Consider the following 72,089-nt stretch of genomic DNA (forward strand, 5'->3'; position numbering starts at 1 on the left):
CTGCTGAGATACTCCAACATTTACATGTATGTCTTGTCATCTCTGTGATACTTACATCACACAGTCAGTGGAATACAAACGTTACCTGTACATGTAGTACAATGCACCGTGCTGCTGAGATACTTCAACATATACATGTATGTCTTGTCATCTCTGTGATACTTACATCACACAGTCAGTGGAATACAAACGTTACCTGTACATGTAGTACAATACACCGTGCTGCTGAGATACTTCAACATATACATGTATGTCTTGTCATCTCTGTGATACTTACATCACACAGTCAGTGTAATACATACGTTACCTGTACATGTAGTACAATACACCGCGCTACTGAGATTCTTCAACATTTACATGTATGTCTTGTCATCTCTGTGATACTTACATCACACAGTCAGTGTAATACAAACGTTACCTGTGCATGTAGTACAATACACCGTGCTACTGAGATACTTCAACATTTACATGTATGCATTGCCATCTCTGTGATACTTACATCACACAGTCAGTGTAATACAAATGTTACCTGTGCATGTAGTACAATACACCGTGCTACTGAAATACTTCAACATTTACATGTATGCATTGCCATCTCTGTGATACTTACATCACACAGTCAGTGTAATACAAACGTTACCTGTGCATGTAGTACAATACACCGTGCTACTGAGATACTTCAACATTTACATGTATGTCTTGTCATATCCGTGATACTTACATCACACAGTCAGTGTAATACAAACGTTACCTGTGCATGTAGTACAATACACCGTGATGCTGAGATACTTCAACATTTACATGTATGTCTTGTCATCTCTGTGATACTTACATCACACAGTCAGTGTAATACAAACGTTACCTGTGCATGTAGTACAATACACCGTGCTGCTGAGATACTTCAACATTTACATGTATGTTTTCTCTGTGATACTTACATCACACAGTCAGTGTAATACATTCGTCGCCTTTACGTCAAGGCAATACAATACACCTTATTGGTAAAACTGTAATTCATCTTCTTATTTATCCAGCTATAAGAATAAATTTCCAACCTTTCTCAGAATAAATAACTACTTGTTTAAATTCCAAAATAATTAGTTAAGCACGAGGGGGAATATTCCTTATACTTCTTTTGCGAGGTATAAAATGTGCTATTAATATTTTAACGACACTTTTTCTATAGCAAATAATTATTTTTCATCACTCCGTAACGAAAGTAACTATTTTCGATAACAGCTGACATCAATGAAAGTAGCCGTTTCCCAAGCTCTAATTTAGGGCGAGGGAAAATCAATCAGCTGATTATCCCTCACTCTAAGCTTACTTTCCCTCGCTCTCAATTAGTTCTCCATTTATTCACTACGCGCGCTAGTGTTTTGTTACAGTTTAATTTAATGATATGAATCAGCTGTTTTTATTGTTTGACAATCTAAATGTAAACAGGAACAGGCTTGTTTTGCTGTTTTTTTAGTTTAGTGCGTATTTAAAAGCGGCCAAAATATGTCTGACATTTCGGACGATTTAGCAAGGATAAAACAAGGACACAATGTTTTACCAGAGAATGTAAGTGACGAAGTTTTATTAGTATATTTATCTGAGAAATCTAAAAGCATGAAACCAACAACGTTGTGGAGCAGATTTTCTATGATAAAGAGTGGTTTGAAATTAAAAGAAAATGTGGATGTATCAAAATTTAACAAATCCCTAGCATTTCATAAACGTCAATCAGTAGGTTATCAACCTACAAAAGCTAAGGTTTTTACTGAAGACGAAATTCAAAGATTCATGGTTAACGCTCCTGACAATGAATGGCTATTGAGCAAGGTCATCCTAACTCTGGGTATTTATGGAGCTTGTCGAAACCACGATCTTATAAATTTAAAAGTAGAAGATATTACATACAGTGGCAGTTTTTTTGTCGTGTTTCTCAACGATGGCAAAACACACATTAAACGCAGTTTTACCATAACCAATGACAACTGTCCATATAGACCATGTGATTTGATTCGCAAATACTTGTTATTGCGCCCCAGACAAATGAAAAGTAACCGATTTTTAATTGGAAGGGTAAATGCGTGGGACAAAATGTAGGGGGTCACACAATCAGTTCAATCCCAAAAAAGGTAGCAGAATACCTTAAGTTAGACGAACCGGAGCGCTATACTGGACACGCCCTCAGGCGTACCTCAGCCACCATGCTAGTCGAGGGAGGAGGGGATTTACTTGCCCTTAAATCACACGGAGGTTGGAAGTCCTCTAATGTCGCAGAGAGTTACATAGAAAATTCCATTGGAAGAAAATTGCAACTGTCAAGAAAACTGTTTAAAAATCCGCATGCAATGAGTTCTACAGCTGCTGAGAATACAAACAGAAATGCTGTAGAAAAAACTTCTTCAGGAAGCCAAATCGATTTTTTTATATTGATCATGTTTTTGACAACTCAGAAGATGAAGAATGCCCTCAGAGAAAAGTAAGAAAAATTTATAAAACAAACACGACCACTACAAACGTTTCAACGATTTAAGAACTTCAGAAAAAACTTTTAAACGAAGGAGTGAATGTCTCCAATAATGAAAACTGTACAATAAACATAACCATAAACTTCTAATTTTTTAAATGTAAGGTAGGTTTCTTTTAGAATTTCTTTTGATTTTGATGTTTAAAACAGATTAATTGAGAAATATGCGAGGGTTTCCTTTTAAAAGATTTTATTTTATTTTGATGTTTAAAAAAACTAATTTAGAAATAAGCTAGTTGTAACATCGCCCCTGTAATATTACTGAGGTCTGTTATTCTGTGTTTGTGTATTTTTGCGTTGTGATGAAAAGTATCTTTCATAACTCGTACCGAAAGTTATTTTCCGGCTCGTGCTCTATTATTTCCGTCCTCGGCTTCGCCTCGTACGTGAAAATAACTCTCACATATTCGGCTTCGAATCGCATGTGAAATTGGGTTTTCCTGTGTTCGGCTTCACCTCACACAAAAACTTGAGCGCGCTCCGGAAAATGCCACTTTCGGTCCTAGTAATGAAATATACTATTTCCTATGCATATAAATATAATTTATTTTATTATTAAAATCTTTAGTCAAATTTGAGAGTTTTAGTCAAAATAATTTATATTAATGTCATTGGTGTGTGTAAAATAAAAATTGATCGTGATAAGATTCCCAAATTGGATATTGTTGTTAAGTAGTTATAATTACTAATACTAATAATTGGTTACTTCAAAGGGAAATTCAATGAAATGGTTAACAGTTTGAGTACGTGTATTTTTTCGCTTGGTTAGCTTTCTTAGAACAGCGAGTTATTATATGCGGCAGAACATCTTGGAAACAGGATGACAATGATAAACTTTTATAACGTATACAAAATAAGTAGTTACTTTGAATATTTTGCAAGATATACTTTACTGCAAATACTGTATGATATTCGAAAACAGGGTTAACTACCTCATTTGTCAACTTTTGCTTTGTGTTATTTTTATTAAAGAAAGTGGTACTAGCTTTTCTAAAAAAAAAAAACTAATAAATTCGTCTAGAATAATCCTAAATATCGCAGGTAAATCAATGCCTCTAGAGTGACACCACTTCAACCTAAACAAATAGAAAGAATATTTTTTAGACATAGAAATAAACTTAACCACCAAATAAAGCGGTGTTGAACAATACAATTACAATAGTTTAGTTTGGCATAAATTAAAAGACAAAGCACTGGACAGGCCTTGATGCTAATGAGACTATTTGTATTAATGATGACCTGATTGTACGATAAGGTGGTTCTGACCTTACAACAGCTGAATATTGCAAGGTGTTTGAACAGCTCAGGACCTGTCTCCAAGGATTGTTCCTCAGCTACGGTCAAACGGAGGCTAAGATGCCAACCATTAAACAGAACCTTGTAAATCGCTGGTGTTGAAAATTAAAAATATAAAAACTAACATTGGCTTTTCAAATAATTATTTTTAATATATTGTTATTAATTTTTGTTACATTTCCCAGTACCAATTTTTTGCATGTTACTAACTGAAATATTTTTAGTAATTAATTTAACAGTGGTACGAAACTATCGACAATCATGCTCTGATTTTCTAATTTTAATGTCAAAATGTCGATGAGCTTATCACTTGAATTGTAAAGTTAACGGAGGTCAGATAACCGCATACATTTAACCAGGTCTTTAGTTATCAAACAAAGCACAGATTCTGCAATTAAGCGTGTCCAATATCCATACGATTATTCCTTACACAGAGAAAAAACTATGTTTTAAGTACAAAGCTTTAACCTATTTTAGTCTTTGCAGATTGACATAAATTAATTGATTTTGTTTAATTTATAATCAAACAAATTACTAAGACTTTTACTACTTAATTACATTATATTCCCCAAATCGTAATTTGAACCTTAGTCATATTATTCATTCTGATAGCCCCTGGACTACGAATAATGACTTATATAGGCTTACCTCCGTCAGTAGTCCAAAATTGTGAGCCGACCCCTCGCACCGCCCCCAGACGAACAACTAGTGGAAGCATGCCCCCCATAGTGACAGTGCGAGTGGCCGCCCCACATCCCTAACAACAGTGAAAGGCCGTGGGTGAATATCAAAAACAAAACAACAGTTGTCAACAAAGCCTATAATTAATCTCAAAAATTCAACAATTAACAAAACATCCATCCAAAGAATTTCTTTAAATAATCTTTCTCAAAAATTTAAATTAAAAGAATTTATGTCTACCCTTCTAAACCTTACATAACTGGTACCAGTAGCAAAAATTAGGCCTAACAATAAAATAAATTAAAAGATGGTAACTGTAAAAATTTTATGGAACCTTACTCTTTGAATAAATAGATAAATAACCTTCAAATTAATAAATAACAATAAGCTTAAAAATAAATAACAATAATAAATAATTTGGGTGCCCCTTTAAATTAAGTCTTTCAAAGGCTGAGATTTTCAAAAATAACTTGCGTTAGGTTAGGTGGCACTTGTCATATCACAATAGTGGCGGTGTTCCATCTGCATGTCGGAAAACATCGCATCTGGATGTCTGGATGGAGGGCGGCATAATGGTCCCCGGAGAAGCTGGGCCGTAGGCAGCCCAAGGAGGCAGAAGGTGGCGTGTCCCTCCGGGCGACCCTCTCCGAGGACAGCGGCTGGTGAAACCTCACATCCGGGACCCTTTTAACAAATTCCAGGTCCAACTAGTAATAGTTCATATCTTAGACTTCATTTGGGCGTAAAATTAGGCCTACCCAGCTTTTCAAGAAAAAAATCCAAAAAACTTTTCCGCACCACTGGTCGCTGACCAAAACTGAGGTTTTCACTTACAATGAGATTTTGATAAAAAATATTTTTCTTTTAATAGGCTTTCCTTTATAAAACTGTCTTTAATAGTTACAATGAGAAAAATGACTAGACAAAATTAATTCAGATGAATAAAGCTTTAAAAACATAACAATAAATAGACTTTTAAATATTACTAACTTTAACAACACATTCTTACAGACATTTTTCATAAAAATTTAAGTTGACAATAAAAAATATGAATTTAGGGTCCAGAAGGGTAATATACACTAGTAAAACACAAAACAATTACATAAATACTACAATTAATACTTCAAAAAACAGTTTACACAAAATCTTAAAAATTCTTTGGCTGGAGGTGCATTTTCAGGTAAAACCGGTAATAACTCCGGTTATTACCAACCAAATTTGCTCAAATTGCTTTTAAAAGCTGTGGCACAGGTGCCCGCAGCTTTTAAAAGACAAACCCATGCCTACCAACTAGCCTGAGGCTAGGTAGGGGGTCAGTTACCTACGGTCACTCAGAAAACAGAATTGCGCTAAACTAAAAACCTTAATAACTCGGTCATTTATTAACCAAACTTCATGAAAATTGCAGGGGACAAGTAAGAACACTAATACTAACTAATTATGACCGAGCTTGGCCCCCAGGAGGCGCCATTACTTAACTAAAAAGAATTAGGCTGAGTGACATGGCCTACATTACAAATAACAAAAAACACTATTACATGGGACAGAGGGACAAAATTTACATTAAACAAGTTGTAGGCCACAATAACAAAACAAAATTGAGCACAAACTAGGCCTTAGGCCTAATAAAAAGTTAACAGGGACACAGAACAAACGGACCATAGCCCGCACAAAAGTGAATTTCAAAGTGAGTTTTCTTGGGTAATATCTGGCCTAGAGTCTCGGGAAAAGCTTTGAAAACTTGACAACAAAGAAAACTACAAAACTAACCAGAAAAACTTGTGGTCTGACCACACAAAGCTTGGCCAAAGGCCCATTAAAACTCTGAACAATTCCAGGCTCAGAAATGGGTCTAGCGCCTTGAAAAGCAAGTAATTGGTAATTAAAAGTAATACCAATGCACAGAAGGTGCTTAATACTTGGTTTTCACTAGCCAAAACCCACTCAAAGTCTGCACAACATGTGGCGGAAGGCCAAAACTAATTCAGAAACTTTCTAACCTAAAACAATCAAAAATAATCAATCAACTTACTCATCTGACGACTGGCAATCCGTTTAATTACATGTTACAAGAAATTGGTTAGTAAGAAGCACAGTAAAAACGTGACTAGATGTTAACTGATATAAAATAACATTACAAACACAAAACTTGACATGAAACGATGACAGTCGCTGTTCTTCTGGCAAAAATGTGCTCGACAGCGGAAAAATTGCCCCGGGGTCTGCAGGACTGCTGCCAGACCCAAACCGATTGAGTTCCGGCGCAAAGCCAGTACTCGTACTATACAAAAAACTGAGGCGTGACATTGGTGGGACGCTTGGTGGGCAAGTCACGGCTCAACCTCCCCCCCCAAAGGAGGACTTCCTCTCCAAAAAAAAAGAAAACAACCTCTCCCAATTCTAGAAGATCTCAACACCACAGATCAACTCAAGTGTCTGAAGTGGGGAACGCCAAAAGTCTTTCAACTGGAGGGACTACTCACCCCCAGGGTTTGCACTGGCCAGTGCTGGAAAATTTACTAGGGAAAAATCTTCAGCAGCGCACAAGGGACAGAAGAGGTGATCAAGCTCTCTGGCCCAGTGCACTTCCCACTCAGACACAAGAGTAAAGAAAGATGACCTACGGAATTGTTCCCCGGAAAGGCTTCAGATGAGAAATGTGAGCCCTCCGGAAAACTTCTCCAGTCTGCGGATTTCCCAGCCGCACGGAGACAGGAGTCAAGAACTTCAAGATGCGGTGGGGACCTGACCACCGATGAGACAACTTAGCGGCTCTCTTGTCCACGGCCGAACTGACCGGATGAGCCTTACAGAAAACCAAATCCCCCACCTGGAAAGGATTGTCCAACCGACCTCGATTGTGCTTCCTCCGGACCAATTCCCTAGCTCGGATCAAGTTCCTCCTAGCCGCCTGCCAAGTTGCCTTGACATTGGCAGCACCAGGGGGTGGCAGAAGGTCGCCAATTTTCCACACATTTGCCAAAGGATTATTGGGTGGATAGCCCAACAACAGCTCGAAAGGGACCGCCTTGTGACTCTCATGGTGTGCAGTATTGAAAGCAAATTGAATCCAAGGAAGTTCCTGATCCCAGGTGGTCTGCTTGTCAGCATGAAAAGCTATGAGAGCGGATCGAAGATTTCTGTTGAACCTCTCAGCATGGGAAGGCTGTGGATAGTAAGGAGAAGTGGTCACATGGCGGATACCGTGCCCAAAGCACATTCTTTTGAAAAGGTGAGACACGAACTGAGTTCCGTTGTCGGAAACAATGGTGGCGGGTATTCCAAAGTGTTGGAACAAATGGGTACGAAGTGCCTGCACGGTGAGCTGTGCAGTGGCGTTCCTCAAAGGAAAAAGCCAACAAAACTTGGAGAAGGCATCCACACAAACAAGCAAGAATTTGTTTCCTGACTTGCTACGTGGGAGAGGCCCTACATAGTCTATGAAAACCTTCTCCAAAGGTCTCTCCGCCACCTCAGATGACAACAACCCATACTTGGTATTCTGAGCAGGCTTGCTTAGCGAGCATGTTTGACAAGAACGCACTCGTGCCGCAATGTCCCTGTCCATACCCTTCCAGATGAACATGTCCCTAACCTTCGCAATGGTCTTGTGAATCCCTAAGTGCCCACCCACAGGGGAAGAGTGAAAGTACGCAAAGACCATGGGTACAAGAAGACTAGGCAGCACAACCTTAGGTTTACCTCGCTGTCGGTCTCGACAACAAAGGGCACCCTGGGACAGAAAATATGGGGGGTGGGCTCCCCCATTTTGAAGCTCACCAATGATCTTAGCCAGCTCGGGATCTTTTAACTGATGTGGGATGAACTCAGAAAAGGCAAGGGGGAACTCCAGGAGCACGGCACACCCTGTGTGCTCCTCCTGATCAGAAGGTTGGTCGTCAGGTGAATGGTACATCCTGGATAAAGTGTCAGCAATCACATTCTGCGTGCCTCGAACATGTTGCACTTGGAATTTGAGGGAAGATATTTGGACCACCCAACGACCAATTTTCCCAAGCTGGCGAGGATGTGCAAGGAGCCACGAGAGTGCTTGGTTGTCGGTTTCCAGCAAAAACTCTTTGTGTTCCAAAAAACGTCTGAACTTATTCACTCCAAACACGACAGCCAAACACTCTAACTCATACACAGAAGAGCTTTTCTTTTCGCATGGGTTCAAAGTGCGTGAGGCATACGCAATTGGCTGCCTAACACCATCTACCTCTTGAGACAACACAGCCGCAATTGCGACGGAGGAAGCATCGGTTTGCAAAACAAACTTTTGACTGAAATCTGGCATCGCCAAAACCAGGGGTTGCATGATAGCTTCTTTCAGAAGATCAAAAGACATCTGTTGTGCTTCACCCCAAACAAACTTGGCGCCCTTCTTCCGAAGCTCATTGAGAGGAGCCGCCAACTCAGCCACATTGGGGATGAAGCGCCGGTAGAAACCCACCATGCCGATGAAACGGGCAATGCCTTTGACATCTCGGGGAGGAGGAAACTCCCTGATAGCCTGGGTTCTAGCCGGATCGATACAGACACCTCGTGAAGATACCAGATGACCTAGGAAAGAAATCTCAGCCTGAGCAAAACTAACTTTCTCGGGATTTACGGTAAGGCCAGCCCTAAGCAACCTATTCATGACTTCCTCAAGATGAACCAGATGGTCTTCAAAGCTCTCACTGTACACCAAAAGATCGTCAAGATAGTTGAACACAAATTTGAACTTGACGTCATGAAAGATGGAGTCCAGAAGTCTGGTGAGGGTCTGGGCCCCCACAGCTAGGCCCATGGGTACACGTGTGAACTGGTACAAGTTCCACGGAACGCAGAAGGCAGTGAGAGGTCGAGATTCAGGTTTCAAGGGAATCTGATGGTAAGCCTGGTTCAAATCAAACACGGAAAAATACTTGGCCTTACCGAACCAATCGAACGCCGAGTGCAAATCAGGGAGAGGGACAGAGTCAATTTCAATCTGAGCATTCAACTTGCGATAATCTAGAACCATTCGAGACTTGCCATTTGGCTTTGGAACTAGAAAAGCTGGACTTGCGTAACTTGAGCGAGAAGGCTCAATTACCCCATTTTCAAGAAGCTCATTGATGATTCCACGGAGTGTTTCCATCTTGGGTGGAGCAAGTTTGTAAGGATGAGAACGAACTGGACGGGTGTCAGTCAAACGGATTTCGTACTCCAAAAGATTGGTGACTCCAAGCTTTGGCGTTAGCACCTCAGGAAAACGAGAACACAATGTTCTGATTGCTTCAGCCTCACCAGGAGTCAGATGCCCTAAAGGATCAACTTTTGGCTTGCTGGGTGTCTCAGGCTCTACCACAGCTGCACCATCCACAATTTCATCTGCGAAAGGAATGAGCACCCGTCTTGCGAAACGAAAGAAGCACTGGCCTCTGCCCAAATCCAAAATCAGGCCACAATGCTTGATGAAATCCGCTCCCAAAATGACAGGAATGCAAAGGTCCTTGGCTACCCAAAAACTCCACACCCAAGAAAAATGTTCAATCTTGAATTTCAAACGGGCTTCATAGATGATTGGAAGTGGGGATTTCGAGGCAGTCCAGCAGATGTGGGTACTTCGCTCAACTTGCTTGATTAGCCCAGAAGATTTTAGATTTTCAAACAGGGAAAGGGAAATGAGACAACGGGCTGACCCAGAATCCACAAGGGCCTTCTGCACCGTTTTACCTAAGAAGATGTTGAGTCGTGGGCAAGTTGAGCGCGCCGCTTTCACTCCCATGCATGCAAGCTCCCTCATACCCCGCGACAGAGGCTCCCCAAAACCAGCACTCCCAGAAGGGGCAGTACTCAGAGAAACCAAATTCTTGCTGACTTTCTCCAAAACAGCTTTCTCACAGGGCGGTTTAGGCAAACTTTCCCCTTGTGAGCTACTCAGGGTTTTGGACAAAGTCCCAAGATTAACCCTCTGACGACACTCTCGTCTCATGTGACCTGTTTGACCACAGCCAAAGCAAACAACAGGATGCCTCTGTCTCTGCGGTGTTTCAGGACCTCGACACACGGATGCTACAGCGGGATGGGGACCAGTCCGGGGAAGATGCCCCGCAACGTGCTCCCTCTGACAATCAGCGTCTTGAACGCTCCGTGAAAGGATGACCAGCCTATCCAGGTCTGCAAAAGAAGAAGGCTTCGGAGCAAAAATCAGTCTGGACCGCTCCTCAGGCTTCAACCCCTGCAAGACAATGTCCACCAGTTGGTTTTCAGGGATGCCCAGCCGTAGGACACGCCACACGCCACAAATGTCACCCACATACTGACTGAGAGTTTCATCAAACTTTTGAGGTCGAAACACTCTCTCAACTTTCAATCTCTCCATGACCCTGAAGGGGACAAAGAGCTCAAGCACTTCACTGTGAAAAATGTCAAAGTTTACTCCCCGTTTCAAACAGTCTAACAATTTGTCACCAAGAGGTCTCAGGCAGAGTGGAACCAGCAGTTCCAACACTACTGAGTCCTCCATGCCTGGGAACTCCTTCAGGTGCAACACCTTTCCCAAAAACTCTAACAAAGGTTCCACCTCTAAACCATCAACCGGGCGAATGTCGCTCAAAACCCCAGCAATGGGATTGGGCAGTGGAGCAAACAAACCCATTTTGCTCTCAGTCAGTCGACCTACCTACAAAACACACAAAAAATTGTTTTTTTTTTTTTTTTACAACGAACAATTCGCAAACTTAACTAACTAAAGGCTCTGGACTGAAATGCCTACAGTCAGATGAGGTCCCAAACAGAAGAACCTGCCCATACACACCGCCTTAGCCACCAAACAAAAAACACAGACTTACACTCACCACATACACACATACATACATACACTAAACGACAACACCTAACATTTTGTGTGATGAGGTAAACACACACACAGTTTCAATTTTGGGTTTGGCCATGCTTTTGACACTCTTGCTCCCACAGGATGCAAGTCATTAACCAGATTCCACCCGGTGACTCGGCCAAGGGCGAGCTCCTAATAAAACTACAACAGTGTGCTTACCCCACCACAACAACATTTCTTCAAAAAATTCCTAAGACTGCCAGACCAGAATCACCCAAAAATCAAATCCAACCACGGCCCCTCAAAACAAATCAGAACGTGGACAGTGATCGGATCTCTAAGTATCCAAGTCGTGAAACCGAAGTTTCACGACAAGGCACCCAGGACGCAACCAAAAAACCACGCTCTGCTACCATCTGAGCCGACCCCTCGCACCGCCCCCAGACGAACAACTAGTGGAAGCATGCCCCCCATAGTGACAGTGCGAGTGGCCGCCCCACATCCCTAACAACAGTGAAAGGCCGTGGGTGAATATCAAAAACAAAACAACAGTTGTCAACAAAGCCTATAATTAATCTCAAAAATTCAACAATTAACAAAACATCCATCCAAAGAATTTCTTTAAATAATCTTTCTCAAAAATTTAAATTAAAAGAATTTATGTCTACCCTTCTAAACCTTACATAACTGGTACCAGTAGCAAAAATTAGGCCTAACAATAAAATAAATTAAAAGATGGTAACTGTAAAAATTTTATGGAACCTTACTCTTTGAATAAATAGATAAATAACCTTCAAATTAATAAATAACAATAAACTTAAAAATAAATAACAATAATAAATAATTTGGGTGCCCCTTTAAATTAAGTCTTTCAAAGGCTGAGATTTTCAAAAATAACTTGCGTTAGGTTAGGTGGCACTTGTCATATCACAATAGTGGCGGTGTTCCATCTGCATGTCGGAAAACATCGCATCTGGATGTCTGGATGGAGGGCGGCATAATGGTCCCCGGAGAAGCTGGGCCGTAGGCAGCCCAAGGAGGCAGAAGGTGGCGTGTCCCTCCTGGGCGACCCTCTCCGAGGACAGCGGCTGGTGAAACCTCACATCCGGGACCCTTTTAACAAATTCCAGGTCCAACTAGTAATAGTTCATATCTTAGACTTCATTTGGGCGTAAAATTAGGCCTACCCAGCTTTTCAAGAAAAAAATCCAAAAAACTTTTCCGCACCACTGGTCGCTGACCAAAACTGAGGTTTTCACTTACAATGAGATTTTGATAAAAAATATTTTTCTTTTAATAGGCTTTCCTTTATAAAACTGTCTTTAATAGTTACAATGAGAAAAATGACTAGACAAAATTAATTCAGATGAATAAAGCTTTAAAAACATAACAATAAATAGACTTTTAAATATTACTAACTTTAACAACACATTCTTACAGACATTTTTCATAAAAATTTAAGTTGACAATAAAAAATATGAATTTAGGGTCCAGAAGGGTAATATACACTAGTAAAACACAAAACAATTACATAAATACTACAATTAATACTTCAAAAAACAGTTTACACAAAATCTTAAAAATTCTTTGGCTGGAGGTGCATTTTCAGGTAAAACCGGTAATAACTCCGGTTATTACCAACCAAATTTGCTCAAATTGCTTTTAAAAGCTGTGGCACAGGTGCCCGCAGCTTTTAAAAGACAAACCCATGCCTACCAACTAGCCTGAGGCTAGGTAGGGGGTCAGTTACCTACGGTCACTCAGAAAACAGAATTGCGCTAAACTAAAAACCTTAATAACTCGGTCATTTATTAACCAAACTTCATGAAAATTGCAGGGGACAAGTAAGAACACTAATACTAACTAATTATGACCGAGCTTGGCCCCCAGGAGGCGCCATTACTTAACTAAAAAGAATTAGGCTGAGTGACATGGCCTACATTACAAATAACAAAAAACACTATTACATGGGACAGAGGGACAAAATTTACATTAAACAAGTTGTAGGCCACAATAACAAAACAAAATTGAGCACAAACTAGGCCTTAGGCCTAATAAAAAGTTAACAGGGACACAGAACAAACGGACCATAGCCCGCACAAAAGTGAATTTCAAAGTGAGTTTTCTTGGGTAATATCTGGCCTAGAGTCTCGGGAAAAGCTTTGAAAACTTGACAACAAAGAAAACTACAAAACTAACCAGAAAAACTTGTGGTCTGACCACACAAAGCTTGGCCAAAGGCCCATTAAAACTCTGAACAATTCCAGGCTCAGAAATGGGTCTAGCGCCTTGAAAAGCAAGTAATTGGTAATTAAAAGTAATACCAATGCACAGAAGGTGCTTAATACTTGGTTTTCACTAGCCAAAACCCACTCAAAGTCTGCACAACATGTGGCGGAAGGCCAAAACTAATTCAGAAACTTTCTAACCTAAAACAATCAAAAATAATCAATCAACTTACTCATCTGACGACTGGCAATCCGTTTAATTACATGTTACAAGAAATTGGTTAGTAAGAAGCACAGTAAAAACGTGACTAGATGTTAACTGATATAAAATAACATTACAAACACAAAACTTGACATGAAACGATGACAGTCGCTGTTCTTCTGGCAAAAATGTGCTCGACAGCGGAAAAATTGCCCCGGGGTCTGCAGGACTGCTGCCAGACCCAAACCGATTGAGTTCCGGCGCAAAGCCAGTACTCGTACTATACAAAAAACTGAGGCGTGACATTGGTGGGACGCTTGGTGGGCAAGTCACGGCTCAAATGTGTCTTAATTCAACTAATGTTGATCAAAGCTGACATGTTTTGTAATGGATTTTCTGGCAAGCCAGTCTACCTACAACCGCTGCCGTGCCGTGTCATGATAGCGCTATCGTGTTTTTCGTGTTTAAATGTTCCGTGTCCCGTGTTGTATTTTATGTTTAAATTGTTTGATGTTTTTGACGTAAAGCTCCGACGATGTTGCAATGCAACGAAACATGTCAGCTTTGATCAACATTAGTTGAATTAAGACACAATTTTGGACTACTGACGGAGGTAAGCCTATATAAGTGAACCTTAGTACTAACTATGCTTATAATTATTATTATTCATAAATTATTGGATTGTAAGATGTATATTTAAACTCTACAGATACATGTGTGCATGTTGTTTGAATGCTATGACTAAAGCCACCTAAGAAGATCTATGTAAAGTAACTTAAAATAAACAACACTATTTTATAAAATGACAAAAGGTAAAGGCTACAATTTACAAAAAAAATCTTTAACCAAACATCTGCTACCATCCGACCTTTAGAAAAATACTTCAAATTTAAATCTTAGGCAAATTAATAAAAATTTAAATTTCTAATTTGAATTGCGTTTTTGTATATTGACTATATATTTGAAGAAAGTTGAGGGCCTAGGAAGAATAAGCAATAATTGTATTTGACAGAAAAAATGTCTTTTAATTACCTTGACAAAATGGTGTTTATCTACTACTCAGATTGATTTATTGATTTAATACCAACTGTTTGTTGAAACTAACTTAGGCTAAAAACACTATTCTTTCCCGTGTACAACGAATTATTTATAATGATAATTAATTATTGTTATTATCATTATGAGTATTGATCATAACGAAAATATAATACCAGGCTTGAGTTGGAGAGCAAAACACTTATTTCAAATTGTGGGATTGTTATAAATATCGCGGTGTATATTCAAACCAGTGAGCGATCATTATATTGATCATAATATTAAGGTTTTATCTGACAAACTGCACTGCTAATAAAAAATGAAAAATAAATTGTCAGTTATCTACTATAACTCTATAAAATCAATCTACACAATACGCGGTGTTATCCAACTTTACACTTCATTATAAGCAAAGAAAATATTTTAAATTCAGATCACATGGAAAGTGGTTTATGTGAGTGATGGTTACATAATATCCATTAACTTAAAAAAAACTCACCGCCATTAGTTATGTCTTTATTTCAAAATAAATGTAAACTTGTAGTCGTCGTATTATCTGTATCTTTATAAATTAAGTTTTACTATAAAAGTCATAGGATTATGGAGCTTTAAGCCTCAATTATTATATATCAAAAGTACGATGAAAAACTTAACATATTTATCTTTACTCGAGGTCGTCCCGCTGTCAAAAACTTTACCAAAAATAATGTAATTTACTGACTTCTCTATTTTCACCTCACGCTGCAAAATCAAAACATATGATGATTGTGTAGCACTCTTCAATTTTGTTTGGATTTTCTGTTGTTATTTCTTCACCAGCATGGCTACCCATAAGGCCCATGTACATTTTTCAAATTTTAAATTCAGTTTTTGTACTTTTTTGCCTATTTTAATTTATAAATGGAATCTGCACATCTACAGGAAAATATATTTCTAACAGTATGCGTAGATTTTCCCTGAGATGCACTCGAAAAAAAAAATGCTCCTGAGAAAAAAGGTTTTAATGAAACATTCTTGCCTATTAATATTTAGATAAATTTTCTCTACATAATATTTGTACATAATATTATTCAGGTAAAATAATACAGTTCATTTCGTTAATTTCTTGTTCTAATGAAATTTAAAATTGTTTGATAGATTATTTCACACCTGACTTTTATGTCAGCTTTTACTATAAAATGCTTTTATTAGAAATAGTTTAAAATCCAATCATAACTAGAATGAGGTTTGTGTTTTTTTTTCTGGAGATGTTCAAACGTGCCAGACATTAGAACATTTATATTCAGATCACAAGAACATTCACAAGTTGTAGGAGATTACAACGTCAAGGAGAGATAATACCGCGTGCATGAATAACTTACCTGCTTTGTTTGTATTGTAACAATAGAAATAAATTGCCAAATAATCCAAATACTAAGAAAACTAGTACATTCCTTAAACTTGTTTTATTAATGTTTTAATTATTTACACCACGTTCAGTACCAAACTAAGACAAAACTGTTGCAAATGTATAGTTTTTATATCTTAACTCTTTTCAAATATTTTAAAATTCTTAATTGCTAATTGACAAACAATTTTTACTTGAATATAGAATCACGATAATTTGACATGATATAGGCTGTATTTTCCATGACCGCCTATTTTATTGAGATGACAATCCGAGTTTTACAATTTTGTAAGGTACTCTTCCATAAATTACAGTACAGTAAATATAAAACACTTTTATAAAAAAAAAAGGTGAGTGTCATTTGAGTTAAAACATTTAATTAATACATATGTGTTCTTTTCAGTAGTTTTAACTGTTTACCCACAATAACGATATTGGTTACCTATATGATATTATTTGATAGAATATTTTAATGATTTTTTTAAACATTTTGTCACCCTGTAAAGTACATTATCCTGATGATATTTCAACATCAGCTCATCGTATTGGACGCAAGCCCAGCGTTAAAGCTGATTGGGCTAATCACCTGATCAATTAGTGGCTTTAAATTAGCAGCGGCGTGGAAACCGGTGCTTAGTTGTTTTGGTCTGAAAGAATAGTCTATTTACGAAGATAAAATAATAAAAGAATCCTTCGTAAGATTTTTTCATAAACTTAATAGGAAAAGTACGTTAGTCAAACATTTGAAATATTTATGATTTTTAATAAATGAAAATGAAAAGGCCGTTGTAAATATTGAAACTACACACTAATGTGGCACCAAACATTGAGTGGGAGGACGTGGTTTGATGCTAGAGCAAGAAAAATTCGAGACCGTGTATTTTAAACTGAGATACAGCAGTGACTGAGATACACCGTACGGGAGCAAGAAACAATTGAAAGCTTAAAGCCGTAAAATAAAGCAAGCCTGTTTAGCAAAAAGTCTTTTTGGATTAAATATATAAAAGATTATAAGTTTTAGTTAAAGGATATATTTAAAACAGCAGGAAATTAAGTAATTTTTCGTCATAGAATATGATTATATTTGAAATCCATAACTCTTATGTAATTTAATTGAAACTGTACCATCGTTATCACCTAAGTTTTGTTTTGTTCTATTTAGTGACAACTTAGTCACCCAACCCAATAACAGTTTTACCTTAATTTTGATCACTGGTCCGGTACAAACGTAGTTTTGGGAAAATTAGGTTAAATTACAAAAATAGTGTATAATGGATTTATTAAAATATTAAAAACTATACATCCAAACTCAAAGCAAGACATTTCACTTAATCAAGTTATTTTTACAATTCAAAAACATAAAATTACTTCTTACCCCATTTAATATTTGAAGAGTTAGGATGGGATATCAAAGGTTTAGGCTGTTTCCATCGTCCGGGATTTTATCCGGGAGATACATCAGCTGATCATGTGAAGGATAGAGTCTAGTTGACAATTTAACTAACCAGGTGGCCCCCATAAATAAGAATGAGGAGAGGACTGGCCACTGTGCCTCAACAGGGGATGGGTTTACCTCCGCCATTTTACATTTTTAAATTATTATGAATAAATGAATAAATGAATTTATTTCCCATATTACAAAACACTTTACAAACATAATAATTGTTGAGAAATGTAAACTGGTCACTTTATCAAGTAGTGTGGCCAGTTAAAAGGTTAATCATACATAATAAATAATAAATTGTTGAGCCTAGCATCAGATGACAAATATTTTATCCGCCTGCTGTAACATCTGGGCAAAACTTAGACTAAGAAAGTGTTAACAAAATACACATAAAATAAGGTAACAGTAACACAATCTTATACCAAAGAGTTGGCCAGATAACCTACATCCTGTTGAGAACTAAGCCAAGTGATTGTTCTTTTACAAAAGTGTTTGAAATTTGTTGTATTTTTAATATGAAGCGGAAGCTGATTGTAAAATTTTGGACCCAAGTATTGAAATGAATGTCTGAAAAAAGTGTTGTTTACTTTGGGTAATTTGATAGATTTATTTGCAAAACTTCTTGTACTGTAAGGATGATTTGGAATTATATTTTCTCTGTTTCCACTCCGGATGAAGAACAATCTCATGACATTAAAAATAAAAAGATGTTGAACTGGTAGAATGCATAACTGTTGGTATAATGGAAAAGAGCTAGTTCGTTTAGGTTTTTTGAGAATTATTCGCAAGAAAAAATTTTGAGTTGTTCTAATCTTTTCTAATAATGTTTTGTAAGTACCTCCCCAGCAAGGCAAGGCATATTGTAATCTTGAATTTATCAATGCAAAATAAAGTGTTCGTAAAAGTGAAGTGTTGCAAAAATTTCGTAGAAAATAGAATTTTCTAATTTGTGATCTTAATTTTGAGTGTAGTTCTAAAATATGGTGTTCAAAAGTTAGTTTCTCATCAAGCAAAACTCCCAAGTATTTAATCGATTTAATTTTTTCTAATGGTTGGCAGGTACATAAGTGGATATTGCAGGTAGGGGAATGAAAAATTAAAGGAGAAGGGGTGTCAAAACCAATTAAGTCAAAATTAACATATTTTGTCTTACTAACATTTACTTGCATTTTGTTTATGGAGCACCATTTTCTGAGTAATAAAAGATCGTAGTTAATTGAATCTGAAAGGAGAACAGTATCATTTTGAGTGTAAAAAAGAGCAATGTCGTCTGCAAAAGCATTTATATTTCCTTTAAAATCAAGTTCAAGAAGATCGTTAATGAATATTAGGAACAGGGTTGCAGAGGTCGTTGACCCTTGGGGAACACCCGTCTGAACAATGAGTGAATCGCTAAGGTTGTTGTTGATTTTAACTTGCTGCTTTCTTCCTGTAATAAAACTGCGAAACCAATTTAAAGCTATGCCTCTAATTCCTGCAGCCTCTAGCTTATTGATAAGAATCTCATGGTTGACCATGTCGAACGCTTTTTTTTATGGCATTAATTGACTCGTTTCTATTTGTTTACTTTAACTTGTCCCTACATGCTACCCTTGATATATGTAACACAGTCATTCGTGATCACTGCTTTCATTACTTTAGATATAAAATAAATAATTGGAAAATCAAATTAGAATGGCAAATAAAATCTTAATTTGGTACAAACTATTGTTATGAAAACGCTTCATTGGCGGTTCGAATTATGAAATCCCTATCGGTATAATTAACAAAGCTGGTCTCAGGACATCAAGTCAAGAGGCGATGTCACTGTCGAGAGTCCCTAGAGTTCTTCATTAAAATTTAATAAGCCATGTTGAAGCATATCTTCGCATGTCCCCTTCGTTGGTCTTGAGTTAAATAGTTCATTACATTATAACTTTAAAATAACAGTTTTATATAAGAAGAAAGACTATTTAGCTGACGGGTTTGTGATATATTTTCAATATTATTTGTAAATTTACAGCCTTAATGAGTGATGATATGATTTGCTCAATTATAGAAACGTAAATACGGAAAAATATATTTGATGAATCTGCTTATTTAATAGAAACCCCTTGTTTAGGTGTTAACGAACAGTAACACTTCTTTGTACAGGTAAATAAAATATAATAGTAACAATAATACTTTATCATGGTTAAATTTAGCATCAAAAAATCTTTTTACTTGGTTGTTTATCCAAACAGGATCTTCAAATGTCACGAAGCAATAAAGGTGATGCCATTTCAAAGGCTTAGCAGTAAATTTAGGAAATGGCTGTGGCTTTAGTTCGGCCACAGCATTATGGGCTAAAGTTATTGCTTTTCGCTGCTGACTTATGGGGAGTTTACGTTAAAATATAAACAAGTATACAACGCTGGATGACTTGAATATTATAGTTGCATGGAAGAATCTAAAATTTTTATAAAAAATTGGATATTCTTTCACTACAGTTACTGCAATACTCAATTGGGATAATCTTTATCATTTGCCGTTCTTTATATTACGCAGCAACGTTAGGCATCAACAAGTGTAGTTATTTTTTTAACACCATACAAACTATATGAAAACTATTATAATCGACAAATCTAGCTTTCTGGATCAACATAACTCATTATCATTTGAAGTTATAAAATAATCCGTTGCAATTTTTCTAGAACAGATGAATAATTGTACATAAACTCGATCTGGGACATTAATTAATCCAAGCTAATTGATTCTAGTTGGAAATATCAACGATCTAATCCCCCTTGCTGCAATTCATCATTCTTTATTGCTCTGATATTGATAGCTGGCCAAAGGCTTAATTTATTACTGGGAACTTTTATTATAAACATTGAATTATTCACATGATGACATTTGTACCAAATATAATCTAAATTGGATCAGTTGCTCTCAAGTTATCGTTCTAACTAAATCGATCCTGGGTCCAAGTTTTACCAAGAGACCTACGGGAATAGCTTATGCAATAATAATAAGCATAAAATACGGTAACAGCATGAAAAGTTCGCTAAAAAGCATACTTCTGTTTAAAATAGTTTATTGAAGTCCAATATGTAAATCAGATATACAAATAAGCTAATGGTTGTCTAGTTAAAATCACTATACCTAAAAAGTCATTCAAACTTATAAGTCTAACGATCCATAAACTTGGTATAAAAGAAACGACCAGACTCCGCTAAATCTCATGCATATTAATATTTTCGATTTAGTTAGTCAGCTGATAAGATTTTAATTGTTTTAACTTATTTTTAATTTAACCAAAATAGAATTTTTCAATCAAAACTTATAAATAAAATATTATAATATTATCATAGAAGCCAAATACCAAAACAGTAAACTGTAATAATTTATATTTTAAAGTAACGTACTTTGTAATGCAGCTTTGTTACATTACTTTGAATGTAAGTAACGTAGTAATGCAGCTTGTGTCATAATAATTTAAACCGTTGATATAAATCGTAATGCTGGTCAACGTTACCAGACAGATTTATGGAAACAAAAAATACTGTAGTCATATAATTCTATTTAAATCATTTTTCCCTGTAAACAGATTATCAAACCACTTTAACTTATCCTGCCTAATATAGAAATAATCATTTAAACAATTGTTGATTATTCGTCCATAGAATAGCCATTCATTAGCTTGGAAATAAAACTCCTATATAACATATCTTGAATTTTTACTACACTTAGAAGAAATAATAATTGTATGTGTTAAAATAAACCGGTTGTTATATGGTTTTCATTAATTTGCCTGCATTAAAAATCTTACCACAACCAGTTTAGTTGTACATTTATTAAATTAATTATTTATATTATTTGTCACCGGGATTTTTCACTTAAAATCAACATTTAAACACCGAGAAAATATAGGATTATTAGGAATTGAAAACTACTATAGTTCGGAGTCAATAGCCTAATTGTAGTTAGTCAAAGAAGTATGTAAATTTCTATTCTAAAACAGTAAAATGTATATCCGCAGAATCTGAGACTCCTAAAGGCATACTTGCGTTTAAAAGCCACTTTAATACAAACAACCCAGAGCAACATAGATCACCCAATAAAAGAATTTAAAAATCCTTACTGTGCCAACATGCACAATACAAACTTTAATTCAAGGCAAACATGTTCTATAGAACTGTACACGTTTAAATAGATATTGGTAATTTTCTTAAAGTTATATTATTATTTTATAACAACATGAGATTTAATGTCGATAACAATTAAACACAAAGCCCTACAACACAAAATAACAGAGATAAAGGAAGGAAATTCTATCAGAAATAGCTGGAGAACAAACTAAATCATTGTAAATGAAAAAAAAACGAAATAAGACATAGGATTTAGTTTTTATTTGCACAAAAAATATAAGTGGATCAGATATGTTTAAAGTTTAAAATAATTGTTGTAAATATAAGGTAAAAACGTAATTACTTTTATTAAAAGCATAAATAAACTAGTACACATGGGGCATAAAAAACCTAATTATTTCCCTAATTGGTAAATATGGCCAAATGTCAAGGAAATAAATCGTCGTTTTTTTATGTAACTTTGAATTTAAAATTTATAATTCATTTTTTAAATATTCGAATCGATTCTAAAAGTCTCATTTTATCTCTATTCAATACATTAGATTGCATAACAAGTCAGTGTTATTCGCGACGATGGAAAAATCACGCAATTGGCTTAGATTTTGCATTAAATTTATTTTTCAGATATCGTTATATTGTATCAGACTGAAAGCTAAAAACCAACCAAGAAAGTATTCAGCTGGTAAAAATACACATCAGCAAGCCCTGTAATCCTCTTATCCTTATTGGTTATCTCGATTTGTTCGAGGATCCAATTCCTGGTAGCCTACTCTTTTTTTTCTAGTAAATTATTCTTCGGTGTTATACGTCATTTCTGTGTACTGAACAAATAATATGGATATTACCGGGAAAGTCTTACCAATTGCAGTAAATTTGTCTTAATGACGTTAATTTCTATACTATGTACATAGAAAAATGTGCATAATCTACAAATACTGTCTATATTAATTATTAGTCTCGTTTCACCAGAGAATCGCAGTACTACTTTCTTATTATTGTATTTATAGTTTTATTGACAACTTTTGAATCACGATGAAATATTGCCTTATAATTATTTACATTACAAGTAGATATGCATTGTAGTAAAATTAAGATGAAATGAGTTCTTCTTTCAGGCATAAAATTATTCATATACGAGTATATATGATCCATTGTCACGCTTTAATAAATAACTAAAAAGAATTTAATCGAGCTGAATATAAACTAGCTGGTACTATTTGTACGATAACGAGGGAAAACACTGCGTAGTCATATTAAATCCACTTCATGGAATCCTGAATACATCTATGGTGGATAATACATTTAAATAAACAGTCCATATCAATATAACTTGCAGAACCCAAAACTGCCATAACATGTAGATCAGTACATTTTAAAATGGTTTTTTATTATCACCCCAACTTGTTTAGTCTATCTATACTTTTGCAGGAGTATTTATTTACCTATTTTTAACTGTAAAAAAACTGATTAATGTGTTTGTTGATTTTCATAGTTGAAATAATTAATATAATAGTTGTATGATAGTACTATTAGAGGCTGTTTTCTAATTTCTAAAATTTTTATAAAAACTTGATTGGCTTTCTGGGTTTGTTTGAAATGTTGCCTTTTTTGTTGTATTTATTACCTTTATTACTGGTAAATAGATATTTAAAATATTTGAAATTTTCAAATGATAATTTCGGAATATTTTACTCAAGCTTTTTTTGTACACATGTTCCATATATTTGTATTTCACTACCGGAAGCAGTAATATTATCAATACAAAATGTATTAAATATATTTTTAAACAATGGTGTTCTAATAAAATAGGAAATATCTTTTTTATTATGGCATGCAATTAAAATTATGATTCAATTTCTCTTGTTGTTAGCCATTTTGTGTTATAATTTACTATGTTCCCAATAACTATAATAGCCACCGAAAAGAGTTAATTATTAACACATCTATGGACCAGGCATTTCTCGGTCATGCACTCAAAAGTTTCTGTCTCCTAATAAACGCTAACTTGCCACATTCAAACTTCCTGCAATGGCTTTGTTGTATAGAGAGAAAGACATAACTCACTTTCCTAGAATATTTTAGGATGGAACTTTGCTTCATCAGAACCATCAATTGAAGCTGAGGCTGCTACTGAAGAATTATAGTAGCAATATTACTTTTACAAACTTTGTGTACTGACTTTTGTATAAACCGTAAAAAAGATAATAGCGGGATTGATACTTTTATTTGTAATACCTTTTATACAAATGACGGGTTTAAATCTTAAATAAACCTAAGTCACAAAGTATTAACCTATTTCTAATTTTAACATAATACTAGTTAAAACCGGTTTTACTTGGAGTCGATGAGCAGAAGATGATGTGAGCAATCAAGTCTGTGAGAGCAGCCGGAAAAGAGTTTCTTCATTTGCTGATTTCTAGTGCAAGTTTATAGGTTGAAGTATCTAGGTGTTTAAAACATTGTTTTAAAGTCAATTAAGAATGACAAAACAATAAGGTTTAGATGAGAAAAGTAGTTAAGTACCCAGCTACTTCACTGATATTAGCTGATTTAATTTCAACATAGCCAATACAAGTAACTGGCTAGGGGTCCCCGTCCCGGTGAACCAAAACTAATTTAGTATTTTTATTAATTTAGTCACTAGAGTTAGGTGAATAAGAATGAACAAGAAGAGGTAAAGTTTGCTGGCACTAACTTACATCCTCCTCAAGGTCACTACCCTGACCCGGGTCACCAAGGTTCTATGACCACGTGTCGGGTTAAGTTAGGTCAATATTAGGCTGAATTAGGTTGATGGTGAAACAAATATGGTCAATGAGAAAGTTTTAGAGTTCTGGTTTAAACTAATTAATGAGTCTAGTTTTTTTTCAATGATGATAGGAGAAAGTTAAAGAATTTGTAGCCTTTATGATTTGGGTGATTTTGAGATCTATCAACCAGTTGATTGTAAGGTAGAAATCAGCCAACGTACTGGTAAATTCAACCATCGCATCGTTTGAAATTCATGTTTCTGTTTGGGTGGCATAATGATAATGGATTGTTTCATATATCAATGACAGGCTACATTTTGTTTGTCAGGTGTCTCGAATGGTACGAATGGGACCTGCATCCTCCCACCAACAAGCTGCTATGCCAAATCGATTGTGCCAAAGATGGTAGGCAATTAATGATGCTTCATGCCATGATATTTCATTTATTCGTTTGACAATAAAACAGCTGTGAATGATTTGTTTCCAAGTGGGGGTTTGGTCTACTGCTAAGCCATGAAACTTTCTAGAGTTTATCGTTGTGTGATTAGCATGACCACTTTTCTAGTTCTATTGAAATCGTTTGTTGCTAAATGTAATCAGGCACTTTTGGGCTGGTTTCATTTATAAGTTTGGTGTTCAATTTACACCTGTGGTACATTTTGGTTAAGTGTGATGGTTCGTTCATTCTCTAATGAATTGCTCCGGTTTGTTTTTCCTGATACTGTGATATCAGTAGTCACTGATACGGTGGTAAATAGTAAATCAATAGTATAATCTGCAAACATAAAACATTGACAGTATATTGGTAGGATGTTTTTGCCAATTTAAAATAGCTGAAGCCCAAGCACAGATTTTTGTGTTACTCTGCTTTTGGTGTTCTAGCAATCTTGTTCAGACCGTTTAACTTAAATTTAATTTGTTCAAAGCTTATCCTGTTTCACAACTAATAAAACCAAATTCGTAAACTTTAAGCAAGTTAGGTCTGTGTTAGATGCCAATATTTTTCTATTCTTGGAAAAGGGACAGGCTGTTGTTTCATTACTGGACATTTTCTCTCACGTTTGCTACAAGTAAAGCTCTGAGCAAACTACTTTACTCACAGCAAACATTTGAGGTAGAAAAATAGTAGTTGTCGACATATCAATGGTGAACTCATCACTTACCTGCCAAAGTCACCTCCTGTGACGTCATGTCCATTGATTAGGAGATTAATGACGCCTACACAATTGAAGATCTACCTTCCACAGATTTTCCTGTATTTATTTGAAATAAAAAAAAACATATATACAGTATTATATATATATATATATATATATATATATATATATATATATATATGGAACAGTTTGGATGATTAGTAGTATCTTTTATTACACATTAAGGTTGGAACTTAAAAAAAAAAACTTTAAATCATTTAGTAAATTATCAGTGTAGCTAATAAGTTAAATTTTAATACAATTCCAATGTCATATAAATCGCGTTGTTTTTTTCGATAAATAATTAATGCTAAACAGATTAAAACCACATGTTGCTTTCTTGTTAGGTGACATTTGTTTGAACTTTTTTAATTTTCCTTAAAATGTTTATAAACATTAGGTTTGTTTAATTTCCTAATCTAAATAAAACAATTTTGAAAGTATAAACGTGTTTAATGCAGTACAATTTCTATTGCGCCAATAATACACAGGGTGATTCATGTTTTATGTTTACGAACATGATTTTAAGTGTTTATTATGCATTTACAAAAAAAGTACATAAAAAAAAATTGATTAGTTTAAAAGATTGCTGGACTGAAAGAATTTATTTTCAAAATGAATTCTGGACATAGGCTCGTCAAACCTTTAATATTCACACAAAATTATTTTTTTCTGTTTGTGAATCCTGCTTTAAATGCCAAAGGACTAATAACGTGCTCGACAGCAGTTAAACATAGATTTATTGCTTGTTATTATTGATTGATTGCAAGCTTCTATGACAGAGAATGGTAAAATTAAAATTACACTGGCTATAAACATCATGGCAACGAGTGTAGGAGCGCTGGCGACCCGGCTTATCGAACTCGTAAATTAAGGGGTCATTAGAGTGTCGAGGCGAGTGGAGAAGACTACCTGACATAAGCCTATTCTCCCCAACAGTACTATACCGGGTATTTCGCTGGGAGAAAGGGGTGGTCGAGTAAAGAGGGGTGGAAGAAGGAGAGAGAGGGTGAATGTGAGCTGTGGCGAGAGGAGAACAACACGAGAGCGTGGCCGTGTGTTGTATGCACTACAAGTAGATGCAAAGTAGTTTCTAAACAGAAAACAGAGCTTCCAAGAAAGTATCTATTGATTGGCGTTTGAAAGTTAACGCTAAAATTATAGATCTTTTTTTGTTATATAATTTTAAAAATATATGTGTAGCCTATGAAGCGTATATATACAAAAATATTCTTACCTGCAGTTGGATTTTTTAGCTAGAAGCAGTTAAGGTGTGGTGGAATATCTTTGAAGATGAACCTATTTAGCTGTAGTACGATAATGTGTTTATATGTGTCAAATTTTGAGGTTAAATCAAAACAAACAAACTGGCATGTTGGCAATTAATAATTAAGCATTTAGAGGCCGTTTTGTATTACTTACGAAAGAATTGCCATTTAAGATCAAATGAAATGATTTAGTATATTTCATTGTTTAATTTATGCTTGCTTCCTTGGCCTATTGTATAATGTTATCCTGTTTGTATGAGGTTAACTTATTTGATTAGTGATTGCATTAATGAATTATCAGCAATACAATTAGCTGTTAATTATAATTTAAATGGGTCAAAACGTGAGTCTATAAAGGTTCATCTCGTCATCTCTAGAGTATTTAATTCTGATCTCTAGCATGAAACCCAAAAGGCGAGTCTATGTTTAGATGTTAAGATATTTCAAAACTAGACGTAAATCATAATTACTGTATGTCCCAACGGTTATTTTATGTGTATCCCAGTCACAGCAACCATATTATTCTATTAATATAATGATCGAAATTAATAATCTTATGCAAGAAGATTCAATATTTTAATACTAACTCATATAATTAACTATTATCAAAGCAACCATCACCTATAATTTGGCGGAAATAATTAAGTATCAACTTATTCATTAGCTGATTTGGAATTAGGAATCACGTCTCTATTTCACAGTAGGCCTTAATATTCTATACTGTATATTGCCAAGTAGTTATATAAAAGTAGGCTAGAGTAAGTTTAAAGTATATTTAACTATTGTCAATTCCAAGAATTATTGTGTCAGTTTGTTTGTTTTTATTTAACCTAAAAATTTGACAGGTCTGAACACATGATCACACTACTGCCAAATAGGTTCATCTTCAAAGATATTCCACCACACCTTAACTGCTTCTAGCTAAAAAAATCCAACTGTACTTGTTATAGGACTTTATTAAAGAACCTGGGCAGCATTAGTACATTGGCAATCGAAACATCATTATATACCGTACTGATATTATAAAGCTGTAAGTGTGTGTGTTCGTTATTTGTTTAGGACTCAATCAAGAAATGACTCGAATTGGGTTTGAAATTTCGCATGATGATAGATCATTTTATAGGCTTATTATTATTCCTATTTGTGTAACTAGTGGGCGAAGTGGCGCATTGTTGCACACGAGAGAAATGTTTACGCGTGTTCCGTGGGCGAGTGTTGAAAGTTTATCGAGTGCGGCAGAGGTAGTTTGCACTCGTGTTACACATTATATTTTCCCTACAAATCATATAAATAGTTAGTCCTTCAAACATTTTTTTTAGGTTAAGTTAAATCCAAACATCGAACGAAATGGGAAACACTGCACCTTCTGATCGTAGTCGTAAGGCTGTGGTTTCCTAGACGCGTAATAGATGTGCCGCAGGGCTTTTGTCCAGGTCCCAAAATGCAGCTGCCGTGAGTGGTTTCCTAGACTGCGTACAATACACATGGTCGGTGCGTAAAATAAGTTCACGGGAGAGATAACTAGTGGCTACTATGATGTTATACGATGATTTAGATAATGAAATGTATACTTTGGTCAGTTTCGAAGAAGCGTAAGCAGTGAAAAGTACATGATTAGGAAATGTACGTGGCCCTCGCGGAAGTTTAAACCGTAATATTAAAGCAAACATGTCAATTTAAAATGTAAAAAATAAATTATAATTTAACCTCTCCAACTTTGCTTTAACTGTTATTATATTTAGGCCTACCTATTCGGAATTTACCGAATTTACGTAATACTGTAGTATATTATTTACGAGTATAACTGCAATAAGCATTTCATACTTACGCCAGCCCCGTAAGAAGGACGGGTACTCTGCTAGTAATTAATATACTGTAGGATTATTACTAAGATGTTCAGGGGTTCTTAAAATAATTATGGGGGCTCTTATATTTGGGAGTTGGTGTTGTGCTGGCTTGAAAAGAATATTTGTCAACATTAGGTTTATTTACAAATTACAAATATGTGAGGACAAATTAAGTGTAGGGAACATTTAATAAGGGAATTAAATATTAAAATTACACATAATGGGGAAATTAACACTACCTAACGAATGATAAGAATGTAATACTATAAAAATTTTAATTGTATGAACAACGTACTTCCATAATATGTCATTTCAACAGACAAATTCAATCTTATAATAAAATAACGTACTCCCGCCGCAGTAAACCTGCAGACTAAGCTAATTTTCGCTTACCTAGCAAGATTTACACAAAAATATTCCCTTAAAACTGTCTAATGATAGTGATTTAATGATTACCTAAGTTTGCTGCTAAAGTGATAGTAAAGAGGTGTGTTTGCTGGTTAAAATGTCGATAGCTTGGTATGAAATAAACAAATTTCCCCGATTAGTATCCGTCAATGAACAAGCAAACTACAACAGTTGATTAAAAAAAAAATAACAAAGAGTAATATTTACTTTACCATTTTTATTGAATTTTATCTCCCCGTTAGGCTTACAACCAACGCTTTGTGGTACTAAATGATTTTTTTTATAAGCCCTACAAAATGGTTTAGAAAGAAATAGAAAAACTGTATGTTTTAGGGTCAAAAATGGGAAATGCCTATTTTATTATTGAACGAAAGTTTACACGTTTATACCACATTTTTTCATCAACATCAGATTATATTTGCTTGAGTTATCGTGCTGACGGACATATATCTAAAAATGTGGACGGTTGGTGTTTTTGGCTGTTATGACCCTTCAAAACGAAAAAGTAAATCGGTCCTGGGAGTCTTACAACGAGATCTACAGTAATAGCTAATAGCCTATACCTTTGAATAGAAAATTCGCTTAACAAACTGATTAATCTGTACGGAAACAATAGAAACAAATCAATAGGCATCATTAAACTATTCATCCAAACCCGCGTGATCTTCCAGAGACCGCTCATATATAACTAATTTTTGTTTCAAGGCAAAGCACAAGAAAATTCACAACCGAATGTTGTATATGCAACACTAGTTACTAGGCCTGCGTTATTGTTTTAAATTTAATCATCATTATTTAAATACTTTAATTATTAAAGATACTTTTATTGTGAACTCAACAAGGTATATAAAAATATTTATTGTTCTTATGAATTTGATTGACTAAATAGATGATAAATTATATAAAACAATATTCACAATAACAAATATACAATAATAATGAAGTGATAATAAAATTCCCAAAAAAAAACAGCTAAGTTTTTGGTTTTTATTGTAAAATAAAACAGTGCACTAAGGGAGTAGAAAATATAAAGGCTAGAAACAACTATGTATTAGAAACTATTTGGCAATTTCCTGAGCCGTCCATATATTACTCATGCTTAAGTTTGAAAGACGGAAATAGCTAGCTCATTTCCTGAATCGTCTTTATGCTATTACTCTAGTGATTCAAAGAATTGGCTGCAATACATTTTGTTTAACTTAATATCTCAACAATAAGAATTCAATTCTAGGAAGGTCACTATCCCATCAGTTGCCCTCTCAGTAACGGAAGTGTTTCCTCCCCAAAGCCATTGCCCTTTGCACCCCTCCCCCCACCGGGGCACCAAAGTCATCCTCTTCTCTTACCCACGGGTTAGGTACTTTTTGGGGAGAGAGGTATTCTTGGGGGGAAAGCTAGTTGGTGTGCGAACTGAAGCCTAATGAAGCGTAAAAGGGTTCGACCCCGGATTAGGGCCAGAGCTCGCCAGGCTTCCGTTTCCCCATGGCAACAAACTGATGTATTGCCAAGGGCCTTCCCACCGACAATTCAATCATAGTTTCCAATTCTTTCCCATATTCTGAATCAATCTCATTTTCATTTCATTGCAAATTGAAATCTGATTATTTCTAACGCGGATTATGTAATGGAAATTGCTTTACACCCTCGAAAATAATTTGATCTCGTAAATGAACAAAATGTTTCAGATGTAACATTCAGAAATAATTTTCTCTAAAGTATGTTCAGGGACCCGTGTAAAAAAACATATTTGACATATTTACTATATTTTTTACTATGTATTTAACTGTGTACTATTGGCTTAAAAATTTTTTTAATAAGTATTTTTTTTTGGGTATTATTAATGTGTTCATATATTGCAAATATATAATTTCCTGAAACATGTATTTGCTGTAAAACATATTTAAATGTAATTGTAATTAATTACAAATACTGTCTCTATTGTAACCTAATGTGGTACAGCAGTGCTTATGTTGTTAACTTAGTTATATTTTTTTACGAATGCTAAAGACAATATTTTTAATTATTTTGTCCATTTATACTTTGAAAAATTATTTAATTAATGTTCTTTGTTGGAAAGAAACACAAATAATCCCTTTGAGTTCTCCTGTACTACGATTGTTTTATAAAGTATTTCTTTGTATGGTTTTTATAAAGTCAACATAAAGTTTGCTTAGCGTAAAGTTTTTTAATGTACGTGTTTTTTTTTTTTTTTTTTTTTTTTTTATCGCAACCCAAAATCAAACTACTGTGAGACACATTTCAATGATAAAACAAGCTTGTGTAATATGGCGTTTTACCAATTTTGAAGAGTTAGAATAAAACGTTGAGTGTAAATCATTGGTTTTATGCTAACAAAGGTTTGAAATTCAGTTTCCACGTGTTATTCCTATTAAATAAACTATTATTGACATATAAAAATTTAAGGAAACCAAATCCAAATCTAAGGATAACTTAAGTCTCTAGATTTAAGTGAAAATCAAATAAGGGAAATAGAAATTTTTTCATCAGCAGGTTGACTGCGACAGTGTTATTTTACTACGATTCGATTTCCTTGAATTTGTACTATTAACAATTATTGACGTGTTAACATTTAAGGAAACCAAATCATTAGTAAACAAAAAATTTGACATTTAAGTATTCCTTAAATTTGCTTGTGTCAATAATAATCAATGTATTGGGTACTGGAATAACACCTGGAAACTTAATCTAAAACCTTTTTTGCATAAAACCAATTATTTACTTTCAAAGTATTATAACAACTCTTCGAAATTTGGGTAACGCCATGTTGGGTCTTATTTACAATAGCTTCCCAATCCCTATACCTTTTAAAACCTTCCTATACCTTCCTAAACCTTCCTATAGCTTCCTATACCTCCCTATATAACAATTCATATAAGCGGATCTCTAATGAAGTAAAGAAAACATGCATACCTAAAAAGCTTGTTTTATCATTAAAATATGTCTAACAGTACTTTTGAGTTGTGCATTACAAAAAACACCCCAGCGTTATACACTATAGATTCAAGTGCCTTTTTGCAGCCAAAGTTGATACTATTGTGTTAAAAACACCCTGTATGTTATATAACTTGTATGTTACTATAAACGGTAGAAATTCTATTTCAATTTGATTATAGACATTCATGATTTAAGAGATAATACACTACGAAGTATTTTTATACCTTATTTACATTAAATAAATTATTACTAATACGCTAAAAACTGATAGTTATTACTTCAAAACGGTATTAAAAAAAGAAAAAAAGGATCACAGAATTGATAAAGCTAAGAGGAATTTCTATTGTAAAAGCATGCTCATAAAAAAATCAAAAGACGCCTTGTTTACTGAAATTGAAGAACAACTCCAAGCCCAAATATTTGCTGAGGCGTCTTGTTTTATAACAATCACTGTCTTGCTTTCTGTATGTTTTTGGAAAAATGGAGAAAATATCTCTTTAAGCAATTTTGTTTTACAGCTTTTAAAATTTTCATGAATTATTCACCATGAAAATCAAACTGAGTATTAAAAGATTTAATTGTATACATTTGGTTAAATAACTTGTCGAATAACATTTCTAGGTATATTTTATCTATGCATTATAACAAACCTAGAAGATAGTGGTTTAGTGTTTTACAAACTTGCAACCTTGGAAATTCCAGCACCACAAACATATTTTTAGGCTGAATATCTCATAGTTTACCTGCTTAATAGTTGCTGTCCTTATAAACTATACAGACAAACCCATCCATGATGCGTTTTAAATACATACGAAACCTAATGAGATACGCTTTTATCATAATTAAGTCATTAACTTTTGTCTTTAGAAATTCATTGTTCTTTCACAATACACAATACACAAATGCGTGGTTTTGATATCTTTATTGTACCACTGCTTACATTTACCTCCTTGATCCTTACAAAATCTTTGGATGTGTTGAATAAGGTTCTTCAATTTTCATGCTTTTGATCCAGAATGTTTTTACTCCAATAGAACGAAATTTAATTGTATCAGTCTAAAAGTAAACTTAAAACAATATTAGACGAATTTATATTTGCGAATTTAGTAATTTAAATAACACAAAAAATACGATCAAATAATGTAATAAAAGGAAACCTGATCTTTAACATGGAGCAAAATATCCGAAGGGTAATTTAAACTCGTTAGTTGTCACCCGATTATCAAACCAAATATTGCATAAATAAGTTGTTATTCAAGGACATCAATTTATCCCCAAGAAAAGTATGTTTTTAATCTTCACTAGTACTCCATCACTAACCCATCAAAGGAAGTAGGGCGTTTTTAGGTTGGTATTGCAGAATACTTGTTTTTGAAGTTTTCTTTCTTTTTTTTTTGTACTGTACAGTTATCTAAGTTTAGTAGCTTATATGAAATTATGTGAAATAATATAACCTTGCTGGTCAAATGCTAGATGACCTGTTTCATACGTTCCATAAAGAAACTTAACTTACTTAAGAGCTTACTTAAGAGCTAATAATGCCTTCGTTCACGTTCGATAGTTCCAAAATACATTTTTCTCTTAATTCTTACAATGAATTATTTATAAAATATATAATCTCTATATAGTGCGGTAATTATCAAAAACTAATTATTGGTTAAGTAATACTTTAGTCGGATTTTACTGAGTATGAGAACAGGCGATATTGTACCAGGAGGAACTCCTTAGGGTCTACTCGCTCAAAGACTCGAACTGAGTTTGAAAGCTAATAACACGTTAAAGAACTTTAAGGTCATTAAAAGTTTGGTTTAGCTGAAATCACGACCCTCGATTACTCTATTAATTTTGCCTTTCGGATTATCAACCTACTTGCTCAACGAGATAAAGATGTCTTTCAATTACATTTAGGTTCTTAACACCATTTTAGCTAAGCCAAAATGCAATTATTAAATATAGTAATCTATCAAACTGTGGATGTGAGGCAAGATAAAAGCCTTGGTTATTTACTGTGACTGCATGTTTAATATACAAACTGTTTATGTAATCCTGAGTATATTACATTACTTATATTACATCCTGTGTTATTACGTAAAAAAATCAAAGTAAAATACAGAATTTCAATTCCCATGGAAATACGTATATCGACATTAATAATGCACTTTAGCTGCATGAAGGGCTTTACTTTAACAGAACCAAATACCAATAACCTCTGACACAATTATTGTGAAATATAATTTCTTTCATATGTATAATCTTTTTAATATATTTCACTTAAATTACAGCTCATTCTAGATTTCAACATGATTTTGTATTTCAACTCACAATAAGGATTAAAAAGAAATGTTTAAAGGTTAAGGATTTTTGTGCAACTTACAATGATTATATTGTTTTGAACCATACGATTGATAGAAACATCGTACAAAGAAAACTATACATCAAATACCCCCACCACAGCAAATCTGCAGTCTAACAACTTATTCATTTGGCTAAGTGGGTTCTCACTAAAATATTGGCACAAACATCTTACATCAATTCCCAATTTAAAGGTAAATAGTTTTAAATTAAAAAGTATTTAGGTGTTCTTTCTATTAAAACTAGGTTTTAGTTATATTTTGTTAGAGCTTGGTATGAAAAAAATTAATTCAACAAATTTAACCAATACATATCCATAAACACGTAAACTACAAAAGTTAACTCATTCTGTTAACCCATAGGAATGACACGGAAATTGCAAATATACAAATTTGTGAATTTTCTCTGCAACCATAATTAGTACAACGCTTCAGTAGGTACTAAATTAATTCTTTTATTTAGTTCTACATACATAGGTAAATGTAGGTTTACATTTTTGTATACAATTGTTGCTTGAGTTATGGTACTAACTGTCATGTTATGCCTACAAAGAAAAAATAAAAGAGTTCCGGTTCTACTTCTTGCCATGAGACATAGGTTTATAGCTTATTCCCTATATGGAAAATTCGCTAGTAATAAAATGAAATGTAAAACAACTTAATGTGCTGAGTCTGCTGTTAAGTTTAAATGATCTTGCTGTGAAGGTGAGATTACAAGGCAGTTAATGACCAGTAACTGCTGGATGGCGTGAGGAGGAACAACTCAGCCAATCAGAACTGGTAACAAGGTGAAACACGTTGAGGAACGTTCAACTCACAGCTTACAACCAGTTGATTATGACGATGGCGGAAAATGCTAAAACTGGATGTAAAAAATAAATTAATATTTTAATTATCATAACAAATCATCTTTTGGCAGAGGAAAACACATTTACGAAACAAATTGGTATTGGGTTTACCAAAATTAAATTAAACAAAATGTTTAAAAAAATAGTACTTAAGTAATTTACTTAATATCCTAGCTGTAGTAAGCTGTACATGCATAAATTTCCGTAAGTAAATAGACAGCGTTGTTAATTAATAAAACATATCTAGCCTTAATACTTTAATATTCAATTAAATTTGATTTGCATACACTTTTTATCATTATTCTGAAATAATAAGATAAATATAAGAAGAGCCTAAAAGTAAGTGTAACTTATAAAATTCTATACACGTTGTTGTATAAAATTCTACAATTGTTCTCTAATAAAGGTCTTCATAATCTGCTCTCTAAACGATTCAGGCTAAGTTGTCGAATAATAAACTATCATGTGCCAAAATATTTAAACTAATGAAAACTTCTTCATTATTAGCATGCTTGCTCGCGTTTTCTTACCGTGGATACAAATAATTTCTAAACAATACATTTGTATTTAAACGTTTTTACAAACACTAGGCCTAAAAGTTCAAATGTTTAAATTTTCTTCAAATATACAAAATAAATATTTAAATCGTTTCTTAAACTCAAACAACAGACGATGTTGGTATTAAAAACATTTTATTCGTAGAATAACCTTCCTTAAACTGTTTAAAAGGCCTTACTAGTTTCAAACACGTATATAATAAACTTGCTAAACTTGCCGCAGTGTTTATTGAATTTATAATGTTCAGCAAAAGAACGCTGTACAAGTTTGCTAACTCTAAATAAGACAGAACTTTCTTCGTGAAGGATGAAAGTTTTAGACCTCTTTTTCTCATTCAGTAGTCAGATAATATACAAAAACAATATTTTACAATAATATAAAGGGTGTCCAAGAAAAATGTTTAACGGGAAATACATATTCACCCAGATATCCGCCTTTTGTACATAAAAATGCTAAGCTAAAACTGAAAAATTCTTTAAAAACAAAAGCTTACAGTTGTTTTGTACTATTGCCATTTATTTTTCAACTTGCGATTTTGAGTATAGCTCTACTTGAGACAAGATTTAGGTTTCAATTTGAAACAAGCTGTCGGAAAAGTATAGGAAACTGTGCCTAAATAAGGGTCTAGCAGAAAATGAAATCAAATTATTTTTAAATCTGACAGCATCGTGCCTTAGTTAATGTACTGGCGATACTCAACTTTCCAATTTCCAGGAAATGGAATTTACTTAAATACTTTCTACTGATATTAAATCACAATTACATGTTAATGTGGAAATTTTTGTTCAGTTCAGTAATTGCATTTAAAAAAAATAAAATCAAACCGATATGGATAGTGATATTTTTATACAACTTTTAGGAAAGTAACAACTTTAACTAAATGCTAATTTAAACCATTTTCTTATCTTTTAGGTAAATGTAAAAAAATGATTCCTTGAACAACGAAACATTTTTTTAAACAGTAGAACCATTAAACTTGATTTATTTCTCAATATTTTTTTGATTAATTAAAGAAACTGTACCAACTCGCCCATGTTCTTTATTATATTTTTGCATCACCTCATATACTTGTTTGTTCTTTATAATATCAATATTAACTTTAGGATGGATTTTTTATGATTCTTGAGGTTTTATGATTTCTTGATTTTATGGTCTTATGTCAAAAAAGATTGTAAGGCCAATCTAACATTCTATACAAGTGCGATTTATTACAAGACTCATATAGACTAGTGTACAGTGTAAGTAACGTATTTTGAAGATAGAACATAGCATTGTTTTGTACATTTAGACAACAATGTTTCAGACAGAAGATAAGCTGTGGGGACAGTCAGGCAATTTGTTTAATGGCCTCTTTCTTTCTGCTACTGGAATAAGTTTTGATCTAATTTCTACAGTTGCAATTTATGCATATTGTAAACTAGCCTCATTTTAACAAATCTCAACACAAACTTACAGGAAAAACTGCTCTTTAATTTCAGGCACTTGCTTGGAAACTACCAGGATTGTTAGCCATTTATAAAATTTTAATAAAAGAGAGATATATAGTGGCACTAGTAGGGGACCCGTCCTTCGCACGGGGTTGACGTATATTTTTATAGAGCTTGTAGATGTTATGCCGATGCCCAGCGTTTACAACGGAGAGCAAATGCAGAACGAGCCAATTTGGTACTTTTAATTTACTGCATGACATACTTACACATCTCTAACTCAGGTTAGTTTCCAAAATCAAACAAATAATCATCCTATAAGTTTTTTTGTATAGCTTTTAACTCTGTCTAGCAGTTTTTTTACTAGCATGTAAAATAGAGATGCATGTTGATTGTATTGGATACATAATTTACAACAGTTTGTAACAAGTGTCTTAAAAATTATATGAAGCATTCGGTGCAAGTTATAATCCTCATTGTATTGTATTAAGCTGATGTAAACGTGAAAATATGTTTGAATTGTTATTCATCACGCATATTATATGTCTTATTCAACTCTAGATCTGCAATCCCATCCTAAGTTGTTGCAAACGAGCGCTTATTGAAATAAAAAATCATGAACGATACGGAGATTTCTGTAGGATAAATTGATTTATTTATGGATATTAGAAAACGCATTTTAACACATTCTCTCCCATCCGTCACACTCTTCTGAATGTCTGGTCTAGCACACCTGGTACTGAGTGTTTTATAAATGTGATGCAGAATATCATAGAGTACTATGTTACACGAATTCATTTATAGATACACCTAGCTATAATTATAAGCATCAATAACAAGTAAAATGTTAGATCATTATTAAATAAACAAAAACTTCCAGTTAGAGGACATTTTGTTTTTATTCGACGACAGTTTTTAGTGATGATTGAAATTAGCTAAATGTAGTGCTAATTTGTAGAAATAGGAATGTAATTTTATGCCGTTTCATATAAAATTGGCCTACTATGAGTTTATTGCGTTTGTGGTTAAGGTTGAATTCAATTCATAATATTATCTTAGAAAAGCTGGAAAAAGTATTTTTTTATTTAGTGAGCAAGCTGGACAGAGTAATAATAGAACTAGTTTGATGAGTTCGTCTATATATGTCTGTAAAAACATTTTTCTCCGAATAATTCATGTCTATGTTATAATACTATATCGTTTTTTTACTAATGCTAAGTTTGTTAATCCATTACAAAAAAAAACTTCTTGACCTATCATATCCTCAGTAATAAGTAGCCTACTCAAGTAAAATATCGCTTCCAAGGCACAAGCCGTGATGTTGCACAGTCTTCTGGTTGATCCCCGGCTTACAAGGGATTGTGAGAGAGTGTTCTTTACACTGACTACGACTTAGCCTCTCCTGGTGGAATTTGCACTGAGGCTTAGCATCATTTACCTCTTTCTGTAATTTAACTTACAACAAAATCGAATTCTACGTTTTTTCATCTTTTAAGTGATTAAAGAAAAGTCATGATAACAAGTTTGGACGAATCTTTAATATACGATAGTCACATATCACACTTTTAATCCCTTTAAAAATATTAGATCTTTTCGTAACAGTATATCTACAAAGCTAGTCAATTTTAAATTGCTTTTTCAAGTTTAATTCAATATTATTTACCTAGTTATGGACTTAATTTTGGTTAAATTGAAAAAATATCAACGTTTATAACATACTAGGATGCCATCAACTATTAGCCATAATCTTGAGTGATCGAGGGGGTGAATATTGTTCAGTTCAAGCTTTTTAAAGATCTTTTTATTTTTATTTTAATGTGGCGTTTCCTTTTTTAGTTGAAGGACAAGCTCTCAAAAGTCAGTTTTTCAGGGAAGCAGTTTCAATTAGGCATCACATATTGATTGGGTATATCATTCTTGGCTCAGTGTTTTAATCTACAAAGCTCATAAAATGGAAAATGATCATAAAATATTCAAAGTATTTAAATAAATCAAATTGTCAAGAAGATAAAAGGTGATGAAAGAGACTACAAACAAATAAAAAGTTGGTAAACAAACAAATAACAAACTTTGACTGAACTAATTAGTAAATCCTAAGCGTAATCAGTTAAGTTTAAAATATTGAAAACATTTCAGGCTATCAGAATCATGATTAGAGATTTTAAGAATGGTTTAAAGCTAGATGAAATTATGCAACGCCACGATTCTAATTGAGAGTAAATCACTTTCCCTTGTCATCTTTATGATGAATTACCACTTGGTTTGTATTAGTAATCTTAGTTTAACCATTTGGGTGGAACGAATAAAAAACCCTGAGTGACATTATCTATTAAGAAGTTAAATAATAAGTGTATATTGCGGGCTTAATATAATGGAAAAGCGTAATTCTGTCTAATCCAGTATTGTCAAATGTTATGATCTACATTGGCTGTGTGCGGATATCGGGATATTAAATATTGAAATGTACCAACAGGTGGTATGAAATTGAGACAGTGTATATCATGAAAGCAATATCATATGTATGTATATCTCTTAAAATGTATCAGTTGAAAGTGATGTTAATGTCTGCAGTGATTGAAACCTATGACTGCAATACGTTTTGAACATATATTTTTATCATTTACAGTTGCAACGGGTCATTCAATATAAGTAAAAGTGTACATGAAAAATTCTAGCTCCGAATACAACTATAATCATGATTTTGACTTTTTATTGAATTCGCTAAGAAACATAGATGATAAATATTTTATGAAAATAAATGAATAAAATATATTATCCTTGTGTATGGTGTTAAAAATACAATTGGAAATTACAAAATCATAACATTTAACATAAAACTAAATACGGTTATCGTTTGGTAACTAATTATTCATCATAGTCTGGATCAATGGGTAATTATTATTTTCGTCACACAGCAAAATTAACGTAATACGAAATAATTTAATATTAAATGCTATACACTCTGAAGTGAGGATAAATAATTTTAGGAAGCCCAAATTAACTTCTGTAAAAGACACAGGATACAAAGAGAGAGACGGAAACCTTATGAGACATTTTAGGTCAATATAAATGTGAATATGAGTAAATGTGTCGAATAAACTCGGTGACGACAGTAATTGAGTCCATCTTGACGTATTGCGTGTGAACTCAAAAACAAGGTAATACTTTAAAAGATTTCAACTGCCTATAAAAAAAATTTTCAACTTGATAGACTTGCCTCTTCATTCAAAGCCTAGTCTGTAACAAAAAATATGCTCATGACTGATATTCTTTCTAGCTTTGATTTTCTCGCTTACACCAGTACGTTTCTGTAATTCTCTCGCTGAGAAAATACATACAAGGCTACATAATAAGACTCTAAAAATGACAGCAACTTGTTTCTAAACGCACAAAATGTGAACGTCGAAAAGAATTTGGTTGAAATTATTTGAAAACTAAAAGCTTACAGTGGACGCCCAATAGAGAAAATAACGTTTTTAGTTGCATATGAAGGATAGAAACATTGTTTCATAGAGTTGCTAATTTGCCAGACGTAGACAAATGTTAGAGGTATTAAGATTTGTCCTGGAGCACCTCTTTTCAAGGCCGGTGATAATGCGGTGATATTTTTTTTTATAATTTCGATTCAGCAACCAACGCTCACACTCATAGAATTAAAAAAATGGAAATTTCAATTTGTAGGTTTCCTGGATAAAAAACTTGCTCACATACACTTAATACTTAAGTAAACGTAAGTCACGTAAGCCTTTTCAAAAGAGTTCACTGGAATTCCCCGTTCTCCACAAACAAAAAAAACATTATTGCCAAAACTGTAGAATCAAATTTACTTGTAAAGTGTTTACAACACTATACTAAAACAATAACAAATAAGAAAAGATTATAATGAGCGAAATAAAGGTGTACATATAATGATTACGAGAATATCTAATGGTCGAAATTTCTGAATATCTTAATTAATAAAGGTCCAACAAACATACTCCAGGAGAAACAGATGAAAATATTGCTTTTATATAACTTTCACTAGTATTAAAAAAAGTATACAAATAAATTATTTTACTGAGGGTTAAATATTTCTACCAGCATTTCAATCCTAGACTTCTGGTCAACACAATCTGGTGATGTATATGAAAGAGTCAGCGGGTCTACTGATGCTATACTAACTTAACTGTATTGACCTAAAATGTCGGACATAATTATCAAAACATTTCTCGAGCTAATGGAAGAAGTTGTACTTAGGTAATAGAATTATTGAAATAATTCGTAAAAGGTTCCTTGATTGTAGTATTAGTTGCTCTTTATGAAACGGCGTATGGTTAAAAATAAATTACAAAGGTTTATACTTTAAATATAGGCTAAATCTAAATGGCGTGGGAGAGGTAATAATCGGCTTACAAAGCGAGAATATTCCCAACAGCGAGATGATAGCGCCTTGTAAGCTGAGCATCTACCTCAGATCAGAGCATCGAGCACTCACTGAGCAGTGTTATGTGGAATGGTTTGAATTGGATAATGGATTCTGTGCTTAAGGCATCAAAAAAGCGACTCACAACCTAAAATATGTATGGCAATATAAAAGATGATGAATTATTTCTGTGATAATCCAGGTAAAATATACTTGAGTTCAATTGCAGATTCAGTCTTAGCGACCAATTAGATAAAACACCTGAAAGGTTTTTTCAATATTTAAAAAAACTAACAGATTGCTATAAATCTGGAACTAAAATAAATTCCAGTTAGTAAATCTTTTGTTTTGAATTCACTAAGTAGGTTTTTCTTAAGAAGTTAAATTTTACTCAGACAACAATTAATTATGACGAGGAGTTAGCCCGTCCTACGTACGGGAATTCAGTAGTCAGTTAAAACCGTGTACAATTCAGATCGGCTAGTTTACACATATAAAGACAAAGTTTCTTGCAGTTTTAATGTGAAAAATCATCTTGTAAACAAATGTTGTGTGACCAAATATGTTTTTCTTCCATCATAGGCCTATCCGATATGCATTTTAAATCCGATAATTTTACAATAAAACAGCAATTCTGCAATTTTTACGATGTGAAAAGCGTTGAAGTGAGATTTGCAGCCGATTCGCACAGACGCACACTGATTATAAGTAGCCTACAGTAGAGAGAGTAATAGTCAATTGAGAAGTGCATAGACCTAGTCAACGATACCACCTTCCATAGCATACCTCTCTCTTCCATAATTATTATCACCACAATACAAATACTATACATAATTTCCAGTAGGTCCTGAATAGAAACAACCTAAAATAAAACGATAATATCCGATAAATTCACAGTACACATAATTTAACTTTGGTGTCCTAACATCAAAACTAATCGTCACACCTATCCTTTATATCAATTTCACTGCATTAATTGCTAAATAAATGAGCGTAAGCAAAGGAAAGTAAAAACAATAACAACAGTTTGTTTTGAAACAGCAGTTTGGTTCAAATAACATTCATTTGAAAAAGAACTGGTCACATGTAGCAGGAATATAAAAAGTAAACACGCTAGTAAAGCTAATGACGTAATTGTCAATGTTTATTATCCATACCGTTATCAGTTCTATCCTTGATAATAACCCACACTCATTGAATAAATGTACATCGTAATTTCCCATATTAGTTAATTTAAACTACAATATATTCATAGTTGAAATAAAAGTGATATTTTCACGTTTGGGGGCGCTGATGTAGGCGCCCCTAAACGTAACCACAACTGAACACGATTTCATAAAAGGATGGTTTGTCTAATTGCAGTATCCTAGGTCAATGTTGACGTTGTGTTCAATCTATGTCATCCATCTGTTTATCTTTGTATAAAACCCGGAGGATGAGGTTGTGGTGGTAATTTAAAATTGTGATTCCTGATTATTCTTGATCTTCTTTTTATGACATCAATATTTCCGGGCCTAATCCAAACAAAGTTAAAGCAGACAAACATTAATTGTAAACAAAAAGCTACCACAAAGTATTAAAACATGTAAACATTGTCATTTTTCTAATCTTTCCTTGAAAAGTGTAGCAGTAAAATAATTTTTATTTTCCCTTTTTTATTAAGACTCTTGCACAGAGCCTCGATTTGTATTGTGGTTTAATTAATTTTGGTTAAAACTGTGGTTTAAACTGTGGTCTAATTTTCTCTACCAATCTTACTTATTTCCTATAATCAATGACAAAATAAGAGTAAATAAAATAACCTCATAGTTCCATAGTTTATATTTAACCAGCTGTTAAATAAAACAAATTATATTGCTCTAAAACAAATCGAAGAATACAAAGATTGATTTAAAAAATAATTTGAACATCCTAGTATTTTACTATGTATATTTAATTAATCTGTCATCCTCTTACAGAAGAATTGAACGTATCAATGATTAGCATTACACATAGTATAAATAAGTCAACCCTAAGTATGTCTTTACATTTTTATCCAAATGCTTAATTTGTGACACAAAAGCTGAATATTTACAGCTGTTATGTTAAGCAAATTATTTTATGCTAAAAGCTAGTTTAGAATCTTAGCGTCGGCTGCTAGACTTTAAAAAAATTAAAACTTAATTTCTAAAAAACTGGGACCCTAAACTAAAATTATGGCTTCGACATTCCCTAGTTCTCAAAATTATCTTTCTTTCAACACAAAAATCATGAAAATCCGTCGGGTGGTTGGTTCAGAATCGTGAAATAAAAAAACACTGTTTCGTTTTAATATTATACGAGGTGTTAGCCCGTCCTACGTACGGGAGTAGTCAGTTAAAACTGTGTATAAATCAGAACACGTATAAGCTTACACGTATAAAGAAAAATTTATAGCAGCCTACAGTAGAAAGAGTAATTATCAATTGAGAAAGTGTATAGGCCTAGTCAACGATATCACCTTCCAATTCCATCGCATACCTGCCTCTTCCATAATCAATATCAACGCAATACAATTACATACTATACACAATTTCCAGTAGGTCTGAATAGAAACTCCCTAAAATAAAACGAAAACATCCAATAAAATTCACAGTACACATAATTATAACGTTGGTGTCCTGACATCATTAAACGAATCGTCCACACATATCCTTTATATCAATTTCACTGCATCAATTGCTAAATAAATAAAAGTAAACAAAGAAATGTAAAAACAACAACATATAGTTTGTTTTGGTGAACAGCTGAGTCAAAAATAAAATAATATTCGTTTGAACAAAAGAACTGGTCACATGTTGAAGGAATTTAAAACGTAAAACACGCTAGTAAAGATAGTGACGTAATTAATTGTCTATGTTTATTATCCATTCCGTTATCAGCTCTAATATCCTTAATAATTAAACCACCCTCATTGAATCAATGTACACCGTAATTCCCCATATTCATTTATTTAAACTATAAAATATTCAGCGCCTCCAAACGTAACCACAACTAAACACACGCCAAACAACTTTTTAGATTTCATAAAAGGATGGTTAGTCTAATTGCAGTATCCTAGGTCAATGATGACGTTGTGCTCAATCTAAGTCATTCATATCTGTATATCTTTGGATAAAACCCGTGTGGGTTGTGGTGGTAATTTGTATTCCTGAGGATTCTTGATCTCCTTCTTTATGACATCAATATTTCCGGGCCTAATCCAAACAAAGTTTAATCATTCAAAAACATTGATTGTAAACAAACCAAGATGAATTATAACGTGTAAAAAATGGATTTTCCTACCATTTCCTAAAAAAAGTAGAACAGTATAATAATTTGCATATCCTTTTTTTAAGACTCGTGTACACACACCTCGACTTGTATACATCGATGGTGTTATTTTTCTCGGTGGTCTACTAATCTTACTTATTTCCTAAAAATCAATGACAAATCAGAGTAAATCAAATAACCTCATAGTTGTACAGAGCATTTTTATATTTAACCAGCTGTTAGTTAAAAGAAAATTATGTTGCACTAAAACAAACCGAAGATTACAAAGATTTATTTAAAAAATCCTTTGAACATCCTAGTATTTTATCTATGTATATTTAAATAATCTGTCATCCTCTTATCAAAGGATTGAACGTATCAATGATTAGCATTACACATAGTATAAATAAGTCAACCCTTAGTATGTCTTTTAATTTTATCCAAATGCTGAATTTGTGTTACAAACGCTGAATGTTTACAGCTGTTATGTTAAACAAATTTATTACACTAAAAGCTAGTTTAGAATCTTAGCGTCGGCTGCTAGATTTTTCAAAAATTAAAACTTAATTTCTAAATAACTGGGACCCTAAACTAAAATTATGGCTTCGACATTCCCTAGTTCTCAAAATTATCTTTCTTTCAACACAAAAATCATGTAAATCCGTCGAGTGGTTGATTCAGAATCGTGAAATAAAAAAACCCTGTTTCGTTTTAATATTATAGATAGATATAGATGGCATAATGATGACTGGTATGTCTGATCGAAATCGATTAACATAGTTAAACAAATGTTAACTTTTATATTTTAAAATTATTCTAAGTAAACTATCTTTTAAATATGTATAATATATTTAACGACATAGGACATTATTGGAAGACATATTTGTCTTTATCTTAATAATAGTACTCATTTTTTAGTGAACCATTTTTCAGGTAATTGACCTGAATTAAAAAAAATATTGTTATAACTATGAATATTACTGAGTATTTTGTGACGTAAGGGTTTTGGAAACTTGTATTGCATATAAAATAAACGGTATCAGCAATCTGACACATACTTTCTCCCATTAGCTTGTCAACAACCTTTATCATGGGTAAGCGATGAGAGTAACTATGGTATTTAATAGGTAAAATCTCAAAAATTTCATAACTTTTGAACAGTAATTTTAACAGGAAGTAAGGGATGCCCTGTTTTGTTTAGAATTATAAGGACCATAACAGAAGGATTTCAATCAGAATAGTTTTTTTTATCCATTTTCCGATTTTTAAATGGTTTTTTATGGGAAAATAACATAAGTTACAATAACTTTTAAACCATAATTTTTAAAGCATTGGGGGTTGCACTATGTTGTTTGGAAGTATAAGTATTATCACATAATAATGTCAATCTAAACCGGTTCCTTTTGAAAATACGATTTTTTTCTCACTTTAAGGGGTTTTTTATGGGAAAATAACATAATTTACAATAACCTTTGAACAGTAATTTTTACAGAATTGGGAGGAAATTAGATTTTTCCGTTATTTTATGGAAAAATCCCCATTAAAAATCAAAATTTTAAAAAAATGAAAAAAAAAACACCTGGAGATACCATGGATGATACCATGGATTAGTACCTACATACTAAATTTCATCAAAATCGGACTACAGGTGTGGTCTGTAGCTCTGTACACATCCAGACACACATACACACACACATACATCACTTCGAAAACCACTTTTTTGTGTCCAGGGGGACCCAAAACGGATATATCCACTCAAAACTAAAACTTGAAAATTTTGACAAAAACAATACTTTCTCCATATACTTTGGTATTAGGGGAGAAAGTAAAAAAATCATTACGTTATTAAAGTGTTAAATTGTCATTTCGTTTTTAAATGGATGCTCCCAAAACACTCTGCTGCGATCTTTGAGTGTCTAAGACTTTAAAAAATATGACAATGATCCATAAAAATATGACTCGACAATGTTTTATTTATTAACTAAAATATATTGACAAGCACAACCAATAACATTAAGCTTATCATACTAGGTAAGCTGTTTAGATTAGTTTACATTTCCAACAGAACATTTCTCTTAACATTTAAGTTTTAATAAAAAAAAAACCTAAAACAGGTTATCATCTCAAAAAAACACTCTTTGCGTAGAATGTGGTTATAATATCGCAGCACCTTATAATATTACGAACTCACTGTGTCTAATTTGTATGGATATTTTGTTTTGAAGTACATAACGATGGTCGAATGTGGTTGTATAATTTTTTACATGTTTTGCGTAGTACAAATCGTGATAGAATCAGCAAGTTACCTATTGGAGGAATTAAGTGTAGGTATTAAAGTTATTATTTATTTGTGAACCTTTTTTCGTCAGAATATATAAGGGACGTTATTGATGACTCTAAGTAAAATCTTTGAGAAACTTTAAGTTTTCGTTCTCGTTTATTGGGACCATTCGTCACAAACATATCACAAAACCTACTAAGGAATTTTTAATATCTTTAAAATATAAATCAATCCAACCCTGATTTACAGCACGCGTTTTTTGGTAAAAGTTTACGTACAAAACGTAAGCCTGATTTAGTCACGCTTATAATGTCATCTTAGTAGTGTTCAGCAGTTTCTAAAAACGCAATAAAAACACATATTTATTACCACTTCAACGTTAACTATTTCTCGCATCAAACTACATATGGATCTCTTTCACAGAACATAATCACATACAGAACAGTCATTGCGATAGTATTTATAGTGTTGACCAAGAGAGAATTGTTAAAGTGTGAACACAAAATCAAGCTATACGAATCCAAAACATTTAAGTCAATACAAGAAGGAAGGGAGTGTTAACTTCATTTCACATAGTAAAAATAATGTTACGTTCTAGTTATAAACAAAATACATCTGGTCACTACAGCAAGTGTTAGTGACGATAGACACTATTGCCGTTACAAATTACTCGTCATGTAAAGTGTTATAACAGGGTTTGTACAACACGTGTTGGTAACGATGTACGTCATAGCCCTCACATTGAAAGGTGATGTAAGTCTTACACTTATAAAACACTCAAATTGATATATTTTTAACACTTAAAATAATCAGAGAGTATGGATAAGCTTATTGTAACACATATTTAAAACATCATACTTTTATAATTATAAGCTTGCTTTTGCTTACATCATCAGTAAATGGGGAGCTGGCGTAGTGGTTAGAGCGCGGGACTTCAGTCCCTGGGGTCCCAGGTTCGATCCCCGCCAAGTCACCAATGGATTTTATCTAAGTGATAGTGCCGCAACCCCTAGGTCTAGCCTAAAGCAATGTGAAAAACTATCCCAGGTTCGTGCCTAGCGTCCTAGGATAATAATAAAAAAAAAAAAACATCATCAGTCAAGATTTTTCGGTAAAGTGTTGTTGTTGTTTAAATTAAAAACCTTACTTTTTGAACCTATGAAACACTAATACATCATTTAGACATTAAAAAACCAGCTAATTATAGTTTTTCTAGGATTTATTTAACGTTCCTTTACAATCTTTAACTATTGGAAACATACAATGTTTTTGTAGGAAAGATTTCGTTTGAGGAATAACCTTGCGTATAAGTGCTATAAAAACATGTGATTGTTAACCACACATTTATACCCTTGCTATTACACAGCCCTTGTTTTTATTACACCCATAATTTTCAAGAAAAGGATTAAAAGTTTTCCAACCATAGACAAAGCTTTATTTTCTACGTAGACAATAAATACACCATACATATTTTCCTGAATCAGTTACTTGTTGAAAGTGTACCTTTTTTAGGAACGACTCTTAAATTTCCCTTCTGGAACAATCCTGCAGTCTTAGTGAACTAATATTTGCCTGATGTGGGATTTTTACAAACAAATCTATAGTGATTAAGTTGGAGATATGATTAGGTTATAATTTGAAATAAGCTGTTAGAAAAGTGTGGTAAAAGGGTTCCAAGTAAGTGTCTAGTTGAAAATTCAATTACATTCTCCTTAGCTCTGACGGCAGCGTGACTTAGTTGCTGTAGGGGCGATACTCAACTTTTCCAATTTCCAGAAAGAATGTAATTCACGTTAATGTTTTCTACTGACTTTAAATCAATACTATGTGTTCAAATATAGGCGTCTTTATACCTTCACGTTTTATTCAGATTTATTTTTGAAATCACCAATGTAAACACACTAATTCAAATCTTAAAAATCTTTGTGTACGGTACGCTAGGTTTTTTTATAGTAAAAATACTTTCCATGGTAAAGAAAGGAACTTTCAATAGCTTGAACTTTATTCTATTCAGTAAGGCTTTTCAAGATAAATCATCCATTTTTATTACTATCCATTGCACAACCAAAATTAATAGTTTACGTAATTAAATTCTAAAATACTTAGTTTAAATACTTAACATAACTTATGACAAGGATCTGCCACTGTAACAGATATAATGATGTTAATTCAGAATTTAAATATCTTGAATGTTGGCCTATTTTAACATAACAGAGATTTGCAAATTTATTACACTAGTCGTGTGTTATGAAAAAGGACTATTTGAGTAATATCTATGTTAAGACTTAAATATAAAACAGTTTTATAGATATTCGCAACAATATTTTTTAGGAGACGCAGGTTTTGAATTTAAGCACTTTTAAATTGCCTCTTTTACTTCTGGAATGAGTTTAGATCTAATTTGTTTTACTGTAATTCACTCGTGTGGTAGACTAGCTAATACAAAAATAATCAAAATACAGATGTCCACGGTGAACAACCGATAATTTGTAGCTGGTTTCCACCTTGAACAAGAATATCCACTCTCGGGAGCGTGTTATTCTGGAGGCAACATCCGCCACCTCGAGAAAACCAGGGGCTTGTCTAACTTTGTGTAGGTGTAGAAGCAGGCATTCGAATAAAAATTTTAGTTTTGTTATGATCAGATATCTTTCTCTTTGTTCTTGTTCTACGTGTCAGTTATGTATTTTCCTAATTTTTTCATCTTAAGTAAAACGGTGTACCCTTTAAAAGTCGAAAAAATGTTTTTATTACAAATGGACATTGGTACAACACGATATACCGTGAACGATTAACGGTATAACTAATTTGCAGGGAAAAATAAACTCCCAAAATTACATTAAAACCTGTTATAAAGTGAAAGAGTTCATTTTAAAAGCCATCGTACACAACTTTTTTCAATTCTATTTTTTTTTACATACTCATATAAATACGAAACATGAAGCGTGAGTTGAACCTTTAACTAGATCTTTATATTTTATTTACATGACGAAAACTAGCTTTTTATGTTATTATTATTCTGTTTTAGATAATTTTTAGGCAATTGTACTTTATATCTTATACGAAATACAAAACTTACAACTTGCCTTTGAATATTTATCTAATTGTGCTCATCTAAACCATTTAGAAACGTGCTAGGGATTTAAAATTTGGCAGTATTGTATTACATGATATTAGGGCAACGGTAAAATTTCCAAAAATCCCTTTTTAAAATTTCAACCCCACCAAAAATCCAAAATGGCGGACGTACAAAAACGAAAAAAACCACTTTTTTAAACGGCTATAACTGGAAAACGGTAAGAGCTAGCAAAGATTTAAAAGGATTTTCACGGTCAGGAATTAATTTTTCTACAAAACACTGTTCGGAGTTTTCCAAAATTCACACCTCTTCACCTTTTCCCCATTGCACCTTTACATTGGATGCCATTTCTGCAATGGGTGGAGTTACGATTCAGGGGGATGGTGGCGTAGAATTTAAAAAGGGTTTGAGTACTGGAGCAGGGGCTGAGTCTGAGCAAAATGGTGACAGTGACCAGAAAATTATGAGGAAGATCGAAGCCAAGCAAGACATTTATATTGATAAGAAATTTACAGAGAAGATCATTATTGAGGACTGTGATTTTAAGGCAGAATTTTTTTATGGAAAATGGACAGTGGAATGGAATTGGAAGGATGTGAACAGAGTGGCTATGTTGGAAAATCAAGTAAAAACGTACAGAATTCCTGAGAATGCTACCGAGGCCTTCGAAACTGAAGTTCAAGAATGGATAAAAAGTGGTTGGCTACAGCCCTATCATGAGGAGTTTGAGTTGTCTAGGGAGTTTGAAGTTGTGATTCCTCTGATGGCTGTCATACAGCAAAATAAGGATAAAGTGCGGCCTGTAATTGACTATAGAGAACTTAACCAATTCGTTTCCAGCCATACAGCTGGAAGTGAGGATTGTAGTTAAAAGTTAAGATTGTGGAGGAGATTAGGTGAGCATGTCAGTACAGTGGATCTACGTAAAGCGTACTTGCAAATTCATATTGCTCCACATTTGTGGAAATTCCAAGTGGTCAAATTTAAGGGTGAAAACTATTGTTTAACTCGACTTGGGTTTGGGTTGAACGTTGCCCCAAAGATTATGAGCAGTATAGTTAACAAGGTCTTATCAATGGATCCGATAGTTAGGAGTGCCACATATTCATATGTTGATGCCATTGTCGTTAATGAAGAAATCGTCAGTAGTGATGTTGTGATTAGATTGTTGGAAACATATGGTTTGTCAGCAAAGCCGGCAGAAACGCTTGATGGAGGCAGAGTATTAGGACTAAGGCTGAGAAGAGTAGGAGATAAGCTAATGTGGTACAGAGATAAGAAATTAAAACCTGTGGACCAAGTTAAAACAAAGAAAGATGTTTTCTCGTTGTGTGGGCAATTGATTGGACACTATCCAGTAGCAAGCTGGCTTCGCCCTGCATGTAGTTTCGTTAAGAGACATTTTCCGATCTGAAGTGGGATGATTAAATCAGTGAACGTGTGCAAACTATGTTAACAAACATTATGGATCGAATCGATGAAAGAGACCCAACCACTGGCAAATGGGCTGTGTCCCCTGGAGAAGAAGGAAAAGTGTGATGTGACGCAGCAGCCTAGCGATCGGAGTTGGTCTAGAAATTGAAGGTGAGATAGTCGAAGATGCTTCTTGGCTGAGGAAGCAGCATGATTCAGCACATATCAATTTAGCAGAATTGGAAGCTATCCTAAAAGGAGTAAATTTGGCCCTGCGTTGGGGGTTAAAGAAGATCGTATTAATCACGGATTCAGTGACAGTTCATGCTTGGGTGTCATCTATAGTGACGAGGGACCGTCCTATCAAAACACATGGGTTAAGTGAAGTTTTGGTTAGAAGACGATTAAACCTATTTAAAGACATTATTTTGGAATGCGGTCACAATGTACAAATAGAACTCATTAAGTCACAGTTCAACAAAGCAGATCTTCTTACAAGAGTACCAAAAAAAAATGGTTAGCAAGAAACGAAGAAACTGACATTGCACTTGTGTGTGAGAATGAGAGTGTTGAGAGTGTGGATCAAAAGTCATTGGTGAAACAGGTTCATGACTTGCATCATTTTGGTGTTATCCGTACTTTATTCACCGTCAGACGGTGTCATCCAGACATTAACCTTACCACAAAAGTTGTTGAAGAAGTTGTGAAAAGTTGTAAAGAGTGTCTGTCAATTAATCCATCCAGCATCAAATGGGAGCCTGGATATTTGGATTGCCAGAACAATTGGTATAGGCTTGCCATTGACGTAACACACTATGGTCAAAGCAAGTTCATGACCATTGTGGACTGTGGTCAAAGTAGGTTCTGCATTTGGCGCCGGATCCCCAACAGTATCTGCTTTAAACTGTAAATACTGTAAAATTGTAAAACTGTAAATACTGTAAAACTGTAGATACTGTTTAAACACTTGTAGATATACTTCTCAACAGGAACAAAAGCACAAGATAAAAGACTTTGCATTGGCTAGGGACCCATATATATAACCTCTATTGCCAAGGCACTCAGCAAAAAAAACTAACATCTGCCAACCAACAAATTTAAGTCTAACACATCCTCTGTCTTAGCAAGAACTACCTTGGCCCTCAGTTATAAATAGCAAGTTATCCCTCTCCCTCACACACACTCTCTGTCTTTCTCTCTCACTTACTATGTCCAAACCCCAATAATAACCTGTCCTGCTAGCACTGAACTAGCTTAATTGAAATTAAAACAAAACTTTACTTTAAATAATATTTTAAGCATTTTCTTAAACAGTAAAAAAAAAACTTGTAACAAACCAATTGTTACAATATTTTTACGCCACACTACATTATTTTGACGAACTTCCCACGCAAGAACCTCCCTGCTCCTGGAAGGGTCCTGTTTTCTGGACTTTAGTCCAGAAAACAGCTGTTTGCCGCCAGCTTAATCAAATGGGGTTTCATTGCGTACTACTGAGTTTTACCGGACACCAATCAGCTGATTATACTGTATTTAGGTGGCAATGAGTGGTTATAAGCAAAAACATAACCTCTAAGACTAGTGATTTTTAGTCCTTTAGTTGGTGGAAATATACAAAATGTAAAAGGATTTGTACATATTAGTATGGCGTAAACTATTGTACGTAACTCGTCCAAAATGTGTACCGGACTCGTATGGTAATCCCGTACTCGACTTCGTCTCTCACGGGAACGACCACACTCGTCCGGTAAACACTTATTTTCAGGACTAGTTACGTAATATAATGTTACGTTATTCCTTGGGGTCGATTTAGCGGGAAATAATTGTACGGGTGTCCACGAAGTCTTGGTCTGATAAGGAAACCGTATAGTATGAAAACAAGTAATAGTAGGATAAAGATTTATTTACGGATATAACAGGTAACTTTTTAAGATTTTATAACTATGTCCAAACATAACACAACTCTACGTGAGCGCCTCCAGTGGCCTGCAGATCTTCTAGACGTCTTTTCAGCTTGTCCCAGGTTTTAGTCAGCATATCCTGAGTTACAGACGCCACAGAATTCCTGAATCTCTCCCGCATGTGTTTGTAAATTATGAACCAGGGAAGAATAGACAATGTTCTTGACAAATACCCGCAAAAAGAAACCCATGAGAGTTACTTGGTGGGAACGAGGGGGCTGTTTGGTAGGGCCATCACGCCCGATCCAGCGACCGGGGAAGTGAAGATTTAAAAAATCCCTCACGGATTTAGCCCAATGAGGTGGAGCGCTTTCTTGCTAGAAAATTATCATACGTTGCAGGTCTTAAAACTGAGGGACTACATACAATTCCAACATAACCAAGTAAACAAACCCATTTACATTTTCTTCGGCAAAGAAAAATCATCCAATGATTCCATCATGCATTACACCGAAGATTTAGTTTTTTGGACTGGACCTTCCATTTTCAATCACGGTCCTGGGATTTTAACTCCCTCAAATTCTACAATTATTGGTCTATTAACCTTCCCACTTAAATGGATCGTCGTTGAACTACTATATGGGATTGGGTTTTGTGAAACAACAACACAAACTGTGATTTCTCTTGTAAACTCACCATTTCTGATTTGTTATTATATTGAATCATGGTTGTATTGTTGTCAATCAGCTGTGTTTAGGTATTAACAATTTTATTAAATAAAACTTGATTAAATTCCCTTCAAAACAAGGCATACAAGTTAAGTGTGGCTCTGATGGTTTTCGTACAGCAAAGCTATTAAATCAGACCAAGACTTTGTGGACACCCGGTACTATTTCATCCTTGTACGTTAAGCCGTTTTTCCGTGGCCAATTTGAGACACCTCTCGTGGGACACCCTGTAAATAAAATCCAATGTTTAGTTCGTCCTTTACGGACTCTGACACCGCTCGACAGATTGTAATGAAACTTTCAGGCATTATTCAAGGACTAGCCTCGTTTTGTGATTGGCTGCCACCAACTGCAAACTAACGTGGTCCCGACCAGTATTTTCTCATTACTATAAATTTGGAGGTTGCCTAACGTGTTTGCAAATAACTTTGAAACGGTGAGGAAATTGACCAATGTGGAGGGTGATATTCTGAAAGAGAATAAAATTTCCTACAAATTACTATTATGTATTTCTTGAAAATACTCAATAAAAGCAGGCTAAAGTTGGCTACAAATATAAACTTGGAAAAAAGGAGTTTAAATGTATTATTTTTTATTTTTATTTTTTTCACCTCAAATATATAATAAAATCAAACATTCAAAATTATTTGCAAATCTACACAAATTAGGCTTTCCAACGACCTATTAAGTAACAAAATCGGTCCGGTAGAAGTCTAGATTTAGTTGTGCAAAGTTTAACATAAATATATCTAATTCAGTATTTTCTCACCACTATAAATTTGGAGATCACTTAGATTATTGCCAATGTCTTTTAAATGGAGAGGAAATCGGCCAAAGTGAATGTGATATTTTGAAAGAGAATAAAATTTACTACATATAACTACTATGCGTTTCTTGAAAATACTTAATAAAGGCAGCCAAAAGCTGGCTACAAATAGAATCTTGAAAACAGAAACTTGAAAAAAGCAGTTTTTAATGTATTTGTGTTATTTTTACTTTTTCACCACAAATATTTAATAAAATCACAATTTTATGATTATTTGCAAATCTACATGAGTTAGGCTTTTTAATGACCCATTAATTAACAAAATCGCTCCAGTAGAAGTCTAGATTTAGTTGTACAAAGTTTAACAAAAATATCCCAAACTCAAAATTTTCTCATTATTATAAAATCGGAGGCTGCTTAGCTTTTTTGCAAATAACTTTTAAATGGTGAGGAAATCGGCCAAAGTGGAAGGTGATATTCTGAAAGAGAATAAAATTTTCTACAAATTGATACCATACACTTCTTGGAAACACTAAAAAAGACAGCTAAAAGTCGCACCCAAATAAAAAGTGTGAATAACACCGTTTTTAATGTATTTTTTATGGAAAACATGTTTTTTTTTAAATTTTTCACCATAAATCATAACAAAAACAAACTTTCATAATTATTTGAAAATCTACACGACTTAAGCTTTCCAACGACCCATTAATTAATAAAATCGGTCCAGTAGAACTCTAGATTTAGTTGTACAAAGATTTTTATAACTGAATTATATAGAATAGATAGTTTGTATGAAGTTTGGTGCAGATCCGTCAAAAAGGCTCCGCCCCAGTCACTGGAGTTTTCTATGTTAACCTTATGAGTACTCATATTTAAATGGAATTAAAGAACCTCAACAGCTGGTTTAACTAAACAATTTGGTTCTGTAATGTTCAATAGCATTAAAAATTTAATAGGTTTACCAACAGGGTGCAGCACTTTTATTTTTTTTTATTTATGGCAACAGCTAATTTTCAACCAAAAGGTGAGTGAGTGTAGCCAACGAACTTCAACCTGAGGCGATTTAGCGTAGCGAAGGAGCTAACATGAAGTCAAGTGAGCGCAGCGAACGAGCTCCAACCTAAAGGTGAGTAAGCGTAGCAAACGAACTTCAACCAGGACGGGATTGAGTCATGCGAACGAGCTCATCTTAAAAATGAACGAGCATTGACATAAAACCACATTAGGACAGGACGACATCTGTCGGGCCAGCTAGTTCCCAATAACAGTTGTAAACCTCATTGATAACTCTATGCAACAATGCATATCAACTGATCGGCAATGAAAAGAAAACGGGGATACTAACATCTTGTTTTGTCGTTAAACAGAGTCACACAGTATTTGTAATTTTGGCAGTGTAAAAAACATTTTGTATATATTTTACTTTTTGATGGTATAAGAAAAACACAACCTAATAAATATTTTCCCCTCTTAAAATATGTTTAGTCACTAACAGTTAGTAGTCTCGGTGGCCGTGGCTATGGCGGATGGAAAGAGTACTGTGATCTGTCGTGTGTGTGATAAATTATGTAAGGACGACGATAAATCACTCTTATGTGACGGTTATTGTGGGTCTTGGCATCACGCTAAATGTGTAAAAGTGAGTGGCAAACAATTTACTGACTTACGAAAGATCGAAAACTTTGTTCGCTGGTTTTGTGGGGAGTGTGACACGAAGGTCAAGGACCATATAGCAGCAAGGGTGAATACTCAAGACTTGCTCTTGGAAGAAATATCCAATCTAAAGGCTCACGTAAGTTCTTTTCAAAAATTAGGACTATCATTAGAAAAGAAACTGAACATACTTATTAACCAGAGCATTAAAACAAAATCAGGGATTAATCAAATCTTAAATCGTAACAAACCAGACGAGTATCCTGCACAAACAGGCATATTTGAGAACAGCTTGAACTTGAACTTGAACACTACTGACGTCACCATCACTGAAGAAGTCGAACTTGAAGAAACTCAACCCCAGTTGGTCGAAGTAGCCAACAACGAAATTGCAGTGGCGGTGGCTAGCCAAAATCACAAAAAAGGGGACATAAGAAGTAGTGGACTGGATCAGAAACACCGGAATGACACGACAACTAGCGGAATAGCGGAACATTCTGGACTAATTGAAACAACTGAAACCGAAATCGCAGTTGAAGAAGTTGAAATTGAAAGCGAGGTTACTAATGGTGAAGATAATTACCTAATTACCGACACAAGTACTGTTTCTCAGGCGAATAATCTCTATTCCAGTGTGCTAAAAGCGGCCCCTAAGGCTACTAGAGCTAAGGATCATAAGGACAATCGTAAAAAAACGGGCAAAAACAACAGTGAAGTCGTAATAGGGACCAACAAATCTCAGTCAAGTTTGAAGCCTGCGTGTAAACATTCTCAATTTTTCCTCTCAAGAGTTTCACCGGACATATCGGAACAAGTGGTCACGAAGTATTTGACTGAAAAGGGAATCCCTCAAACCGAGTGTTACGAACTTAAAACCCGATTTAAATCGTACAAGTCATTTAAGGTAGGAGTGCCAACTAGCTCTGCTCACAACATCTTAGACCCATATTTTTGGCCTTCAGGAGTCTTGGTTAGGAATTTTATTCCCTTTAAACGCACTGTTTCACCAGCGGGGAATCCGAAACCTAGAGCTTTTTTAGGGAGAACTGTCTACCGCACTCAAATAACATAGGCCAAACTGGAAATAGGCCTAACTGCTACACTCCGGTTACCCTTACTGTAGGCCTACCACATGATCTAAGTCATACCTTGCCCACGGAGTGTAAACAAGTGGAAGCTTCCTCTGGAATTAATACACAAACCAAGATTGTGTCATTGAATGTACAGTGTATGAGAACCAAATTCGATCTTTTGACCCTTTTTGTCAAAGAAGTGAAGTGTGACCTTCTGTGTGTCTCAGAACATTGGCTCGTCATCGAGGAACTTGACACCTTTAGATGCATAGCAGACCTACACATTGTAAATAGTTTTTGTCGCAGCTCCCATAAAAATGGAGGGGTAGCTATTTATGCTTCATCACGCTTCAACTGTAAACAAGTGAACCTTGACAATTTCTGTGTTGAGTTGACTCTGGAGATCACTGCTGTGGATGTGGAGATTGTTGAATTATCCACCATATTAATTGCTGTATATAGATCACCTGACGGAGACATTGAACGTTTTTTTTACTCAACTCGACCTTTGTTTGCAATACCTATTTAGACTTTCAGCCAAGAAATTTGTGATCTGTGGCGATTTCAATGTTCATCTAGAACGCCCATCAAGAGAGGAGGCCAACTTCTCGAATCTGCTGCGAACTTACGGTCTTTATATAACCACAAGACTACCAACCCGAGGGAGTGCGTGCCTGGATACCGCAGCTACTAATTTGACACCTGGGAGTATACGGTGGAAGTTGTCAACGCACTGGTGGCAGACCATGATGGAGCAGTGGTCCTGAACGTGAGGACAACGGAAAGGGTGAGTGGACCTAATAATAATAATAGGCCTATACTAGATAACTATGTCATTGAGAGAAGACCTGTAAATAGTGAGAGTTTTGCTTTGTTGCGTAGGATGCTAAGTACTGCTAGTTTTAATGTTCCTAGTCATTCCCCAAAGCCTGATGTAGACTGCCTAGCCTTCTTTAGTGCAGTTAAAGACATTTTTGATGCTGTTTTTCCAATTAAAGTTCTTAAGCAAAATTCAAGGCCGGTCGGTAACAACTCCTCCAGAGGAAAAATCAAAAATTGGTATACTCCAGAACTAGCTAAGATGCGTGCTCTTACTCTTTTACTGCTTGACCATTATAAAAGTGCCATTGAACCCCACCTGAAAGCTAAATTCTTTGATCTCTATAAAAAGGCAAAGAGAGAATATGGCAAAAAGGTCCTAGAGACAAAGAAGGAAAGGAATGTAGAGAGAATAAAAAACTCTCCAAACACATGCAAGGCAGCATGGGAGATAATAAATGAGCATAGGAAGACCAGACCTAGTCCTGTGGTTCACAAAACACCAGATGAATTCAATACCTTCTTTGTCCAGGTTGCAGAAAACATTGTTTCAGGCTTACCAGCTGTGCAACGGGACACATCACTTATCCGGATGGATAAGGATCCAAACTTGGAACTTTCTAACTGGTCGAAGGTGAGTACACAGGAAATCTTAAGTATTGTTCATAATTTCAAGAATTCTAGGAGCCAAGATGTTCATGGCATGTCCTGTGAGATCCTGAAAGCCATTGTGGATGTACTAGTGGAACCACTCACTAAGCTAGTTAATGCTTGCCTCGCCAAAGGAGTTTTTCCCGATTGCCTTAAAACAGCCAGAACAGTTCCTATCTTTAAGAAAGGCGACCCTACAATTTTGGCAAACTACCGGCCGATATCGATCCTCCCAACCTTTTCTAAGATATTTGAAACTGTAATGAAAAGGCAACTTGTAGAATGGCTTGAGACAAACAATCTTTTGAGCAACGCACAACATGGCTTCAGAAGAGGGCGTTCCACCACTTCGGCCCTAATCAACCTAGCCAACTAATTACAGATGCTTTTGAAAGTAATGAGTCTGTTCACCTGAATCTGTGTGACCTCAGCAAAGCGTTTGACGTTGTGTCACATAACATCCTTTTAGACAAGCTGAAACTATACGGGATTGGAGGGAGTGTGCTGGATACACTTTCAAGCTACCTCCAGGGGAGAGCGCAGATCGTGTCTTTGTACGGCGCATCTTCTAGTGTAAGAGAGGTTAAACGTGGTGTGCCACAAGGGTCTATTTTAGGCCCACTTCTCTTCACCATCATGATTAATGATCTGTGGCTCAATGGTCGAACTCTTTTGTTCGCGGATGACACAACCCTTATTACTACAGGACGGGATATAACCCAACTAAGACTTGAGGCCGAACAGCTATCCCAGGCCAAGGATTGGTTTAACGCTAATCAGCTTAAAATCAATGAGGATAAAACCCAATCTCTGATTTGTAGCCTAAAAACTGTGGAGGAGGAGGACCCAGTGAAACTACTCGGCTTTTGGATAGACTCCAAATGTAACTGGAATTCCCATATAGAAAAGGTATGTGTGAAACTTTCCCGCATAATCTATCTTCTGAGAAAACAGAGATCAGAAATCACTCTGCCTTATCTGATGAATGTTTACCACGCCCTCTTTCACAGTCATATAACATATGGCTTGGTCCTGTGGGGTCACTGTCCAGCTGCACATCAGGTTTTACTACTGCAAAAGATGGCAGTTCGGGTGATTACTTTTGCGGGATACTATGACCACTGTCGCCCGATTTTTGAAGAACGGCAAGTTCTTACTGTGTTCAGCCAGTATGTTTACAACATCCTTGGTCTCCTGAAGGAAAAGGAAGCGAACTTTGATAGAAGGAGAGACCAGCATACTTATGAGACACGGAATGCAGTAGACTTGGATATGCCCCGATGTCGTCTAAGCAGATCTCTGAAATGCTACCCACGGTATGCTATTAGGATTTTTAACTCACTTCCTAAAACGATAAGAGACTTGAAGATTAAGCCTTTCAAAAAGACCCTTCTTAAAGCACTGTTGAAAAGGCCATTGTACTCGTTGGCCGAGCTAGAGGAGCCGCTCTTTCCACCCTGAGGTATATTCAAATAAGTCCAAACCGCCATGCCACAATGTTTTTTTAGTGTTGTAAATATTAGTTTTATAAATTTGTATATAGTAATTAATTGACGCAATCCATCCGATAATGTCGGTCAACGATGAAGACATCAAGTATCAAGTATCAAGTAAGTAAGTAAGTTAGAGTACTCGTAACAGTTACAAAATTGAACTAACTTTTTTGATTGATTAAGTTTATAACAAAACGCAGAGTTAAAACCGTTAGAATTTGAAACATTTCATAACACATACAAAGTATCTCTGACTTTTTGGGACTGTACGAATCATGATAACAGCTTTGAAGAAGGGTTTTAAAGTAATAGGACGAAATTATGCAGCACCATGTTTTTAATTAAGAGTAAATTACTTTCACTCGTTTAATATTCACCTTCTCTTCACTAAGTACAGAACATTATTATTGTGGAAAAATTAAGACAATAATTACCTTATGTATATGCTCTGCCGTAATCAAGTGAAACAATTCAGTTTAGCTTTTACCGTAGGTTTATTGGTAACATTTGGACTTTGCACCGATTTACTTTTCGTTTTTATGTCCCCAAAGGCCAAAACGCTATCCGTTCAAAATCATATACACATATGAATGCGTCCGTTTGCACGAAAACTCGAGCAATGGTTATCCGTTTGGGATTAAATTTGACACAAACAAGAAGATATTCGTTTATTCTAACAAGTTCTTGACCAAGTATAATTGGACTACGGAAATGGGATTTTAAGGAGGTTTATGGGTTTGAAAATTTTTCATTTACATGTTCCATCATCAAAATGCGATTTATTTTAGGAACATTTTGTATATCTTGAAAAGAAAATTATTTTGTCCACTGAAGCGTTTTTGTACGCTTCATGGTTACGGAGAAAACATAAAAAGAACTGTGAATTAAAAGTTTTTGTGTTATTCCAATGGAGAATATGTGAACTGTTGCCGTTAGCTTGTTGGTGATGGTGATCGGACCAATTTTGACAATACTTTTTATACGAGTATTTCACACTATTGTCATTTCATTAACAACACACTTTATTACCTTTAAATCACTTTAGCAAAAATACAATCAGGCGGATGGATATTTTCTCAGTCTGCAGGTTTGCTGTGGTGGGGGTGTTATTATAGACAAAGTAATAGAAACTGCCTATAGTAATTGCAGATTTAATGTATTTTTTATACATGAGAATTATAATGTGTAAATATTGATGTAAGTTAGAGCAATTTCATGTTTTAGTTTTTCTCAAGTAATAAAGACAGCACTATAATACAGAAATAACATTTAATAAATGTATGTAACCTTCAATAGAAGGAATTATATCGTATTAGCAAAGCAATAAATTTAGAGAGCGTTTCGTAATATTAACCACGATAATTCTACAAGTATTTTTAACAACGATAAGCTAAATTTAATCAATCGTAATTAGTACGCTAATTATTAGTAATCAACACTTCATACTGTACTACTGGAAATAGCTCTTATCAATAAACATGACGTGTTAACACAACTTTATGTGTGGATGATATTAAATCGGGACTGTTTTAGTTAAAAGTAAAATAAACTAGCGGTGTTTATTAGTAACTTTCTTTCGGTCCTGTAACTTTAGGTAACATCCGTTTACGAAGGTTTGTTCAGCAAACTCTGCACAACATCAATCTTGGTATCAGACATACTGTAATAACTTAACACATCAGTGAGTATTTCAAAGTTGAAACTGCTCTCGGTACAATTGCAGAGCTTCAATTCTACATAACTATGTTGAATCACGGTCAGTATTACTTTTCTTCCAAATGACTTATAATCATATTATAGTCTTTTAAAAATAAACTTTAAAAATGAACCAACGGTACAATGGGGCCTCTTGTCTTCGGTAAATCACCAATGTAGGTGTGTACTAAGAAAAATCTAATTTGTATTTATCTTAACAAAATACGTCTTAAATTTTGTAATTTTATTTTTACAAAATAGATAATCAAGAAAAAATATTTAAGTTAAACACATAATGTACGAAATTTCAATGACAAAAATGTCAGTATCAAAAGTTAATAATTTTTTAAAGAGTTATACTTATAAGTTGGCTTAGTTTCTAGGTTTAGAACATCGACCGAAAATAAAAAATAAAAATTTGAAAAAGTATTTTAAACCTTTGTATTGATTTAACATCAGTAGAAAACATTTACGTGAACTACATTCTTTCTGGAAATTGGAAAAGTTGAGTATCGCCCCTACAGCAACTAAGTCACGCTGCCGTCAGAGCTAAGGAGAATGTAATTGAATTTTCAACTAGACACTTATCTAGATAAATTTTACACCTCACTTTTCCAACAGCTTACGTTAATAAAGAATCAAAATCTTTTTTCAGGAAAATGTAAGTCACTATGATTCATAAGTTGAAAAATACTTTCCGTGCAGTTCATTTATGCACTGGAGAAATACACGTCTTATGCATCAATGGAAACCAACATAAATATTTTAGTAAATAAAATTAAGTTAAAATGTTTCAGAAAAGGGGAGAAATATTTATACTCCATTTCAAAATTGCATCTGATTACAATAAAATTAAACACAAACACTGTTGGGTAGTTATGATTATTTTTAGTGCTCCCATTTGTTTTGTACATTATAAGAATGGATGGTTATACTGTATACAAGTAGTGCAACATTACTATTAACCATCTTATAAAATCATAAACAAATAAAAACACACAGGGATAGAACTTGAAATAATTTCTATTTGTATTTAAGAGTTAATTTGCCATACAACTGGGTAGGAAAAAGTGCATAAAACTTTTAGCCTCTAAGTAGAAAGTTCTGCTATTTTAGTGTAAACTTTTACAGCCTTCTTTGCTGAACATTATGAACTGAAAAAACAATGCGGCAAGTTTATATGCGTGTTTGAAACTCGCATAGCTTTATAAACCTTTATAACGATAAGGTTATTTTACCACTCACACTGTGTTTTAATTAATGTTAACTAACCGTTTGCATATGTTTATATTGTAAAGTAACGTAAACATCGAACACGTATTGACCCTATACGATTAGGAAATCATTCTTATCGAATAAAATCAAAGAAAGACTATAATTTAAATTAAGATGAAGTATTTTTCAATAGGTACGCGATGAGAAACAGGTGTAGGTTTTGGCAATATGAATTTTAACAACAATATTAACAATTTTAAAATCTTTTTTGTGATTAAGAATTTTAAAAGATTTTTTTCTATATAGGCCTAATCTAAATTAAAACTCTGGCATGGATTTTAAATTACTTTTATGTTTTGGCTTTCCTTATATCTTAATTTATTAAATTTATAAGAAAGCAACTATGTTTAGAAATCTAGTATAGAAGGGTAGGATATTATTGAGGCTAAACGTTTTAGTCACTAAGGGTGCTATATACTAAATTTACAAAAAGACGAATAAAAACTTACAAACACGTAACGAAGTAAAAGTGTTAATCACATTCTAAAAGTTTGGAATCGCGACAAAAATTATTAAGGATATACGTTTTTAACCTTTTTATAAAAGTAAAACTAAGTAAATAATCAAAAGAAGGCTACGTATAATTAATGAAGTTTTATTTTCAGAAATGTTGTCTTTCTCTACACAGGGTGTCCCGTAACTCTCTGGACACATGTATAAAGCGTTATTGCTTAGGTCAAGACAAACACATTTCACCATAGGAACATGGGTCTGTGGTGTATAGTTTACCGACTGTCAGCATTTATGTTTTTTTTTTTCATATAGTTATTTTCGTATAGTTATTTTATATATATTTGTTACTGTTTAGTATGTGTTGACGTTTATTAGTTAAGTTAATGTGACTCTTACAGGGAATTGTTATTTCTGTTGCATGCATTGTATCGTGGCCAATAGTTAAAAATATTTTCATGAATACCATAAAAGTCCTACCTTTTTTCAATATATAACAGAATTATTTGCTTGGTAACCTTTAATTCTTTTAATAGTAGAGAGTTATTTATTATTTTTACCTTATTATCAATCTTAAACGGCTTTAAATTAAGATAATGAAAAAAATCAAAAACAATGCAATTATATTTATAAATTCATTGTGTAGCCCCTGACCTGTTTAATTAGACTATTATAGGTATGAGGCTATAATAGTTAAATTATAATTATTACAAGCATCCATAGCAAAACATTCATTGAACAATTGGACACTTTCTTATATTAAATAATGAATCAAGTGCTTTATGAGTGGCCTTACTTTAAAAATATCTGAAGCTAATATTTGGCAAAAATTAAAACAATTGATTTAAATGTCTTATAAATAAAAAAAACTAAAGGGTTATTCTGGCCTTTTAGTTAGAAAATTTACAATTTAATATAAATAATAATTGACATAATTCTTTGTCTAATAAAATAAACGTTGTGAATATGGCAAATACTATAGTAACTAATGAATAAAAATAAAAAAAATTTTATTTACGCCTAAAGGGTGCAAAAGAGATAACACTCACTAAAACAATGCTAGTGACAGTTGGGGCTCGTATTTGACACTCCACATGAAATAAAAGCACAAGCAACGGGATTACCACCGTTGTGCTGGATAATTAACCAAATGCTCAAAATGTGCACACCGAACCCTGCTGTATGACTGTGTTTCTGACTTTGATCATGATAGGCCTATATGTATAAACTGTCATGTGTGATAATTTATTAACTTTACTGATATGTATAATGTCCGGTTCATTGTAAATAAGACTTCTTTTAGACACATTTTGAAATAATCTTTAAGTTTAATAGCTCATTATTTTGCTATAACATATTAAGACCTCATAACAAAAGCAAAGTATCAAGAAGTTGTTTGTTATTTAGTTCAATGTTTTTATTTAAATATAAATTACATGACTTATATTAGAATCTCTTTACGTTTATAATAAACAGTTAATTAGTTTTCTGATAAAATATTTTAGAATATTATACCTAAATTTCACAAACCAAGGTTTTGATATTATTATACAGGGTGATTTTTAAATGAGTTCCCCCCCTACTTTTTTCTACATTTCTTAAGATATCAACTCCGGACCACGTCAGATCATTGTAGAGTAGTAAGGTAAACGCACCAGTAGCTGACAGTATAAGAAACTATACGCACTTAATAATCCGTGGTTTTGAATAAATAGGAACTAAAGAGATATTACGGATTTTATGTGATTCTAAATTTAGTGTAGTTTTCAAATTTGTCATACAAAAAGGGGTTTTTAAATATATTTTATAACATTTTTAAACTTAATTCAACCTTTGTACGTGTTCCAGTGGCTGACAGTGAAAAAAGTGCTTTTACCAGTAGCTGACAGTCAGTTGTCCCAGTAGCTGACACTGGAACTATACATGTACTAGCTGCTAAACCTAAGGGTTTTATAATTTATAAGACGAATAAAATCTAACTTAATAATTAAATTATAAAATCATGTAAAACGTTATTAAGAAAATTTATTTTACATATTTTAAAATAAAAAATATTTACATTAAAAATATATATATATTTTTTATTTATATTAAAAACATATATAAATTTTTTTAGATAATTTGGCTTATTAATTAAAAAATTAAAATCATTTTATAAAAATGTGAGATCACATAAATTATAAATAGCTTGCAAATTTCGATGGGTAAAACCAATTTAATATTGTGCAAGTAGCAAATATCCCCTGTCAGCTATTGGAACTTGTATGGCTTTTGTGTACCAAAGCCTGACATTGATATAATTTTTAATCCAAAACCCCTAACACCCCAGTTTTATCATGAATTTGTCAACAAAGGTATAATTGATAAAAATAATGAGCCTAATCATTAATACTATTTAAGAAATTTAGCGAAATGACAAAAGACCCAACTTACCTTCTTAACAATTTCATTAAGGGAATCGACTAAATGTGATGTGTACAGACAGGGTCGCTTTCAAACCACCACCATTCAGCGAGTATGGGCTAAATTTCACTGATTTTTTTGTAAACAAATCAAGAATAAACATATGTTCTTCTAACAATGCAATCATGTGTAAATATTTTTATGATACTACATTATAATGTTAAGAAACTCAAACTGTCAGCTTCTGGAGCACTGTCAGCTACTGGTGCATTTACCTTAAGTACTTCATTTTGACTGGGTATAAATTTTTGGCCGCCATCTTGGATCCGCCATATAGGATACAAAGTTTTTTTTTTAAATGTAAAGGTAGAGTTGTGACCCATTATTCCAAACAGAAATTTTACGCTGATTACAATGCCGCACATAATTTTTAAAAATCTTGATCCGTTCTAAAATATTTAGCCCATTTTAACATTGTGCATTTACAAACTAAGACCATAATCTCAAAATAGTGCTAGATAAAGATAAGTATACACCACCATTCATTGTCGACCTATTTTCACTTGGTTATGACGGATGTATTTTTTTCGGCCGCCATCTTGGATCCACCATTTTGAAATGTGACAAATTAATTTAAATATGAAGCTGGTGTTGTGACCAATCATTTTGAACTACTTTTTTATGCTGAACTCAATGCCGCAATCAGTTTTTCTTTGCATGTTTGGTTTTTGAATTATTGAAATTTTAAATAAGATAATTTTAATATTTCATCAAGAAAGCTTGATAACCAAAAACGGATTGCGGCATTGAGTTCAGCATAAAAAGGTAGTTGAAAACGATGGGTCACAACACCACCTTCATATTTGAATTAATTTGTCACATTTCAAAATGGTGGATCCAAGATGGTGGCCAAAAAACAATACATCCGTCATAACCAAGTGAAAATAGGTCGACAATGAATGGTGGTGTATACTTATCTTTATCTAGCACTATTTTGAGATTATGGTCTTAGTTTGTAAATGCACAATGTTAAAATGTGCAAAAAATAAAGTTATAAAAAGTCCTTATTACTTTAAAACGGATCAAGATTTTCAAAAACTATTTGCGGCATTGTAATCAGCGACATATTCTAGTTTGGAATAATGGGTCACAACCCTACTTTTACATTTGAAAAAAAAAACTTTGTATCCAATATGGCGGATCCAAGATGGCGGCCAAAAATTTATACCCAGTCAAAATGAAGTACTTACTACTCTACAATGATCTGACGTGGTCCAGAGTTGATATCTCAAGAAATGTAGAAAAAAGTAGGGGGGGAACTCATTTAAAACTCACCCTGTATATATTTGTCCGGTACATTAGAAATATTAGGTTTTTTTCATATTCCCGATGAGTCTAACCATAATAAAATTGAATATAATGTAAATCATAATCTCAGTTATGTAACTGAGCATTAAAAGTTTGTAATTTATATTATTGCCATCTCATGAGTAATGTTTAAATGTATTAAACTGAACTGTGTATTTATCTGATTTATACACATTTCCACCATTAACAGACGTGTTGTTTTATAATATTTTGTTCATAGCTTTGTGATTTCAACAGAATTGTGATTTTTTCATCAGTATGTTGTGAGTTGAACGTCCCTCGACTAGTTTCATCTTGTTACCAGTTCTGATTGGCTGAGTTGTTCCTCGTCACGCCATCCAACAGTTACTGGTCATTAACTGCCTTGTAATCTCGCCTTCACAGCAAGAACACTTAAACTGTATAGCAGACTCAGTAGATTCCGTTAGTATGTTGTATGTCCATTCTCCGATTTATATACTGTATAGTGTATATATATTTAATTATATGATATTTATTTAGTCGTATCGTGAAACACATATACTGTATTTGGTATAAAATAGCCTGTGTTTATTAGATCAAGTATGCCCCGTGCGGTACCGGGTTAGAATAGTACCGCAGCCTTCTCGGGCTTGTCGTAAGAGGCGACTAAAAGGGTGACCGACGAACTTACTGGGAGTCCCTGGGAGTGCCCCTGTTGTGTTGCAGGGGTTGATGTGTGCTCTGCACTGCCGATGGGTATTCTCAGTGGGTCGTGAGAAACCAGCCACTTCGGTCCTTGGTCAGGGAGTGCGGCATGGATGCAGAGGTCGGGCTCTGCATTGCGACGGGCGACCCCCGGCACGTCAGGTATCCGGTGCTGGGCAAACGGAGGTCGGGCCCCGGGGAACCGGGGTAGGGGTTTTTGTCCCCGAGGGTATACCCGTTCCTGACTGATTCCGGGCCGCTCCTTGCCGCACGATGCGCTGGAGAAAACACGATGAGTTTTGATAAAAATACCCCAAACACATCATTGAAGAGGAGCTCAAATGAGCAAGTAAATTCGTTTGAAGTGTAGCAGAGCCCTTTTGTCCGAAGCTCCAAACTTAAGAGGTCGCCACCACCGAAAAACGTGAGGACATCTCCGCCACCTGCACCTTTCAAGTGCTCTACGATTCCCCCGTTAGGATCTCCTTCGGGAAGTGGAGCTGGGAACGGTGCAGAAAATGTTGGCGATGTAGATGCTGTAGGGATGCCGAAGGAAACCCTCACAGCGACGTCGCGGTCGGAAAGCTCTGAGATTGTGCTTCTGCGTCAGGAATATCTTGACGCAGATAGTAACATTGAAACCCGGCTCCGTGACATGGAAAAGACCATTAAGGCTATGCTGGACACCTTCCGGATCCAGAGAGCCGTAAATCAAGTGGTCAAAAATGGAATGGCCAAACTAGAGGATGACCTTGGCTTTGTCTTTGCCTGCCGTCTGGTAAGCAAGGCGACCATGGAAAAGATTGCCGAAAAGGTAGTGTCCCTGCCCGATGAAAGAGCGCTGCCCTCTAAGAAACGTCGGCGGCCTCCACATCGGAGAGTCCTCCAAAAAGAGAAGAAGGCGTCCAGACCAAAAAGACCACGGTTAAGGCCAAGGCGACTCAGACGGACCTCTCGTCTGCTGTGTCCAGATCCTTTTCGGACGTAGCTGCAGCTCCAGCGAGGCGCCGACAGGCACAGCAACCCACGACCCCCCTTCAGGGAAGTTTCCGAAAGGGGTCAGTGGTGGAGACACCTGAGGCTGTGTGGGAAAAACGCCTTTCCAAAAAGGAGAAGAGGCAATTGAGGCGGGCGGAGGTCGCCTCCATGAAGAATGAGGCAGTAAAGGCACAGCCAACCGGCGTGGCCCAAACTGGGCCCGGCTCGGTCCCTGCTCCGAAAAGGTCGCGGCCCAAAAATCCCAGGACGGAGGCAATCCTTGTCAAACCCTCAGGGGGGAGATCTTTTGCCGAGGTCTTGGGCGTAATAAAGGCCAAAGCTAAACCGGAGCAGACCGATACGGTTGTACGGTCGATTAGACAAACCCGGGAAGGGGACGTTCTCCTTGAACTGGGTAAGTCGAAAGACAAGGCTGCTTTTACTGCCGAACTGAAGGCAGCCGTTGAAGGCCAGGGCACCGTCCGTGCTCTTGAGCCCAAGACATCAATTGAGGTTCGAGACATTGATTGTGTGTCGACGGAGAGTGACGTTGTTGAGGCCCTGAAGAAAGCTGTACCCGAGCTTGCCGGGCAAACGGCCATCCTAAGGGTTTGGCTCACAAAACCCAATAGGAGTCAGCAGCGGATGGCAATCGCCGAAATGGCAGACGCGCTTGCCACTAGGGTGCTGGCACTCCAGCATCTGAGAGTCGGCTGGGTCAACTGCAGGCTCAGACGGAGAGTGGAAGTGAAGAGGTGTTTTAAATGCCTCTGTTTCGGCCATTCCTCCCGAAACTGCAAGGGACCCGACCGAAGCAAGAACTGCCTTCGGTGCGGGGAGGTTGGTCACATCCGTAAGGACTGCAAAGACGAGTCCTGTTTCCTTTGCAAAGAAAATGGGCTCGCTGACAAACACGTAAAGCATATAGCTGGGTCTGGGCAGTGTAGTGTATTTAAAACTGCTCTACAGCAAGCGAAATCTCTCCCACGAAGATAAGAATCCTTCAGTGCAATCTGGAGCGATCCAGGACGGCTGACGCACTTCTTTGTCAGTTTGCCCTCGAACACGATGTCGACGCTCTCTTAATCAGCGAACAGTACCAGTATCGAGATAGGGACCCATCTTTATGGTTCCCTGATAGTCTTGGTACTGCTGCATTCTGGGCTCGTAATGCAGCTAAAGTACAAGTGCGGGGTCACGCGAATGGCCGAGGTTTCGTTTGGGTTCGGTGCAGGGATGTCACTTACTTCAGTGTCTACCTTACTCCCAACGAGGCCATCCGTGACTTTCGTGAGAAGATAGACCGCCTAGAAGAGAGCGTGCGCGATACCACCGGACACGTCGTCGTGGGTGGGGATTTTAATGCTAGGGCTGTCGAGTGGGGAATGACCCTCACCAACTCCCGGGGCAAGTATATTCTGGACTTTGCTGCCAGAGCCGGACTCGTTGTACTGAATGAGGGCAACACGCCAACTTTCCGCCACCCTGGGATGCGGGGGACGATCCCAGACATTACCCTTGCATCTGAGTCCCTTTTGCCAAGGATCAGATCCTGGAGAGTCCTGGAGGATTACACGGGCAGTGACCACCAGTACATAATTTTTGACGTCCTGGATGGTCATCAGAGACAAGTGGCAGTGTTTCGTCAAGTGCCCGTTCGATGGAACATTAAAAAACTGGACGTGGCAAAATTCAATGGAGCCATCCTACGAAGAACGCCGGATATTCATCCCGCAACTGGCGTGCCTCACGCAGAGGCGTTAGTTGCATCCACGATGGAACTGATTGTCTCGGCCTGCGATGAATCTATGCCTCGCAGGAGATACCGGTGCAATAAGCGTCCTGTGTACTGGTGGACTGCCGAGATTGCGGAATTGCAACGAGCAGCATTGAGAGCCAGAAGACTTGCTACCAGGGCTAGAGAACCCCTAGACAGACGGCGTAAGTCGGATGCTTATAGGGCGGCTAGGAGGTATCTTCGTCGAGCCATCAATCGGAGTAAACGCAGTTGCTGGGATAAATTAAGGGACGATGTTGATTCCAACCCGTGGGGCCTGGGTTACAAACTTGTAACCAAGAAACTTGGAACCCGCTCTCCACCTTCCGTTATGGACAGGGTCACTATGGAGAGGATAGTCGAGTCCCTTTTCCCGGCTCACGCGTTGCGACCACTGCGGGATTTCGGAAGGGTGGACGACGTCCCACTTTTCAGCCCTGAAGAGCTGGTGGCGGCCGTCATATCCCTGAAGAACAACAAGGCTCCTGGTCCTGATGGGGTACCCGGTGAAGTCCTCAAGAAGGTTTTGACTACCAACCCCTTGATCCTTTTGAGCATGTACAACGCCTGTCTGGTCGAAGGGGTTTTCCCCTTGTGCTGGAAGACAGCTAGGCTTGTGCTTGTTGGGA

Source organism: Macrosteles quadrilineatus, unplaced genomic scaffold (assembly GCF_028750875.1).
Source record: "Macrosteles quadrilineatus isolate MER2022 unplaced genomic scaffold, UCM_ALF_1.0 Scaffold_2__2_contigs__length_208266976, whole genome shotgun sequence".
NCBI classification, from domain to species: Eukaryota; Metazoa; Arthropoda; class Insecta; order Hemiptera; family Cicadellidae; genus Macrosteles; species Macrosteles quadrilineatus.